The sequence below is a fragment of the Ipomoea nil genome, unplaced genomic scaffold (genome assembly GCF_001879475.1).
Source record: "Ipomoea nil cultivar Tokyo-kokei standard unplaced genomic scaffold, Asagao_1.1 scaffold2759, whole genome shotgun sequence".
Classification (NCBI taxonomy): Eukaryota; Viridiplantae; Streptophyta; class Magnoliopsida; order Solanales; family Convolvulaceae; genus Ipomoea; species Ipomoea nil.
The window spans coordinates 2190471-2262559 of NW_017619187.1; the positions used below are offsets into that span (position 1 = coordinate 2190471).

A 72089-nucleotide genomic window follows, 5' to 3' on the forward strand; every position below is an offset into this window, starting at 1 on the left:
GTGATGGAAACAGATGAAAGTGAGGATCATTGGTCGGTTGTATATGGCTGGTAGTGCAATGTTTGGTGGATGGTATCACACATACTTATCACTTGATAAATTTGGGATAAAGAATTCTTAACTAGTGGACAAAATATCAAACATCTCTTGAGTTTAGACGTCATGGAGACGAATCTCTAATATTTGGTTGTAATCTTGTTGTGCTTGATGTTTATATTGCAAATAAAAATGAAATCAGCCACAGACCTCGGATGAAATACTTTAAAATATTGAGATTCCTATAAATGAAAATTGATTTTTAAGACTGTATTTTACAACCATATTATATGACCAATCCCTACCTAAAGATATATAGGTAGTTGTTACCATCTTTTCTATTGTATATGGAAAGGAATATAATGTGGTTCAAATAAAGACCACAGGTTTTAAGAGTTGCAACAAGGCTACAATCACACAACTGGAAAGGACTATATGCCACACAACCATATGCATCACAGCTATACACCTAAATAGACATCTCAAGAATATAATGATACTAAGATAGATTTGTCTCAATCATTAACATTTTAATACTAAGACGAAATTTGTATAAAATGTCTAAAAATACTCTTAAGAAAAACGCTGCAGCAATTAAGATTCACACCAAATTAAAGTAATTTCAACTAAAAGCCTAAACTGATAGTTGGATTTTGAAACACTCCACCTTAACTAAAATCCTAAACTGATAGTTGGATTGCACATTAATGGTTATATGTGCACCAACCAAAACTTCTTTCATTTCTGCAAGATTAAACTACAAGAAGAACCAAAGTGGAAGGAAAACTAAGGTATATACAGGCAGGAGGATGAAGAAAGGCATTACAAAATCACTTCACTTTTACTCCTAACTGCATTATTTCTATCTATGATCTATCTGCAGAAAGGATTTACTCCGCGCATCTCCATATATGAGAAGTCTAAGAAGGGACTGCATTCCGCCATGCTTGAATCCAAGGAAGCTCCCTTCGAAGTTGCAGAACTTTCACTGAAACTCATGGCCCCCGAAAACCACTGAGAAGACGACTGAGATAGATTTGGCCATTCTGGAACCTCGAATCCCTTGGCCATATCCCAAAACATGCTTTGAAGCTCCTCCATGCTGTAACTCTTACCCTGAACCCACAGTTTTCATCACAATTTAGTCTATAAAACCAAATGTTCTTTAAACAGAAGATTGTAACTGGAAATTTGCTTCCAATTCTTACCTCTCTCCTCACATCCTTCATGAGAGACACCATTTCCTGTACAAAATCCGCGAACCCCTCAACCTCGTCGTTATCTTCGCGAGAATCATACAACCCAGCATCGTACAGAGTCCTCCTCCTCGGATCAGACAAAACTGTTTAACACCCAACACGTTAATTACCATTAATCACTACTACTCAAATCAAGAAACTAAAAAGCTCCCCCCTTTCCCGTTAATTACCGGAATACGCTTCTTGAATCTGCTGAAACCTCCGCTTGGCTTCCCCTAACAACGACGGGTTCTTCGTCCACTTATCCGGGTGCCATTGCATAGCGAGTTTTCTGTATGCCCGCCGCAGTTCCTCGTCGGAAGACCCTTCGCTCACGCCAAGAATGGCGTAATACGAAGGGGACGACCCCCCACCGGACTCCATTTTCGAAAAACTCTCTCTGTTCAAAATTACGACACAGTACAGTGGGATTATGTGACAGGTATCAAAGATAAGATGGGTGGAACTTGAAAGGGTATATATGATGACAGGAGGCGGTTGAGCGGCGGTGGGGCGTTGCATACAAAATATCTAAGGCCTAAGGGGACCGTAAAAATGAAAGCTTTGAGGTCGGGAAAGTTCCAGAAGGAGAAGAAATGAGAGGTTTGACGCCACTTTTGGTCCACGTAGTTCTGGTGAAATGGTGAATGGTGGGAGATATTTTTTTGGGTTTGGGAGATATTTTGAATGGAATTTTCTGGGGCTTCAAGAACAGAGGTGAGGAATCCTTTCACTAAAAACCATGGTGGGCTGCCCGGTTCAGTATTCACTGAGTGGGCCCCGCAACCATGAATAGATTTTTGTGCAAATTTCGTATTGCGATTTTATGTTGCAATTGTGAACTATAGATCCCGGTTTATGTGTTATATTTTTTTTTTTTAATTTTGTGTTATAAAATTATGTATTTTATAAGTATAAATATTTTACTTGAAATAAATTAGTAATTGTGTCTTATGTTATGAATTTTTGTAGTTTGTGTTTTGAAATTTTGTGCTTATGAATACAAATTATGTAACTATATCAGATTAGAAAAATAAATAAATATATAACATGTGTATGTGTCTTGTGTTATGAAATTATGTACCTTTAGAGTATGAATTTTGTATCTCGTGTTTTCAATCCAGTTGTGATTTTTTGTTATGAAATTCTGTACCTTATGAGTATGGACGACATTTATATCATAGACTAGGGTTTACATAGCATTATGGACTCTGGACCGAAATGACAATGTACAAAATTCATACTCGCAAGGTACAGAATTTCATAACATAAGACACAAAAAAGCACAATACAAGATACATACACATGTTATATATTTACTTATTTTTCAAATCTGATTTAGGTACATAATTTGTGTTCATAAGCACTGAATTTCACAAGACACAGAAAGTAATAACATAAGACACAATTATTAATTTGTTTCATGTACAGAATTCTTACTTTTAAAAGTACATAATTTCATAACACGACACAAAATCTCACAACATAAGACACATACACATGCACTAGGGTCCACGGTGCACTGTGAACCCTGGTCCATGGCATAAGGATTCAATCATTATATTGTGCACCAGGGCGCACAATGCCCTAGCCCAAAACAACGTCGTTTTCATAAGTTGTGTGGGGAGTTGACGTGACGGACACCGTTCCGTCCATCCAACTCCGTTACAGTTTTTTTTTTTTTTTTTTTTTTTTTTTTTTTTAACACTTGTGTTTTATGTGTATTTTGTTAAGAGTTTATGTGTATTATGTTAAGAGTTTATGTGTATTATCTATTATGTTGGATTATGTATTATGTTAGGAGTTTATGTGTATTCTACTATACAATTCTGTACATCCGAAACAAAGATTTTTTTTTAGAAGTTAACGGCAGAAACAGGAAACGACGTCATTTTGGCCGGACGCACAATGCATTGTGTGCCCTGGTGCACGATATACTTTGCCATAAGGATTACCATGGACTATACCGTGTAAGATTGATCATTGATTCACGACTTTCAAACATTGCAATTTTAGTCCACGACTATTATTTTTTTGGCAAAAATATCCTTCCGGCCACTTTTCCGTCAAAATTTCACCGGAATAAAATTTCTTCATTTTTAAAAGGACTAAATTTGAGATTTCGCTTAATAAGCTTGCAAGACCTACCGCTCCTCTGATTCACCAGTAGTTTATACTTCAACAGAACTTCCATATTCTGCAAGTATACATAAACTGAATCAAAGTCTAATTTTCATTCCAATTATTAGCTGAAAATAATCTACTAAACAGTGCTATATAAACATTAGTCAATGACAAGTCAATCTCAAAAAGCTTGGATCTTGGAATGCTAACAAGGCTTGCAAACAGTCACACATGACCCACCTGAATGGCAAGTTCTCTAGAGAGCCTGAGGGGCAGCGAGCTTCGGATCAACTCGGCTCAACATTCCAAGCACAAAGCACGTCGTCTTACCGGATCCATTGTGAGCCTGGGCAATAAGATTCTTGTTCGGCTGAGTGATCAGTATCATAGCCAGACTGATTTCCTGAATTTTACTCGGCCTCTCAAACTTCATCTCTACATATAATCCTTTCAGCAACTCCGGATTTTATTCTATTTGTTGTTTAGCACTGGTGAATCAGAGGAGCGGTAGGTCTTGCAAGCTTATTAAGCGAAATCTCAAATTTAGCCCTCTTAAAAATGAAGGAATTTTTTTCCGGTGGAATTTTGACGGAAAAGTGACCGGAAGGACCATTTTTACCAAAAAAACAATAGTCGTGGACTAAAGTTGCAAGGTTTGAAAGTCGTGGATCAATTCTGATAGTGCCACTATAGTCGTGGGACCAAATGTGCAAAAAACTCTGTATTCTACTATACAATTCTGTACATCCGAAACAAAGATTTTTTTTTTAGAAGTTAACGGCAGAAACAGGAAACGACGTCATTTTGACCGGACGCACAATGCATTGTGTGCCCTGGTGCACATATACTTTGCCATAAGGATTACCATGGACTATACCGTGTAAGATTGATCATTGCCATACAGTTTATCTTTAGCATACTGAATGCTAATTTTAGTAAATTAAATTTTTATTTTTTGTTATTGAAGGTTCATTATTTAATATATTTTCTAAAAATGAATTTTTAATACATTAATAATGAACTTTTGATATATTAAAAATGAATATTTATTAATGATTCACATTGTAATATGGACCATGATTCATAATATAATTTGCCATAGTATGCAGTGTGGACACTTTTCTGTAACCCAAACAGTAGACGATTATATAAAAAAATAATAATAAAAAAATTGCCAATATTTATTTTTTTTTATAAAGCCAAATAACCCCTCAAACCAGCTCTTTAAACTTCAATTTTGTAATCCACTAGACAGACTTTACACCACTATAGTTTCATACTGTTTAACACTCTCCTTTAATTTCCCTTTTTTTTTTTTTTTTTTTTTTTTTTTTTTTTTTTTTTTTTTACTTTAGTTTATATTTTATTCATAATTTTGTGTAGCCCCAAAAATTCAAACATGTAATTATATTTGCAGAATTGAGTGATACATGCATCCTCAGCTCGATAAAAAAAAAATGGACCACCACTTCCAGCAGAATTGAATGCCTACAAGATACAGTTTCATCGTCACATGCAGCATCCTTGACACGTACAGAATGAAGCTGGCAACAAATATATGCACCCAAATACCCAACTAATTGTTTCTTAGAGAACTAACCTCTGTTACCTCCTATGTTGCTTTCCCCACATTACAACATTTTATTCATAATCAGACAATTCAACCGACTTGGTCGGGCATTAGTTTAATAATTATAAGGTTTCAAGTTTGACACCCTATAGAAATTAGTTATGGACAACTTATTAAGTTGGTTTACTCTCTTTTGATCCTTTACTAATTAGGGTCACATGACAAACTTCATCCAAAGCTCACCTTCACTAGTGACTGTGAACTTTCCCGTAAAGTAAAGCATCTTATTCATACAATTATTTATTAACCCTTTTTTTTAAAAAAAAAAAAACTAAAATCAATGATAAAAAAAAAAAAAAAAAAAAACAAATTTAAGATCAAGGTTGCAAAATATGCTAGGGATAGTCGGCCCGCCTAGCGCCTAGGCAAAACATACAAAAACAGTAAAGATTGTGCATGAGTATTGTCTTATACACACACACACACAAATATTACACATGTCTCTAGGATTGTAAAACAATAAATTAATTAATTAAAAATATAATAACACAGTTGATTTTGCAAGTTAATTCGCCGATTCAGTGCCGAGTGGATAGTTATGCTGTGCATCCGTATGCACCATCGGATGCCAAAACGACGTCGTTTTATTAAAAAACGCGCGTCTTCCCTTTAAAAAAAATTCAGGTTCGATTCCCAGCAATAACATTATATTGTTCATTCATTCTGGAATTTTAGTTCATAGATTATGGAATTATAGTTCATTGATTATGGAATTATAGTTCATCGATTATGGAATTGTAGTTCATCGATTCTGAAATTTTAGTTTATAGATTATGGAATTATAGTTCATTCATTCTAGAATTTTTAGTTCATAGATTAGATTCTGGAAATATAGTTCATCGATTATGGAATTATAGTTCATCGATTATGGAATTTTAGTTCATATGTTGTTGCTGGGAATCGAACCTGATTTTTTTTTTTTTAAGGAGAGATGCGCGTTTTATTAAAACGACGTCGTTTTTGCATCCGTATGCACCATGCATGGTGAATACGAATGCACAGCATAATTTGCCGTGCCGAGTAGGTCGAGTTGCCGGCTAGATGCTAAAACAATAGTTATGCTGTGCAACCGAATGTACCATGCGCATGGTGCATACGGTTCAAAACGACGTCGTTTTGATTAAAAACGCGCGTCCCACTTTAAAAAAAAAAAATCAGGTTCGACTCTCAGCAATAGCATTATTGTGGATATATAGTTATGAAATTGTGGATATATAGTTATGAAATTGTGGTTATATAGTTATGAATTTATGGATATTTAGTTCATTCATTGTGGATATTTAGTTCAATCATATATTGTGGATATTTAGTTCATTCATTGTGGATTTTTACTTCATTCATTCATTCATTGTGGATTTTTACTTCATTCATTCACTGTGGATATATAGTTATGAAATTGTGGATATATAGTTATGAAATTGTGGTTATATAGTTATGAATTTCTGAATATATAAAAATGCTATTGCCGGAAATCGAACCTGATTTCTTCTTTAAGTGGGACGCGCGTTTTTTTAACCAAAACGGCGTCGTTTTGCAACCGTATGCACCTTGCAAGGTGCATTCGGTTGCACAGCATAATTTGCGATGCTAAAAGGCCAGGGTTGAATGGTAGGCGCTATTTTTACAATACTGATCAAGACAGGACTGTTTGACAGTGATTTGAGGGGGCTGTGGGTGGTAGAAAATGGGCCTGATGGTGTGGGGATTTTCAGGACAGGCCTAGGAATAGTACTAGAGTGGGAGAGTAGTCCATGGGCTTAGGGAGGATAAAGGATGGACCCTAACTACTGCGTAAAGATGACCCAGGAGGGGGAGGCGGGGCAAATTATGCCCTGGACTCGTGTCCACAATGAATTGTGGACATGGGCCCAAAACGACGTCGTTTTTAGAAAAAAAAATGCGTCATTTAGTTATAAAAAAAAAAAAAATCGCGCACGTTTTGCCGTTAACGGCGTTAATTTTTTTTTGGATTATGAATGTACAGTTATGCCGTTATGAATGTACAGTTATGCAATTATGAAATTATGAACACAGAGCTCTAACATTATGAACTTACAATTATGAACATATAGTGATAAAATTATGACCATGGAGCTTTAAAATTGTGAATATAGAGCTTCGAAGATTATGAATGTACAGTTATGGAGTTATGAATGTACAGTTATAGAGTTATGAATCTACAGTTATGGAGTTATGAATCTACAGTTATGAGATTATGAATCTACAGTTATGGAATTATGAATGTACAGTTATTGATCGAATTATGAACAAAGAGCTCTGACATTATGAACTTACAATTATGAACATATAGTGATAAATTATGAACATAGAGCTCTAAAATTGTGAACATAGCTTCGAAAATTATGAATGTACAATTATGGAGTTATGAATGTACAGTTATGGAGTTATGAATGTACAGTTATGGAGTTATGAATGTATAGTTATAGAGTTATGAACGTACAGTTATGGAGTTATGAATGTACAGTTATTAACATATAATAATAAAATTATGAACATATACTCCTATAACGAAACGGTCTGAATTTTTTTTTTTTTTTTTTTTGAGATAAGGCACTACCCGTGTCCAGCATGCATGCTGGACACGGGTCCAACGCATGCTGGACACGGGTCCAACGCATAACAATTGGGGGAGGCGGTGAGTGGGCAAATTATGCTGCGGAATCGTGCAAGGTGGACACAGTTTCAAAACTAATCATATTTATGAATATATAGTTTAAAAATATAAATATGTAGTTCTATAATTATAAACATAGAGTTATGAACATATAGTTATGTAATTATGAATATAGTGATTCAATAATTGTGAATATGAAGTTCAAAAATTATGAATATATAGCTTTATAATTATGAACATATAGTTCAGTAATTATGAACATAGAATCGTGTCCACCTTGCAAGGTGGACACCGTTCCACAGCATAACGATTGGTAGCACTAGTACAAAAATGAATAAAGGTGATTGACTTTTGGCCACCGTTCTAAAAAGAAGCTAAGGATGGTGCATTTAAAAAATAAAAAAATGCATTTAAAAAATAAAAAAAAACTCATGACAGCTGTGAACAAGAAAAAATTGAACAGGATATATATTCAAATTTCAAAATTGCGCGCGTACAAGATCTCTATATGATTCTTCACTTGGTTTACTTGGCTTGAAAACTTTGGGCTGAAGGTCCTCCAAGATGCAGCTTGTTGACTTTGTTGCTTAATCTTAATCTTTTGTTGACTTTGTTGCTTAATCTTAATCTTCGTTGAAGGGTCTCTTGACTTTGTTGCTTAATCTTAATCTTCGTTGAAGTCTTTAGTTGGCTTGATCTTTAATCCACTTTAGCTTAGGTTGAATGATTGAAATATTTGATCTTCAATCCAGAGCTTGATTTAATCTTCAATCCAGGGCTTCTCTTCAATTCCACTAGTGTGATTTTTGGAATGAATGAAAAGCTCTATTTATAGGGGAGAATATGGAAGACTTCCACTAGCACCCAAACTCTTCAATATCTTACTATATAAAATAGTCACACACCTAGGAAACAACAATAGAGCCAAATTCCCGCTCGCGAAAAACGCTGACGTTTTAGGGTTGAAAAAAAATTCACGACTTTGGTATACCGAAAGTGGGATACGCCTTTCAAAGTATTGATGGTCATTATTTATTTACATATCTATAATCATAATAGAAATTGTATTTTCGAAACGCAATAATGACAGAGTTTCCTTTGCGCAGCATTGAGGTATTCCAATGCCTGGAAACACGAAATAATTAAGACAAAACTGTTAGTATTCCACTGTAATGCCAAATTAAATAGTCAAAGAAACCATTTGTATATTTACACCATATTATAAGCCTCTCTCATATTTTCCCAAAACACAATTCTAGCGGAATGAAGAAACTAACAACTTCTGCAGTCATAGGAAGAAAGAGGAAGCCACAATGTTCTCCAAATCCAGGTATTACAACCTTCCTAACTGCATAAAGCATCAGATTTAATTCTCATCATGTGCAAATATCTCAACATCTGTGTTAAGAAGAACAGTTTAGGTAAAACATAACGCAGAAAAATATGGCAACATAAATTTCATATTATCATATCAGTAATTTCATTCACAGAGAACTATCATAGATGCTTATAATAGGCAGAACACAATACGAAATCCATACATAAGTAAGATAGGTACTTATTCCCGGTTTGTCTTCCATATAAATCTTAGCGAGCATAACATGCAAAAATACAATATAGTTTGTATTATGTCATGAATCATTCTAAAAGACCCATAACTGGGGTGTTATGTCACTTAGCCTGTCTAACAGAGATAATAGAGATGTAAAAGTAAACCTCTGGGAACCCCAAGTTGTTCTAAAAAACCAATCGGAATCCAAGAAAGCTGTAAAAAGATAAGTGTTAGCCGCATAAACTGAGGTTGAAGTTTAGAGAACTCCGAGCTCAGAATTATACCCGTAGAAAGAAGAACGCCCCGACTTTGGAGGAAAATTTCCAAAACCTAATACTGAAAATCCATGATAGAGTCTCTTAGCATGTCTAACAGAGATAATAGAGATGTAAAAGTAAACCTCTAGGAACCCAAGATTTGAGTCACCGTAATCTGGATCGATGAAGTTTGTTCATTAACTACGTCGATTTGTTCCTTAAAACAAATATAGTTGGTCAGATCTAAATAATCTATAGAAAACCCCTAAAAACATACCTCCATTGAAAATTTTGTTCTAAAAAAACAATCGGAATCCAAGAAAGCTGTAAAAAGTTTTGATGGAGCCGCATGCACTGAGGTTGAAGTTCAGAGAACTCCAAGCTTAGAATTAGAAGGAAGATCCCCCAGACTTTGGAGGAAATTTCCACAGCGTAATACTCAAAATCCATGATAGAGCAAGACAACTGTACAAAGAACCAAGTAAGATGGAAAATGAGATTTCTGATTTTCGTCGTCCAGAATTAGGAGCTCAGGAGAAGAATATTCTAGCAGATTTGGGCGAGATTTGGAGCACTAACCTGATTTAAATATTAATACTCACTAACTACTATAATATATATAGTTTTTTAATGCTATGTTTTCGGCGAAACATGTGAGAATTCATTATATATATATATATATATATATATTGATTTATTTATTTATCTATTTATATACTGGGTTAATGAATTTTTATGTATTAGAAATTCAATTTATTTGTTAGTAATTAAATAAAATTGTTATTATGTTTTTTTATTATTTAAATATGACCATGTACGTATTTGAATTTAATAAAATATATACACTGATGCAGAGGATAAAGAAAATTGTTTGGAAGAGACGATTACTTGCCAATCTACTACAATTCGAAATTGTTTGTATGGTGTTTTTCAAGCAAATTATTGTACACCTATAAACATTTTAAACAATAGTAAGTGTATGGTGTTAATTTTTATTTTAGTACTTTGATTGATTAATTCCATATTTATAGTGAATAATATTTTTAGCGGATTTGAAGTATGATTATTTTATATATTTATTTTTTGGAAGATGGGAGTTTAGTCAAGTCATCAATAAAGAGTAATAATGAGATTGCATCATCAATTAAGATGCAATTGCAAGGTATTTTTGACAAAACAACTCATTCTCAAGACGCTCATGATACAGGTGATAAGTTTTAAGATTATGGAATAAAATTATGTTTACGTAGAGTTGTTAGGCAGATAATTATTTTGTATAGAGATTAACTATTCATGATTATGTATGTTGTTTTATATTTTGAATTTATAAACATGATTAGAATTAGTCTTAAAAAATGTTCTATTAATTACTTCGTACGTTTTTTTTTATGTAGTTAAGGAAAGACTCATTAAGAAATGGTCTTTATGTACCCCATATTTCATGTTGGCGCAACTATAAATTCTTCATATTTGTGGGATAATTGTATAGTTTTGCGATTGACAAAGAATCTTCGTCTCAATAGAATAGAAGTTGGTGTGGATCAGTCTGAAGTTGAGGAGTTTGCTAATTGGATTGCTTCTATCGGTGATGGAAAAATTGGTGGTCCAAGTGATGGCTATGCAGATGTTGATAGTCCGTATGATTTGTTACTACAGTGTGACAGTGATCCGATCAAGACGATTGTTGATTGTATATTTCCAGGGTTTCTGAACGGTAGTTGTAATCACAACTATATGCAAAGTCGTGCTGTACTAGCATCAACGCTAGATGTTGTCAACGCAATAAATGAATATATGAGTGAATTGCATACAGTTGAGTGTAAAACATACTTCAGTTGCGACACTGTATGTAAATCAGATTCAGTTAGCGGTATATTGGGAGATGTTCAGACCCCAGAGTTTCTCAACGGGTTGCATCTGGGATCCCCAACCATGCATTAACATTGAAAGTTGGATCACCTGTAATGTTGTTGAGAAATATAGATCACTCATTAGGCTTATGTAATGGTACAAGATTGTTTATTACAAGATTGTCCGAACATGTTATCGAGGCCAAAATTTTGACGGGTGACAATGCCGGTAGTTCGGTCTTGATACTTAGAATGTCTTTGACTCCATTAGATACAAGATTGCCTTTCAAATTTCAAAGAAGACAGTTCCCAATAATGTTGTCATATGCCATGACAATAAATAATCTATGGTCAGACATTATCGCATGTTGGGTTGCTATTGAAGAAACCAGTGTTTGTACACGGACAACTGTATGTGGCAGCGTCTAGAGTTAGCAATCCTAAAGGCCTGAAAATTTTAATTTGTGATGATCATAATAAGAATTGTACTTCAACAACAAATGTTTTTTACCATGAAGTTTTTAATAATTGTTAAATAAATTTATAATTTTCTATGTCTAAGTTTTTTTTTTTTTTTTTGTTTTTTTTGTTGGACTTGCAATTTCGTATTATGAACTATTTTGATGTTATATTTGTAGTTTATTATGGCAATGAACAATCGTATTATGCATTACAATTCAAAATTACAATGTAATTTTTATATCGTGCATCGCACGGGTACAATGCTAGTTAACCATATATTATTAATTAATATTTTAGGATAATATGAATATTTATCCACAATGAATCTTGCCATTATTGCATCCAGGTTTCTAACTTTATCACATATTCAAATTAATTAATTTAAATATATGAATATCTTATCATATATTCAAATTAAATAATTAATTTAAATATTTTCTTTTTGTATATGGAATATGGATCAATACATCTTTATAATCTACCAAGTGGCTTGTAGTCCACTGGTATCCGATTGGCCCCTTATGTGGGATGTCTTAGGTTCGAGCCTTGGTGACAGCGTAGATAGTATATATATATGGGTGTCCCCTTTCCTTTGTAATAAAAAAATACATCTTTATAATCTGAGTCCACCCGTCTTCCATTTATATTTAATTCAGGCAATTGGGCCAATTTAATCAATCCAAATAAATCAGGAACTAGTCCAATTATATTCAACCGAAGCCCACAACATGTCAACATATGAATTAGCCCATTTGTCGACTTCAAAATTTTCGTGTCTACAACAGTAAAATTATAAATATTTGGACAAGAATAAGTATTGTTTCTAAGTAAAACAATCACAATTTAAAAAAAAAAATGCGGATAGTTTCCGCAACGGTTCCACTTAAAACGGTCGTGGAAATTATAGAATTTAAAAAATAAAATACACTTTCCGCGACCATTCTACTTACAACTGTCACGACAAATAATTAAATATATGTAATATAATTTTCAAATCATATTTACTCATTATTAAAGTCATATTTTTTTTGAATGCTACTTACTCTATTACATTGTAATATCTGATCAAACATATTTTCTCAACCTAATGAAGCACACAAAGTCAACAACAACACTAAAGCTCGATCTCATGACCTCTCATATGGGAAAGGTCACTACATGTCATCTTGTCTCATGACCTCCTACATAAAAAAGGTCATTAAATACCATCTGAGCATAAAGTGCTTGGCTATTATTAAAGCCATATTTAATAATGACCAATTCTTCAGTTCTCACGCCCAACTGTCCTCTATTCCTCTCCACGCCATTATTCTTCACGCAATTTTTCTTCCTCCAAGTACCCCACGCGATCTCTTCCTCTCATCTCGTCTCCATCTCTTCCAACCGCACACCACCCTGCGCCACTGCCGCATCAAAATTGCGTGGGGTTCTTGGAACATATATGAGAGATATGTTTTCTGAAGACATTGAAATAATTTTGTTAAGGATGGATATTAAAATATTTGAATATATTTGGGATAATATTGATATTATCTAATTTATTTAATTAGATAATATTAAAAAAAAATTGAACTTATCAAAATCGTATTATCTGGAGATTTTGGGTGATTTTTGAGGAGTTTTTATATGCCCGATTAGAAAAGAAAAAAAAATGAGAAGAAATAAAAAATAAAAAATAAAAACAAAAAAATAGAAAAAGGAAATTAAGTAAAAAGTAGTCTTTTTAGATACTTATCATCTAAAAAAAAGAGATGAGACTCACATTTATAACAAAATTCCCATTTTTGCAGGAAGCACTCCCCCCTCTCTCCTTTCCCCTCTCTTTTTCACCTTGCTATTTTTCCCTTAAAACTTGTGTACAAACCCTTTATTGGGGTTGCTCTTATGCTAACTATAAATAGCAACTCTCATTCATCCTAGGAAAAATTAGGTGAACATCCTAGAAAATCATAGAAACATCATAAAGCTTTGAAGCTTAATTATTTAGAGATGATCATGAAAATAAAAGCCCCTCTATGAAGACCATACCAAGCATATTACAAACATATAAGGTGTTCTTTTTTGAAGATCAAACCACTCGAGTTTTGGAGGCCCTTCAATGGAATATTCAAGGCATCCAAGTGAAGAAAAGTAGAATTACACAAAGATCTTGTACCTGCACCGCATTGATACTACTTGTAATCAGAATTTTGAATTTTAAAATGTAATTCGGTTTTCTTTGTTCACAAATTGGCACGCCCAGTACAACTCTCTTTGGTATAAATAGACACCCCCTATACATGGGGTGAGATGGGACAATTTTCACTATTCACAAACAATATTCATCAATACAAAATACCGATATTCTCTCCATATATTTTCTCTATATTTTTTCTATATACAAAATTCCTAACGATAGTGTTGGCCCGCCGTTGACGGTACAAATGTCATAAAATCAACACATAAATTATATTCAAAATTGATGCACTTATCTAAACAAAAAGCAACTGCATTTGCATTCAAGACCACAATGACTTGAGTATCCAGTTCATTTTATCCCCTATTTTTGTTTTATTTTACTACAATTCAACATAAGAATTTATTTATTACAGATAGAAGGACAAGAAATCACCTTAAAGCAACTCCAGGAGGTAGGTTTTTTGCACATTTTTTTAAAAGTCCAACTAGGAGTGAGAATAGGAGGAAATGAGGAAAAATGAAAAAAAAAAAAAAAAAAACTATCAGAAAAAAAGGGATTATTCACGCGTCTAGAGAGCGTGTGCAGTAGGCACGCTTGGTGCCCGCCGAACGTGCACTAGGGGACAATATATATATATATGTGTATATTTATTTCTTTCTCATTATGGAGCCCACAAAAAAACTTTAATCAGTACAAATTTAAAAAAAAAAAAAAATCTCTTTCTTCTCTTCTCTCTCCTCCAACTGTGAAAAAAACAAGGTTAAAATTTCAGTGATGAGTTTATTTGCACAGCAAAGAAGATTGAGTCTCTTGGTCTGAGTTAAATGGCTTTAGAAATAAAAATTACAAGTTTATCCTTATAACAAATCAGATGATGAGTTCACTACAGGATGCAAAATAGAAGACTAAAAGAGATGTAGGACTAAATGTGATAATTTTGAAAGATTAAGACTAAATGTAATGTTTGCACTATAACTGAGGACTAAAAATTAAATTAGCTCATGTGAAAATTACAAGTTTAGCCTTGTAGTTAAGGGTGAGTTTACAAAAGGCAAACCCAAAACTAAAAATAAAATATATAGGATGGACTAAATGTGACAATTTTAAAACATTAAACTAAATTTGGAATGATGATACAATATTCAATAAGGAAAAATAAAATTCACTCAACACATGATGAATAGTATACTCAATTCCTGTGCTATTACCCTATTCCCTACCACTTTTTAGTTTTCTGTTGGTGTTAGTATATGATTCAATTCACAAAAATAATTAAATAATTCTTCCAAACGACTGAACCCCAACGCTAAGGGCCCCCACATCCCGACCTGACAGAGCATTTGGGAGGATGTAAATCATGGTAACTCAACTGAACATGAACCACAGAGGCTAGACCGGTGCTCACTGCGCACAAGGAACCCCCCTCACTTTGAGACAAAAAATAATTAAATAATTGAAATAAAGTTAGGAGCTGATTAGCTAAAGGCGAGCCGTTATATAACACCAATTACTATTGTGTGGATCATATTATCAAATAATATACATTTGATACGCAAATAATGTACTTTTAGTATATTAAAAATAGTCATTATATTCAGAAAAAGTGAATTATTTGGGTACTAAAAACGAGATATATTATTTTCTATAATGTGCATTCAGTACACAAATAATGTACTTTTAATATATTAAAAATTTATTTTTTATTATGGTCCACATAACACTGTGTAGATAATAATTTGCCCTCATTCAGGGGTGGAGGGAAAGGGTGGGGGCAGGGGCCCTAAGTGTGGAAATCTTCTCACATATTCAATGTTTATTGGTAGATTTGTGGGTCCACAACAATTAGAAAAGAAAAAAATCATTGAAAATACGAATGACTTTTAAAGATTGAGAAAAATAATGGATGTTGGAGTGAAATGTTTTGATTCACAAAAAGCTTGTGCAAAAGTCCGACAATTAGATTTGCTTTTAGAATTTATGTCAAAGATTCGACACTTTTCTTGTAGTGTGAGCTGTCAGGGGTAGGGATGTCAATTGTACCCGCACCCGATGGGGACGGGGATGGGGATAGAAATAGGGGATCGGAGATGGGGATGGGGATGGGGGCAATTTTGAATTTCCCGCCGGGGACGGGGACGGGGATGGGGAGTACTCTCCCCGCCCCGCCCCGCCCCCGATGTATGTATGTATGTATGGGGAGTACACACACATATGTATTACTTTGTATACAATATATATAATTTTAGAAGCATTCTTGTCATTGTTTGTCATGCTTATGAAATGCATATTTAAATAACATGTTTAATTGTAAAATATTGAATACTATTTTAAATTGGGGATGAATATATATACGTTATTTATTTAAATGTTTATGAATGTTTAATTCTTAATTTTTTTTTATAACTTATTAATGGGGTGGGGATTCCCCGTCCCCGAATAATCCCCGTGGGGATGGGGATGGGGGGAGTTTTCCATTCCCCGGCGGGGATGGGGAATGGAAAAATAGTCGGGGGCGGGGATGGGGGGTATGTCCCCCGCCCCCACCCCGCCCCGTTGACATCCCTAGTCAGGGGTGGAGGTCGGCAAGTGTATCAGTGTATGCCATGGGATCGTGGCATACGTGCATTGTGTGAATAGTTTCGTGCCAATATATATTTTTAAATTGTGTTTCATAATTTATCAAAATATCATTCAGTATTCTAACATATATTAATGTAAGATTATCAAATTTTTTATAAAAGTAAATATTTCAAGAATGCATAACTATGACCTGTGGCATGAATTTTCAAAAAAAAATAATTGGTGTAGTAGCACCTTAAGAGGGAAACACTCTCACTGGATAATACCCAAGCATAATTTTTGCAATGCAAAACTCCTATTAATTGGCATGATTCATGCTTCCTCTTGTTGGGGCAAAAAATAATTCTTGATTTATTCTAGTTCTCTGATGTGCTTCATTGCAATTTTAGTGTCTTGACGCAGTGCACATTCGAAAACAAAACCAAAACAAAACCAAATCCTCCTTGCCCAAAAAAGACAACGATAATAGGCAAAGTTTCTCATTTTATGTTGAATATATATTGTAAATTAGGTGTACCGTTTCGTCAATGCCCAATACGTGATTCTAATTAATTGACCAAAATTCATGTTAAATTTTATATTTTATTTTTTTAATAAACTCTAATATATTCATAGTACATGTTTAACAATTATTTCAATTTTGATAGATGTGGTTCGAACCTAAGACATTCCTTATGAAAATCAATGAGTAAGTTAAAAATAATAAATAGTAAACGAAATATTCCGTTACTAAAGTTTACACTGACGTGATGCATGAGTATTTAAGAAAAGTAAATCATATAATAGATGGTAAAGTAGGAAAAATAATTTTTTAAAAAAAAAAAAACTAAAATCAAAATTAAATAAAATGAACCATTTATTTCAACAAACAATTATACTAATAACATTTTTTAGTTCCCGTTAAGGACCTAACTTTATTGACTCTTATTAGGTTTGTATGTAGATATAGTTGCTAGTTAGCTTAGGCTTTTGATATTTTGGCTCCTAAATTATTTTTTTCATGACTTCTTCTTTGGCTTTTGACATTTTGGTAAAAAATCACAAGGAGATAAACTAATCGGGCAGTTGAGAAGTTCTAACCAATAAGATTAATAGGTCACTCCTACTGGCAATCATTATTTCATGGACCATGCATGGTCCATACATTTGTGTGAACCATAAACAAAAAGTATATTTTTAATATGAGCTAATTCCACCGGAGGTCCTTTGTCTTTGGTGGCAATTCCAAATTTAGTCTCAGACTATCGTTTTTGTCATTTTACATCCCAGACTATTGTTTTTTGGACACTTTTAGTCCGTATCATGATTTTTTCTATTTTTAGTAAGGGCATTTTTGTCTCTACATATTTCTCTTTTGTTATTTTTCCGGTTTCAACCAGTTTAATTGGTTTAGAACTTTGGGTAACCTCTGATTTTTAGTAACCATATTTTTCAACCAATTTTTAGTAAAGTCCTAAACCAATTAAACTGGTTGAAATTGGAAAAATAACAAAAGAAAAATGTGAAGAGACAAAAATGCCCTTACTAAAAATAGAAAAAATCAAGAGAAGGACTAAAAGTGTCCAAAAAACGATAGTCTGGAATGTAAAATGACAAAAATGATAGTTTGGGACTAAATTTGGAATTGCCACCAAAGACAAGGGACCTCCGGTGGAATTAACTCTTTTGATATACTAAAAGTACATTATTTGTATACATAAAGTACATTATATAAAAGTACATGAATTTATATATATATATCACAAAATTTACATTCAGTACACAAATAATGTACTTTTAGTATATTAAAAATGTATATTTTATTCATGATCAACACAGTTATGTAGACCATGGTCCACACAATAATTTACCTCCCACTGAGAGTTAACTTGTAACATTGTGATTATCAAAATCAAAAACCTGACCAATTTAGATAGGGTTGTCAATTTTTACACTATTTTCAATTTATAAAATATAAAAATATCAAGAACTTCGAATATTTTTGATAACATTATATAATCCATGAGGCATAAATTAGTAGAAAAAATAAAGATGCATACAAGTAATCAAAGAAAGCAGCAGTTCCAATAGAAGTAATGGATGTGGATATATTGTTTTAAAGTGTCACGTTTTTGCAATATTGATAACTTATTTTTGCGTATAGGTAATGGTGTATCCCATTTTAGAATGAAGTTCATGAAATGTTTGGACCCATTTCTTACCCCGTAAAGGCTGAATCCCCAACCCTAAGGGTCCCCCACACTCCGACCTGACAAAGCATGTGAGCGAATGTAAATCGCGGTGACTCAATTGGTTAGTAGACAAGGTCAAATGTCGATACGCACAAGAAATCTGCCCACTTTAAATATAATTTTCACACTGCCACCGCCGAGGTTCGGTTTGGACTCATTTCTCTGTCGATATATAGTTAGCATAAATAATATATACTCCATTACCTATTGTTTTATTTTATTGAAATAAATGGCTAATATTTAGCCTAACTCGCTAACATGATATACGTTACTTTTAAGGCCAGGATGAGACAAAACAAGGAAAAGCAAATAATGGATTACGTTAGGACAGTCAGCTATGTACAATCTAAGTATATTTATTTTTTCGTAATTCTTTTTCTGTTAGAATTATAAGGTGAAATTCACTTAAAGCGCACATTCAGGTAATATTTGCGAACTTTCTTGTAAATCAAATGAAAAATGCAAATATTGGATTACGTTAGCATGGGTAAAAAAATGAAATCCAAAATGCTGAAAATATTAACTTTTTAAATTGGTGAATTGCATTTTTTAAACTCAAAAAAGTTATTTTGTTCACTAAAAAAAAAATATAAGAATAAGGGTCAAATAGGCCACTCAACTGCACACCAAATTGTAATTGGGCCACCGAACTAAAATATATATGCAATTAGGTCTTTGAACAACGCAAACTCTTACAATTCAACCCAAAGTGATTTGTTTACCTAAAAACATGCTGACATGGCAGTTAATCAATTTAAAAATAATTTTTTTAAAATACTTTTAAATAAAATAATTATTTAAAATTAAAGAAAAAAAAAAAAAAACAACTTTCGTCTATGGCTCGTATCTGCCGAAGACGAAGGGGCCGGCTGATTCGTCTCTCCTTAGCCATGGTTTGAAAGTATTTTGGTTAGGCATCCCATGGTTTTGAAGGCTGCAGTTGTGGTGAAGCCTGATAAGGTTCTAGGGCAAACAACTTGTGCTTTTGTGAAGTTCAAAGAAGGGAGCCGTGCGACAAAGGCAAATATTATCAAGTTTTGTGAAGATAATTTGCCTCACCATATGGTCCCTCAGGCTGTAATCTTTGGAGATTTGCCACTTAATTTCACTAGGAAGATACCAAAATTTGCTTTGAGAGAGAAGCTAAGGCAAAGTGATTTGCCACCATATGCCCCTTCTTCTCCGGCGGAGACCAGCCGGAGACGAAGCTTTTGTTTTGTTTTGTTTTGTTTTGTTTTTTTTTTTTAATTTAGTAATTTTTTTTTAAAATTATTTTAAAAATCATTTTTAAATTGGTAATAGCCACGTCAGCATGTTTTTAGGTATACAAGTCACTTTGGGTCGAATTGCAAGAGTTTGCGCTGTTTAGGGACCTAATTGCATTGTTTTTTAGTTTGGTTGCCCAATTGCAAGTTGGTGTGCAGTTGAGTGACCTATTTGATCCTTATTCCAAATATATATTCATGTAATAATTTATATTAACACTATTTTTTTTTTTGAGTGACAAATAATACCCGTAGCCACTATCAAGGATGTGCCCTGGATAAACCCTACATTGTGACCCTAGTCGCCAAATGGGTAACTCAGCCTCATTATCCTAGCCGACAAAAGATCACAAATAGGTAAACCAACTAGATAGTTGACCAGTTCAAACCAATAAGACCAATACGTCATTCCCACCAAGAATTAAAATTGTAACTTTGATATTACCAAAATCAACAACCTGATCAACTTGACTAGATTGCTTCCATTTTAACACTATTTTCAATTTATAAAATATAAAAATACCCACAACCTCGAATCTTTTTGATAACATTATACAATCCATGACGCTCATTATGATTCAAAAAAGAATTTCAAATAAATTAAAATCGAACTAAAGGCTCAGTAGTATATATATATTATAAACACACAAGATTAAACAAATTAAAAACCTTATATTATTGATATATTGGAACACATGCAAATACATATATATAATGCCACCTGAACTAAACAGATGCATGGGCAGTTTTAATTTTACAGAACACACTCTTCCCTCATCATTATTATCATTATTATCATTATTATTATTATTACATTATTATTATTATGACTTGATGCATATTCATGGCTTCAGCTTGGCATGGTGATCATCCATATCCTTGGTCAGATTAAGAAGAAACTCCAGATAGGTGAGTGGCTCAGGAATCTCCTCTTTCAGCTTCTCATACTCGATGGTCCAAGTCACAAAATTGTCATCACCATTGGTATCAACATGACATGTTATGATGAAGCTCTTATGGGATTCCATGAGATCACCTCCGATCACTCTGAATTTCACTAATTTCTTCTCATCATCTATGGCCTCAATAACTTCCTTCGCGGTTTTGGTCTTCCCATCTGCCAAATATTACAAAATATATATGCATATGTTAAGAACCATTGCTGGAAATTATGGAATTTTCGACCACCTGAAAATGATCTTAAATCAATTCAAAAGCAAAAAGTGATCGGAAATAGCAACAAAGGTTTTTCCGGATACCAAAAGTGATCGAACCAGGCTTTCGACTTGATTTAAGATCACTTTCAGGTGGTCGGAAATTCCATAATTTCCAGCAGTGAACATTTTGATAGAAAAGGGAGCTAATTAAGAGTGTACATATATACCATGGCTAAATTTCCAGATGATGACAGAGCCCACAGTTCCCCATTGGCCTTCAACTCCGAGAATAGTTGAGCACATGGAGGGCATATGATGAGGTCTTTCTCTAAAGATTTCATGGAAAACATCTCCATGAAAACTGATCTCTATCTGCCCAAGCACCTTGCCTTTTAGGCCCATCTTATAACAAATATATGATTCTTAGTTGTGCCAAATTCAGCTGCGCATTGAGTCTTATTTATAGGCCTTCATCTCTCATTCAGTGGGGGCAGGGGGGGCCCGAGGTGTGGAAATCTTCTCTCATATTCAAAATTTAAAAATTTCTCAAAATAGTATAGTTATTTTCACAATAAAGTTTTTATGTTATAGAATTTAATTTTTTTAAGAAGTTAGAATTATGTTTATACCTCTCACTTGGGAGAACATGAACCTATTTTGGTTCGGCCCATATCAGAAGAAGTGGCAAATTATGCTGTGCATCCGTATGCACCATGCATGGTGCATGCGGATGCAAAAACGCCGTTTCTTTAAGTAAAGAAACGGCGCACCGTTACAGTTAACAGAGCGCGCATATTTGGTGTATTAATTATCAACTGACACTACAGTAGTGTATCTAAACCAATACTACCTCACGTATTATTTTATATATTATCAACTGAAACTACAATTCAGTTGAAGTGAAACTGTAGTTGTGTTAAAATGAAACTACAGTGTATCTAAACTGACATTACCTTCACGTATTATTTTTATATTATCAACTGAAATTGCAATTGAATTGAAATGAATCAGTAGGTGTGTTGAAATGAAAATGCAGTGTATATAAAATAAAACTGAATAACATTTCACGTTTTTAAGTGTATATTGTGTAATGAAACTGTAGTTATATCGAAATGATCATGTAGTTGTGTTTTAATGAAATTATGGTGTAAATAAAATAAAATTAAATAACATTTTCACATATTTGGGTGTTATAATATCGAATGAAACTGTAGTTATATCGAAATGAAACAATAGTGTATACAAAATGAAACTCAATAACAGAGTTACATTTTGCGGAATGACGCCAAACATATGACGTTTCTTTTCATTAAATAAAACGACGTCATTTTGACGCGCGGTGCATAATCGATTATACACCACGATTTACGATATAATTTGCCTATTTTTACAGTACTGATCAAGATAGGACTGTTTGACAGTGATTTGAGGGGGCCTTGGGGGTAGAAAATGGGACTGATGGTGTGGGGATTTTCAGGACAGGCCTAGGAATAGTACTAGAGTGGAAGAGTAGTCCATGGGCTTAGAGCATCCGCATCAGTTGGGAAGATTTGAGGGATAATGTAAGAGTGATTAGGACAGAGAAAGTGGGAGGGGAGAGAGAAAAAAGAAAAAACAAAACAAAAAAAAAAGTTAAAATATAAAAAAAACTGATGAAATCAGACACGTCAGGCGCGCGCCTGACGCGTCTCCGGGCGCATGCAGTCGCGTGCACTGCACGCGCCCGGCCTTCCTCTTGGACTGCGCGATACACGCAGTCCGTGCGTTGCTCTTTTTTTTTTTTTTTTTTTTTTTTTTTTTCATTCTCCCATCCTTTGCAGGAGAATTATTTTTGTATTCTTTCTTCTCCACATTAGTTATTATCTTCAATATGAGAGAATTCAACTTACATTATCCCCATATTATGCATTGATGTGGTTGTTCTTAGGGAGGATAAAGGATAGACCCTGGCAAATTATGTTGTGCATCCGTATGCACCATGCACCATGCACCATGCACCATGCACCATGCACCATGCATACGGATGCAAAAACGACGTCGTTTTATTAAAAACGCGCGTCACCCCTTAAAAAAAAATCAGGTTCGATTTCCAGCAACAACATATGAACTAAAATTCCAGAATCGATGAACTACAATTCCATAATCGATGAACTATAATTCCAGAATCTATGAACTGAAATTCCAGAATCTAATCTATGAACTAAAAATTCCAGAATGAATGAACTAAAATTCCAGAATCTATGAACTAAAATTTCAGAATCGATGAACTACAATTCCAGAATCGATGAACTATAATTCCATAATCTATGAACTAAAATTCCATAATGAATGAACAACATAATGCTGATGCTGGGAATCGAACCTAATTTTTTTTAAGGGGAGACGCGCGTTTTTAATAAAACGACGTCGTTTTTGCATCCGTATGCACCATGCATGGTGCATACGGATGCACAGCATAACAATTGATGGACCCTAACTACTGCGTAAAGATGACCCAGGAAGGGGAGGAGGTGAGTGGGTAAATTATGCCGTGGAATCGTGTCCACCTTAGTTTGCCCAGTACAACTCTCTTCGTATAAATAGACACCCCCTATACATGGGTGAGATGGGACAATTTTCACTATTCACAAACAATATTCATCAATACAAAATACCAATATTCTCTCCATATATTTTCTCTATATTTTTTCAATATACAAAATTCCTAACGATAGTGTTGGCCCGTTGTTGACGGCCCAAAAGTCATAAAATCAATACATTATATTCAAAATTGATGCACTTATTTAAACAAAAAGCGACTGCATTTGCATTCAAGACCAAAATGACTTGAGTATCCAATTCATTTTATCCCCTATTTTTGTTTTATTTTACTACAATTCAACATAAGAATTTATTTATTACAGATAAAAGGACAAGAAATCACCTTAGAGCAACTCCAAGAGTGAGATTTTTTGCACATTTTTTAAAAGTCCAATTAGGAGTGAGAATAGGAGGAAATGAGGAAAAATGAAAAAAAAAAAAAAACTATCAGAAAAAAAGGATTATTCATGCGCCAGAGAGCGTGTGCAGTAGGCACGCTTGGTGCGTCGAACGTGCATCAGGGGACAATATATATGTGTATACTTATTTCTTTCTCATTATGGAGCCCACAACAAACTTTAATCACTGCAAAATTAGAAAAAAAAAAAATCTCTTTCTTCTCTTCTCTCCTCCAACTGTGAAAAAAACAGGTTAAAATTTCAGTGGTGAGTTTATTTGCACAGCAAAAAAGATTGAGTCTCTTGGTCTGAGTTAAATGGCTTTAGAAATAAAAATTACAAGTTTATCCTTATAACAAATCAGATGATGAGTTCACTACAAGATGCAAATTAAAATAGAAGACTAATAAAAAATGTAGGACTAAATGTGATAATTTTGAAAGATTAAGACTAAATGTAATGTTTGCACTATAACTGAGGACTAAAAATATATTAGCTCATGTGAAAATTACAAGTTTAGCCTTGTAGTTAAGGGTGAGTTTACAAAAGGGAAACCCAAAACTAAAAATAAAATATATATGATGGACTAAATGTGACAATTTTAAAACATTAAACTAAATTTGGAATGATGATACAATATTCAATTCAATAAGGAAAAATAAAATTCACTCGACACATGATGAATAGTATACCCAATTCCTGTGCTATTACCCTATTCCCTACCACTTTTTAGTTTTCTGTTGGTGTTAGTATATGATTCAATTCACAAAAATAATTAAATAATTGAAATAACGTTAGGAGCTGATTAGCTGAAGGGGAGCCGTTATATAACACCAATTATTATTGTGTGTACCATATTATAAAAAAAAATGTACTTTTATTATATTAAAAATATACATTATATTCAGGAAAAGTGAATTATTTGGGTACTAAAAACGAGATATATTATTTTCTATAACATTCAGTACACAAATAATGTACTTTTAATATATTAAAAATCTACTTTTTATTATAGTTCACGTAGCATTGTGTGGGCAATAATTTGCCCTCATTCAGTGGTGGAGGGAAAGGGTGGGGGCAGGGGCAAATTATGTTGTGCATCCGTATGCACCATGCACGGTGCATACGGATGCAAAAACGACGTCGTTTTAATAAAACACGCGTCATCCCTTAAAAAAAAATCAGGTTTGATTCTCAGCAACAACATATGAACTAAAATTCCAGAATCGATGTACTATAATTCCATAATCGATGAACTATAATTCCATAATCGATGAACTATAATTCCATAATCGATGAACTATAATTCCAGAATCTAATCTATGAACTAAAAAATCCAGAATGAATGAACTAAAATTCCAGAATCGATAAACTAAAATTCCAGAATCGATGAACTATAATTCCATAATCGATGAACTATAATTCCAGAATCAATGAACTATAATTCCATAATCTATGAACTAAAATTCCATAATGAATGAACAACATATATAATGCTGTTGCTAGGAATCGAACCTGAATTTTTTTAAAAAAAAAGAGACGCGCGTTTTAATAAAACGACGTCGTTTTTGCATCCGTATGCACTATGCATGGTGCATACGGATGCACAGCATAACTATTCGGGGGCAGGGGCCCTAAGTGTGGAAATCTTCTCTCATATTCAATGTTTATTGGTAGATTTTTGGGTCCACCCAACAATTTGAAAAGAAAAAAATCATTGAAAATAAGAATGATTTTTAAAGATTTGAGAAAAATAATGATGTTGGAGTGAAATGTTTAGATTCACAAAAAGCTTGTGCAAAAGTCGGACGATTCGATTTGATTTTAGAATTTATGTCAAAGATTCGACAACTTTTCTTGTAGTGTGAGCTGTCAGGGGTGGAGATCGGCAAGTGTATCAGTGTATGCTATGGGGTCGTGCCATACGTGCATTGTGTGAATAGTTTCGTGTTCAATATATATTTTTAATTTGTGTTTCATAATTTATCAAAATATTATTCAGTATTCTGACATATATTAATATAAGGTTATCAAATTTTTTATAAAAGTAAATATTTCAAGAATGCATAACTATGACATGTGGCATGAATTTTCAAAAAAAAAAAAAAATAACTGGTGTAGTAGCACCTTTAGAGAGAAACACTCTCACCCGATAGTACACAAGCATAATTTTTGCAACGCAAAACTCCTATTAATTGGCGTGATTCATACTTCCTCTTGTCGGGGCAAAAAATAATTCTTGATTTATTATAGTTCCCTGATGTGCTTCATTGTAATTTTAGTGTCTTGACGCAGTGCACATTCGAAAACAAAACCAAATCCTCCTTGCCCAAAAAAGACAATGATAATAGGCAAAGTTTTTCATTTTATGTTGAATATATATTGTAAATTAGGTGTACCGTTTCGTCAATGCCCAATACGTTATTCTAATTAATTGACCAAAATTTATGTTAAATTTTATATTGTATTTTTTAATAAACTCTAATATATTCATAGTACATGTTTAACAATTATTTCAATTTTGATAGATGGAGTTCGAACCTAAGACATTCCTTATAAAAATCAATGAGTAAGTTAAAAATAATAAATAGTAAACGGAATCACTGCTGGAAATTCGCATTTTTCCGACCACCTCAGAAAATGGTCACAAAAATTGAATTTTTTTCCTTTTTCCGTCAAGTGCTAGAGTCGTTGGAAAGTGGTCGCAAAATTCAGACCACAAACAACGGTAGTCGGTAATGTTATTACAATTTTTTAAACTGTATCCGGAATAAATTGTGACCACCTTATGTGGTCAAAAACTTCCGACCACTTTCGGTATGTGGTCGGAAATTTCCGACCACGTCAGTAGGTGGTCGGAGATTCCTTGCAGTATTATTTTAAAAATTGATTTTTTTCGACCACCAACAGGTGGTCGGAAATTCCTTTGTATTTACCCCACTCTATTGGAGGTTAGCATATACACTGGATATGTTATTAATGGGTTCAAGTTTTAGACTGAACCATATTGTCGTAGAAAGTCGATTTCTAACTATGGAGTAGAGTTTTTTTTTTCTAAAATGGTCCCTCGACTATTGCTCATTCTTAATTTTACATTTCAACTTTTAATTGCACCCAATGTGATCCCTTAACTTTTAAAAACTCCCTCAAATTAGTCCTCCGTTAGAAATTCCGTCTACTGAATGTTAAAATGAAGGTCATTTTCGTCCATTTACCTATTATATGCCTAATATACTCTGAAAAATAGTTAAGGACCATTTTGGGAATAGTCGATGGATCATTTTGAGAAAAACTATTTTATTTATTTCATTTTTATTTATTTCCATTTTTGTAAGACTATCAAATTAGAGTTTTAAATTAGACTATTTTAAACTTTCTATACAAATTTGTTCCCTTCTGTCTAAACATACAAACTTTTCTCAAAATGATCCCTCGACTATTCTCAAAATGGTCCCTCGACTATTTTTCAAAGTATATTAGGCATATAATAGGTGAATGGACGAAAATGCCCTTCATTTTAACACTCAATAGATGGAATTTCTAATGGATGACCAATTTGGGGAAATTTTTAAAAGTCAAGGGATCACATTGGGTGCAATTAAAAGTTAAAATGCAAAATTGAGAATAAGCGATAGTCGAGAGACCATTTTGGGAAAAAACTTCTATGGAGTATATTAAGGGCAGTGGTTTAGCATAATTTGAATTAATTTTTTTGTTTTTTGCACGTTGTAAGAGATTGAACATCCAAATGTTCCAACTAAAAAAGCTGTTCTCTTTAAATGTGAGTGGTTTGACCCAACACCTAATATTGGGTCACGATTCAATTCTAAATATGGTATCGCTGAGGTGCACTGCAATAAACGATATATGAAGTATGATCATTTTATCATTGCACAAAGTGCATGTCAGATCAGGTGTGTTATATATTCCATACCCACAAGGTATAAGAGAAAAAGTGAATTGGTGGGTAGTGTTGAATGTACACGCCCTAGATGAGATATTAATAGTGCCTATAACTCTAGTTACACATATCAACAGGATAACATATCATTGCCTACATATGGATGTGAAAATATTCAAGATGACGTGCAAGAGTTAGTGCACGAACTATTACAAATGAATGTAGTCGAAAAGGAGAATATATAAAAGGAATAAGAACCATGTGTCAGGGACAGACTCGAAGACGCAATCGAGTGAGGAACCGAATCCCAGGGGTCGGCATGGACAGTTAGTCGGCACGGACGGTCGGTCGGCATGAATAAAGGTCGGCCCCGCAGAAGACCGTTGCCACTATTTTAATTTATATTTAAAATTTAAATGATTTAAATATCTATTTTAATTAGTGTTTGATATGTATTTTTATTTCGGCTAAGTGTCATACCGCACCATGAACCATTCCTGATTATTCATGCCGCACCATGATATTTAATAAGTGATATGGCATAAACCATAATTTGTTTTTCGTCTATAACTTTTTACAAGTTTCCTACAGGTTACCGATAATAATAATATTGACATGAAATTTTTTATTAGTTTTTTTTTCTTCTTTCGCCTTTGTATTATAATTTTTTCCGTATTTTTCATTTTTCATAAACGTATATGCCTGCTCTGCGTTTTTAGCTTCTCGTTTCTTCGATACCAAACTCTGCAAAGCAGGCCTGATTGGAGAAATGAGAAGCGAAAAACGCAAAGCAGGCCTATACGTTTAAGAAAAAAGAAAAATACGGAAAAAAATTATAATACGAAGGTGAAAGAAGAAAAATACTAACAAATCTAATATGAAATTTTATGTCAGTAATATTATTATTGGTAACCTGTAAAAAGTTATAGACAAAAAAAAAATTATGATTTATGACTCTAAATGTCACATATTAAAAATCATAATGTGGTATAAATAATCAAAAATAATTCATGGTACGAGATAATACTTTAGCCTTTTATTTAAAGAACTTTTGCCTTGAAAATTTAATTTATACGGAGTAATTAATTAATTGCTAAAAAATGGCGCCATGCCAAAAAAAAAATTCGCCCCAAAAATTTCAGCCCTCTCATTCCCAAAATTTTGCCCCCAAATATCACTCCCTCCTCCCTTCTCCCTCACTCCTTCACTCTACCCGCCTCTTACTCGGTTACTCCCCAACATTTCCCAACTCATCTTCATCCTTTTGCCTTCCCTCGACGGCACGGCAACATGGCACCTCCTCATTCTACCCTCAATCGACGATGCACTCGGTGAGATTCTTAGAAATTAAATTATTTTTTTGAGTTTTTTTTGGGTGAGATTCTGCACATATTTGGTATTTTTTTTTTTTTTTTTTTTTTTTTACATTTTTTAGCTAAATGAGTTGGTCAGTGTCAAATCATTTGTGTATATGCTCTCCAACTTCTTGCTTGTGAAACCCTAGTTTGGCTATTGGTGTATAATTGTATATCAATGAGTCACCCATGATTATGTTTTCAAATCATTTGACTTTTGCTATTTGCATTTCGAGATTAGTTATAGTAGTAGTCTTATTCATGGGACTTGCATATGGAATCCATGCTGCTGGTTGTCTAATTTTTTGGTTCGGAGAAAGACTGAAGAAATAAACTTATTGAATCACAAGTAATTAAAGTCAAATAATCAGAGTTTGAATCTGCTATCTTTGGACTATAATACACTGAACATAGAGTCTGTTGTGCCTTTTATATTCTAAAACTAAGTTTTAACTGTCAAAAGCTTTATTTAGCCTTTATTGACTGCTGTTTCAAGTTAAAAAAGAATGCTACCCTTGCTGAAATTCTCTCATTTTAACATATGAGATTTGTGTCTTAGTTTTCATCTTCATCATCATCATCACCTGTTACATGTGGCATAATGATACATAAAATTTTAACAATTTAGACTTTGGCATTTAACCACTCAACAACATTAATTCACATTAATTTGAAGAGTGTTAAACTTTGTGTAGACTGCAGGTGCCGTTGGAGGTGTTGCTGCTTCTCTTATTCGAGTTCCAACAGAGGTAATACATGTGCTTAGATGTTTGATGTTATTTGTAAAAGAGCAGTATTTAAGGTGTCCTATATTCCTATCAAGATTCAAGACAGAGACATCTAGAGAGAAGAAAGACATTTAAATCTTTCTGAATTCATTAATTCTTATTAAACTGCTGGTTTTTAAGCAACGAATGCAGACTGGGCAATTTGCTTCTCCCCCCTGATGTTGTACGTATTATTGTCAGCAAGGAAGGCTAGGCTTTAAAGGTGTTTATGCGGTATGACGACCACCTCTCTGTGTTTTTTGTTTCAAAATTGCATCTTTTAAGCCTTTCTTGTTTAGTTTCTTTGTACATGCTGGTAATATGTAAGCATGTGCCTTAACTCCAGGGATATGAGCAGCCTCGGATAGGATATAGGAAGGCAGTAAGTATTCCTCTTTCTGAATTTGCCAAGTACACTTTCTCATGAATAATTAGCTCAACATGGACTATAGTGGATAATATTGCTTGCATAGCTTTCAGTCCTTTGAAAAATTGCTAGAGACGAAGATGAGAATCTGTTTATTCTGATTTTTTAAAAGTCTTTTATTGGTTTCAATTATAAAATCATTTCCCTCCTGTGTGTGTGTGTTTGTAGACACACAGAGAATTGACTGTTTAGTGGTGATACTCATGCCTTGCATGCTTATAATCAGGCACAGAGGGACTTGAATGATCCAGAGAATGCCATAATAGTGTTATTGATTACAATACCAGAAGATGCATTATATTCTTGACATTCACTCTCTAGCTGCATGATATTAGCCACAACCTCAGATGCTAATAATGTTGCTTTCAGAGTTTCAAATCAGATTCTGCTGCAGAATAGAAAATTCGTTGCACCTCAAAGTTAAATGGGGAAGGACTTAGGAGCACCATCAATGAACCACCTGTGATGGTTACAGAGTGGAGTAGTCAACTAGATAGATGGTGTGTTTCCAATCGAATGAGAGAATTCACATTTTACAACACCAGAAGGAGTAGAAATGCTGATCCCAACTAGTTGGAATGCCTTAATCACCCAAGAGTAGGAATGCCTCAACTACTTATGTATTGTTATATTCTGAAATTTGGTCTCATTGACAGTTTGATGTCTTAAAAGAGGAAAAGTCCTTCTGAATAGCAATCAAAGTAGTAGTGTTGGGTTAGATAATCTTGACCAAGTACTTGTTAGAACTTGTGATGTTAATGTAGAAATATTTGGAATTGTGAGTAGCTACTACTTTTTGAAATGTAAAGTAACTACTACTTTTTGAATTGTGAACATGCAATTAAAATTGCTAGTTTTTGGAATATTACATTGTTATAAAATTACTATTGAAGGATAATATGTATTAAATTAATTGAGCAGCAAAATGTATTAAAAATTAATTTTCAAAGTTATTTTTTAATTTGTGGTTGGCATTTCCGACCACATGGTGGTCGGTAGACCGACAATATACGAATTACGTTTTCCGACCACATTGGTGGTCGGAGAACGTAATTCGTATATATACGTAGTAATGATTACGACCACCAGGTGGTCGGAAATGCCAACCAGCCAACTTTCCCATGCGACGAAACTTTCCGTCCGCTCTCCTTTGGTGGTCGGTGTTTCCGACCACTCTCTGTAGTGGTCGGATTTTCCGACAAGCATTTTTGCGGATTCCAAAAGTGGTCGGAAAATCGGTCGGAACAGGGGTTTCCGACCCGATTTTGGCTATTTCCGACCACTTTTTGGTGGTCGGAAAATCGCTGATTTCCAGTCATGAATATTCCGTTACTAAAGTTTACACTGACGTGATGCATGAGTATTTAAGAAAAGTAAATCATATAATAGATGGTAAAGTAGGAAAAATAATTAAAAAAAAAACTAAAATCAAAATTAAATAAAATGAACCATTTATTTCAACAAACAATTATACTAATAACATTTTTAAGTTCTCGTTAAGGACCTAACTTTATTGACTCCTATTAGGTTTGTATGTAAATATAGTTGCTAGTTAGCTTAGGCTTTTGATATTTTGGCTCCTAAATTATTATTTTCATGACTTCTTCTTTGGCTTTTGATATTTTGGCAAAAAATCACAAGGAGATAAACTAATCGGGCAGTTGAGAAGTTCAAATCAATAAGATTAATAGGCCACTCCTACTGGCAATCATTATTTCATGGACCATGCATGGTCCATACATTTGTGTGAACCATAAACAAAAAGTATATTTTTAATATGAGTTAATTCCACCGGAGGTCCCTTGTCTTTGGTGACAATCCCAAATTTAGTCCCAGACTATCGTTTTTGTCATTTTACATCCTAGACTATTGTTTTTTGGACACTTTTAGTCCGTCTCATGATTTTTTCTATTTTTAGTAAGGACATTTTTGTCTCTACATATTTTTCTTTTGTTATTTTTCCTGTTTCAACCAGTTTAATTGGTTTATACAATCCATGCAGAGGCGGACCTACAGTGGGGGCAGTGGGGTCAGCTGCCCCCACTCACCCCACCCCCACCCCTTATATAACCTTTGTATGTATATGTGTATATATAGTACAAGTTTTAGTATTAGTATTATAAAATAGAGAAATTTTAACAAAGTGTAGCTTAGCCTAGTTGGATGAGCGCGTGGATTGGCGAAATGCTGGCCAGGGTTCGATTCTCCTCTATCTATTGTCAGCATTTCTTTTTCTTATTATTCCACTATTAACACTATCTTTTCACATTTTCACTATTATTAATAGTACATATTGCTTCAACACAATAATATAATCTTCATTTATATATTAATGATGATATGTGTAATTTATAATGAATCTTTTATTCAAATTATTTTATCAAATTGATTATGTTCATATTTTGTTATGAATATTTTTCTTTTCTTATTATTCCACTATTAACACTACCTTTTCACATTTTATTTCACTATTATTAATAGTACATATTGTTTCAACACAATAATATAATCTTCATTTATATATTAATAATGAGATGAGATGTTTACCCCAAAAAAAAAAATGAGATGTGTAATTTATAATCGATCTTTTATTCAAATTATTTTATCAAATTGATTATATTGATATTTTGTTATGAATATTTTTATAATGTTTTGACGTGTTTTATAATTTTCTTATATCAAACATTATTTATGGATATACTTTTTAAGTGTTTTATTTTTTTTTCTAATTATCAATTTTGCTAATATTTTGCCCCCGCTGCAAAAAATTCCTGGGTCCGCCACTGAATCCATGACGCTCATTGTGATTCGAAAAAGAATTTCAAATAAATTAAAATTGAACTAAAGGCTCAGTAGTATATATATATATTATAAACACACAAGATTAAACAAATTAAAAACCTTATATTATTGATATATTGGAACACATGCAAATACATATATATAATGCCACCTGAACTAAACAGATGCATGGGCAGTTTTAATTTTACAGAACACACTCTTCCCTCATCATTATTATCATTATTATATAATTATTATTATTACATTATTATTATTATGACTTGATGCATATTCATGGCTTCAGCTTGGCATGGTGATCATCCATATCCTTGGTCATATTAAGAAGAAACTCCAGATAGGTGAGTGGCTCAGGAATCTCCTCTTTCAGCTTCTCATACTCGATGGTCCAAGTCACAAAATTGTCATCACCATTGCTATCAACATGACATGTTATGATGAAGCTCTTATGGGATTCCATGAGATCACCTCCGATCACTCTGAATTTCACTAATTTCTTCTCATCATCTATGGCCTCAATAACTTCCTTCGCGATTTTGGTCTTCCCATCTGCCAAATATTACAAAATATATGCATATGTTAAGAACATTTTGATAGAAAAGGGAGCTAATTAAGAGTGTACATATATACCATGGCTAAATTTCCAGATGATGACAGAGCCCACAGTTCCCCATTGGCCTTCAACTCCGAGAATAGTTGAGCACATGGAGGGCATATGATGAGGTCTTTCTCTAAAGATTTCATGGAATACATCTCCATGAAAACTGATCTCAATCTGCCCAAAGCACCTTGCCTTTTAGGCCCATCTTATAACAAATATATGATAGATTCTTAGTTGTGCCAAATTCAGCTGCGCATTCAGTCTTATTTATAGGCCTTCAGCTCTCATTCAGTGGTGGAAGGGAAAGGGTGGGTGCAGGGGGCCCTAGGTGTGGAAATCTTCTCTCATATTCACAATTTAAAATTTTCTCAAAATAGTATGTTTATTTTCACCACTATGAGCATGATAAAGTTTTTATGTTATATAATTTAAATTTTTTAACAAGTTAGAATTATGTTTATACCTCTCACTTAGGAGAACACGAACCTATTTTGATTCAGCTCAAATCAGAAAAGTAGATCCTACTCAAATTTTACTTAAATAAAATTTTTAATGAAACTCCAAATATTGATATCCTTGTTGGAAACACAACCTAATTTTCAGGATCACAACCATTAGGTCTATCACCTATTTAAAAACTAATGTTGTAAAACAACTTTGTAAAAATGTTTTACGATATAATTTGAGTTAATAATCTTCTCAATTACACAAATTATATATCAACCTGGTTTGCACACCATGATTTATAGTTGATCTTGACTTGAACAGTTTCTTTTGATAGCACTTCTTTCTATCTATATTGCTTGAAATTTCTATACGTTTGCTGCTATAATTAATCTTTAATATAATTCCGTTTGAAACTTTAATATTCTTCTCTTAAGAAATCTTAGCATAAATTCTTTTCTACAGAAATCCTATTAAAATCATTTTCTTAAGAAAGAGATAATTATAACGGAAATTTCTCGTCTTTAGTGGTAATTTTAAATTTAGGCTCTGTTTGGAAAGCAGGAAAATAACTTTTGGAAAATAAGTCATTTTTCAGAAAATATTTTCCTTTCCGGTGTTTGACTACACAACGGAAAGTTGTCTTTGTGTATTTGGTTCTTTTCCAGAAAATGAGTATGAAAATGAAAAGAATTGAATACTTCAAAAATTTTAATTGGTATATATATATATATATATATATACATATATATATATATATATATATATATATATATATATATATATATATATATATATATATCATCTACTGTTTCTACACAGTAATATATATAAAAATGCTACAAAGTCATTAATATATATACTGTGTAGTATTTATCATCTACTGTTTACAAATATTTGAAAAAGATATATTTTCAATGTTTAACTGGCTACACAGTAATACATCATCTACTGTTTCAAATATAACTTTTTTTTAAAAAAAAGTTTAAAAAAAGTAATATATATAAAAATGCTACAAAGTCATTAATATATATACTGTGTAGTATTTATCATCTACTGTTTACAAATATTTGAAAAAGATATATTTTCAATGTTTAACTGGCTACACAGTAATACATCATCTACTGTTTCAAATATAACTTTTAAAAAAAAAAGTTTAAATACGAAAAAAATTATATTATTTATAGACTTTACTTATTTTTTTAAACTTTGGATTAGAAAAACAAAATAAAAAGTCCGCGGGGCCCGCTAACGTGTATGGGGCGGGCTTTGGTTGCAAGAACCCTAGCCTGCGGGTTTAGTGGGCCGACTCACAAAAGCCCACAAAAGATTAGGCCCAAAATTTGTACATGTGCATTCCTTGGAAAATGACTTTTTCCCAAAAATGAGAAGTCATTTTCTCCCAAAACATACATATTTTCCTTTGACTGATGTATGATTTTCCATTGACCTCATTTTCGCCCCTCTTGCCAAACACTGGAAACACGAAAAACATTTTCCAGAAGTCATTTTTCGAGTTTCCAAACGCACCCTTAGTCTCAAACTATGATTTTTGTCATTTAACATCCAAATTACGGAGTATCATATTGTGAACACTTTTGGTCCTTCCGATTACCTTTCAAGTGAAATCTTGTTTTAGGCAATGATATTTTCGTCTCTTCAATTATTATTATTATTATTATTATTATTTTCTCAATGAGTTAATTCAATAGGAGGTTCCTTGTCATTGGTGGCAATTCCAAATTTAGTTTTAGACAATTGTTTTCATCCTTTAACAGCCCAAACTATCATATTTTAATTTGGACTTTTGGTCATTCCAATAATTTTTTCGGTGATGAAACCCTATTTTAGAAAATGATTTGTTTCGATGACAAAGAATATATGCTTCTTTCTTTTTCTTCTTTTTCTTTTTGATCTACCGCTTTAGTAGATGATTCATAGAATCATGGACTGAAATAATAGCAACACTCAAGCTGACCGGATGGTGTAATCCTAAACTTTCCAATTGTGCTGCAAAATGATTCCTTCGCACCCAAAGATCCTTATGTACTCGGTATCGCCATTGACGAAGAACGATTTGGGGTTGGGGTGAAGGAGATGAAGACATGCATCTTATTTGAGAAAACTTCGACATCCATAAACTTAGCATCGTACGCACACTAAAATCCTTGGGACTAGCATATACCAATTTCAATTAATAAAATAAGTACAATAAATAATATTTCAATAAATTTGACACAAACAATAAAAAATTGATCAAAACAGTTGCATGCGCTAATCACGCTTGCAAATGCAGTTTAAGTCTTCTTATTTGATTGGAATAATTGGTGTTTTTTCTTCCACTTATAAATTTTGTAGAGAAGCAATATCCTTATTGGGCGCCAAAAGAGTGAAATCTTTAAATGGATCTAATGAAAGTAACAGATAAGTATATAATAATCACCAATTAATCCATATTTCCAATTTCTTATTTCATTATATTTTACGTCATCAAAATCTATGTATACGAGTCAAACCCAAAACCTGATCCATATTCATTCAAAGCTTCAAAAAAAAAAAAAAAAAAAGCCAACATTTATAAGCCTACATATAGGCTTATGTCCATGCTCAAACCTTTGCAAGAGCGACTCCACAATTGTTTTTTTTTTTTTTTTAAACGAACTTCATGATCTTATCACAATTATATTACTTTATTTAAGTTATAATATATAATTTAACTAAATCTGTATCAACTAATTAAATTAATTAGACAAACCACCCAAATTGATTGATGTGTAAGCTCAACTAGCTCAATTAAAATGCAACCCAATATTATTAGTCCATTTAATGCTATCAAATCTTCAATATCTACAAACAGATAACAGATAGCAAACATTTTTAATCTTTCTGTCAATGTTAATTAGGATTCTCAAAATAAAAAAAAATAATATAAATAAGGTAAGAGGGACCCTATCGTAACATTTGATCTGAGAAGGCCTATATATAGGAGACTGTAATGAACAGCTGAGTTTCACACAACTAATAAGAATCAAATTAAATCACTACTCTCTTTGGTAAAAGATGGGCCTTAAAGGCAAGGTAGTTGGGCAGGTAGAGATCAGTTTTCATGGAGATATTTATCATGAAATCTTTAGAGAGAGACCACATCATCTGCCCTCCATGTGTTCAGCTATTCATTCAATTGAAGGCCAGGGAGGAACTGTGGGCTCCACCATCACCTTGATATTTACCCATGGTACGATATTCAACCAGTGTTGTAAAAATCGCGCCTAGGTACTAGGTGGCGCCCGGTAGCGTCGGAGAATGCCCCGAAATCGGCCTCCTCTGCGTCCGGCCGCCTAGGCGGCCGAACCTTTTTTTTTTTTTTTTTTTTTTAATCGGGCCCTTAGGGGGCTGGAGTCTTTTTCAACACTGTACTCAACCCACACTTTTGTGCACAAGAAACTCATAGTCACTACTCGAGGGTATGCATTGAGTAACCTCGCCTTGTGGCCCTAGCCGACAAAAGATCACAAAGAGGTAAATCAACCTAGAACCTAAGTTGTCAATAGCTGACCAGTTCAAACCATTAAAACTGGAATTCAAATAAACTCGTGACCTTGTGAGTACATGTTTAATTTGTATCCTAACCAACTTGGATGTGGTTACCGTTAAATACTCTTATTTGATCATTGGCATTGCCATGTTGTATTTAGGGTAGATTATAATTGAGGCTAATCATTTGGCTTATAAGTACCGGTCAAATTTTGTTGATTAAATGAGTTATATTGAAAAATATTCATAATTAACGATTTAATGTATGCATATTATAATGTTTTGACAGAAGGGAAGACCAAAATGGCAGAAGATGTTATTGAGGCCATAGATGATGAGAAGAAATTGGTGAAATTCAGAGTGGTTAAAGGTGACATCTTGGAGTCCTATAAGAGTTTCAGTCTAACATGTCAAGTTCATAGCAATGATGATGATCATTTTGTGACATGGACTCTTGAGTATGAGAAGTTGAGTGAGGAGATTCCCGAGCCACTCTCTTATCTCCAAACTATCCTAGATATTACCAAAGAAATGGAGGATCACCATGCAAAGAAATAATAATCCTACTCTATAATAAAGTCAACTTTTAGTAAGAAAAAAATAATGATGATGATAATAGTCGGTATCAAATGTAATTATTTATTCAATATATTTTCGTTATAAGTTGTAGCTCAAAGAGTCAATACCCCATTACCAGGGTTTAATTCTGTGACAATCCCTCAAGGAGAGGGACATAGGTGCCAATTGAGCATAATATGGTTGGCCAAATTATCTCTTTACGTCTTTTTCAATTTGATAGTTAAAGGTTTGGGCTGTGGTCTTGATGCATATGAATTAAATCTAGTTTTAGATTAATTCTATGCATATTAGTGTGTACCATAGTATGTGTGTACTGTTACGCATTATGCATGTCACATAAATAAATTGAACTACAATGCATTTTGAAATTATGTAATGCGAAAATATGTTGAGAAAAATATCGATATTAGTCGGAGTATCAATAATAGTAGTTACTCCTGGTGATATTTCACACACGTAAAATGCAATATATAAAGCTCCAAAGAAATACACGGCTGGAATTTGATAACATAGTTTCGACAACACCTCCTAATATATATGTGGGGTTACGCCCAAAACTTTTTCACTCAAAATCAATACATAATTTTTACAATTACAAGGTTCAATGAATTACAAAACTAAATCCCATCTATATAAACATTAACCTTATAAAGCATCTCTTTAAACAAGTTTATAATTACAGATTTCAACACAACTTCTACTAATATCAAGTGGAGCAGCTACTCTAGACAGTATTCTAGTCTATTCCTATTTTCTTGAAGTTTCTTTCACAAACTTTGTGAATTAATATTAGAATATTTGCACATGAAACTTTAATTTCCTTCCTTACAATTCCCTCTATTTATAGCTGTTGGAAATAACATTCAAATAAGTGAAGTTGCATTCACTTCTTGTCCCACATTGCTTTCTTTCGAGTGCTTTTTTCACCTTTTAAATACCAATACTTTTACTCCTCTTAAAGTTCATGTTAAATTTTATAATGTATTTTTTAATACTATAACATATTCATAATATATGTTCAACTAGTGCCAACTTTGATTGTAATGAGATTCGAACCTAAGACCTTCATTATGAAAATCAATGAGTAAATTAAGAATAATAAATAGTTAATGGAATATTTCGTTACTAAAGTTTATACTGACGAAATGCGGAGATATTTAAAAAAAGTAAATGATACCTTGTATAATAGATTGTAAAGTAGAAAAAATAATTTTTTAAAAAATACTACAAGTAATATGAACCATTCATTTCAACGAACAATTGGACCAACAGTTTTTAATTCCTATTATAGGTCTAACTTTATTGGTTGTTATTAGATTTAGTACGGTAATAGATATAAAGCTAATATCGCAAGTATATGATTTTTTGGCAATCAGTTTGCACTTTTTATTTTTATTTTTATTTTTTACTATACATAAATTTATTTATTATGATTTATAAAAATATAGTATATATTATAAAAGTTTTGGTAAGAAAATTGTAAATACTATATCAATATAGATTATTAAATATTTGTAAGGGTGTATTTGGTTTAGAGTTTTTACTGATTTGATAATTTTTAATGTGAAAATGTATTTAAAAGTTAATAAAAATCTATAAATCTATAAAGTTAATAAAAGTTGGAAAGATTTATGAAAGTTAAAATTTACCACTTTAATGTATAGTATGAATATATATTACTCCAACAAATTGAATAATCCGTAGACATTCATACCTAACTCAAACAGCACTTTGGTTGTAATATATCGCATTATTTATGTATTTAACTATAAATTATATAAATGTTATCCATAATGGATTGGTGAAAGGACAGGATCAAACATTCAAGATTTTCCCATACCTGATCGAAAACTTTCACATTTGGCGTATTTCACGTGTGGCCTGAAATATCCGTACACATTAAATTGAAGAGATTATGTGGCAATTGGGTGTTTGGTAAATAATTGTGAATTAATTGGGTTAATGAGTTTGACTAGTTGATAACATTAATTGATTGTGTAAAAGTGTTTGGTAAATTAGCTATTAGTTGATAGCTGATTACATGCAAAATGACTTCTTAAAATTTTGATTGAAAAATTTATTTTGAGCAATTTTTGAATTTTAGCATTTTGGAGCAATAAATTGTTAAAAAAATTAATTAATCAAACACTCAATTGTTTAACCAAGTCAAATAGCTAATAGTAGTCAAATAAACTAAAATTGACTGGTAAGCTAACTATTTTACCAAATAGGGACAATATGTTTAATTAAGGTGGAAATATGGATTAATTGATGATTATTATATGCTTATCTATTACTTTCATTAGATCAATTTAAAGATTTCACTAATAAGGTGGAAATATGGATTAATTGGTGATTATTATATGCTTATCTATTACTTTCATTAGATCAATTTAAAGATTTCACTCTTTTGGCACCCAATAAGGATATTGCTTCTCTATCTACAAAATTTATGAGGGGAAGAAAAAAACACCAATTATTCCAATGAAATAAGAAGACTTCCACTGCATTTGCAATAGTGATTAGCGCAATTTTTGTGATCTATTGTTAATTTGTTGTTCGTGTAAAATTTATTGAAATGTTAATTGTTATACTTATTTTATTAATTGAAATTGGTATATGTTAGTCTCAAGGTTTTTAGTGTTAGTAGCACTATGGTAAAAATCGGCCTAGGCGCTAGGTGCCCTTAGACCGTTCTGCTTTTACTATTAGGCGCCCAAAAATCGGTCGGGCGCCTAGGCGGCGAAATCGGCCGAGTCAGTCGATTTGTCCGATTTCGTCCGGTCCAGCCGTCTGTAGACTAGTTTGATACTTTGAATCTTTGGATGATTGAAGTATTTGAGTATTTCATATTTGAATATTTTTTATTTTTTTAATATTGTTTTGATGTTATGACTTATGAATTATCATTATTATTTCATTTACTTGGATGTGTTATTTGATTGAATGTTGAAAACAACCTCATTAAAATTGTCAAACTGCAAGTCTCCCACTATTTTTTAGATGCCCGTCTAGCGCCGCCCAGATTCTGCCTAGGCGCTAGGTGCTACCCGGACGCTCGACTAGCTTCTAGCGCCTACTGCAACCATAGGTAGTAGGATGCTAAGTTTAGGGATGTCGAAGTTTTCTCCAATAAGATGTAATTCCTTAATAAGTTAATTTCAGTGTAGGTCGTTGTCTTTGATGGTAATTTCAAATTTATTTCCAGACTATCATTTTTGTTATTAACACCCTAATATATCATATTTTAGACACTTTTGATCATTCAAATGACATTTTTTGTGAAATCCTATTTTAGACAATTGTATTTTTGTTTCTTCATTTTTATTTATTTATTTTCACAATGAGTTAATTTTACCGGAGGTCCTTATCTTTGATGACAATTCAGACTATCATAATTTGGACACATTTTGTCCTTCCGATGACTTTTTTTTTTTTTTTTTTTTTTTGTGAAATCCTATTTTAAGCAATGACATTTTCATCTCTTTAATTTTTTTTTTACTTTTTTTTGGTGAAATTCTATTTTAAGCAATGACATTTTCATCTCTTTAATTTTTTTTTTTTTTAAATTTTCTTGGTGTTCTCGCGATACCTACCGAGTTGTTAGATCTCAGTGCTGCACTATGCCTCACTTGACCCGGGATTGCCGGAAGTCAAGCAGGCTTAAACACAGAGTTCTATGGTACCTGGTTGTCATATCCTACTCAAAACTAATTGGTGATAAGTAGGTGGGCATTAACCATTTAACCACATCTCTCCATGGTAAGCCACAGCGCCACGTCTCGAATCGAGAATGGGCTGAACTCGGCCAACCGGTCGACGCCCAACACGAGTACGTGATGATCTCCAGGTGCGGGAAAATCATTTTGCCGCACAATTGGAAAGCTCAGGATGACGCCACCCGGTCGGCTTCGACCAGTTTGATTGCTATTATTTTAGTCTATGATTTTGTGAAACATCTACTAAATCGGTAGATCAAAAAGAAAAAATAAGAAAAACAAAGAAGCATCTTCTTTGTCATCGAAAAATACCCTTTTCCAAAATACGGTTTCACCAAAGAAAAATTATTGGAATGACCAAAAATGTCCAAAATATGATAGTTTGGTCTCTTAAATGACAAAACCAACTGTCTACGACTAAATTTGGAATTTCCACCAAGACAATGGGATCTCCGATGAAATTAACTCTTTGGGGAAAACAAAATTGAAGAGGCAAGCCTAAAACAAGATTTCATTGAGAAAGTCATCGGAATGACCAAAAGTGAATGATAATTTGGAGTGTGAAATGACAAAAAAACTATAATTTGAAACTAAATTTGAAATTACCACTAAACACAATTATCTCTTTCTTAGAAAAGGATTTCAATAGAATTTCTGAAGAAAAGAATTTAAACTAGGATTTCTTAAGAGAAGAATTTTAAAGTTTCAAACGGAATTATAGATTAATTAAGGCGGCAGTGCAGTCTTGGAGGCAGATCGCCGGCGGGGACGGTGTTGCTGCAGTTCGTTGCACATCACGTTCGACTCCCAGGATCTCATCGGAAACAGGAGGAGTGCAGGTGCCTCTTTGCTACATTATATTGATGCAGGGTTCCAATCCTCAACTAACAAAGCTTTAGCGCCATACTGCTCTCGCCAGCTGGAGTTTTTATAGCAGCCATTAATGGAGCCTGGCCACCTCGTACCTGTCCATGGCGGAGACACTAGCATGCAACTATGCAAGGAGGTGTTATCATGACTAAAAAAGTTTTGGTTGTGATCCTGCAAATAATTAGGATGTGTTTCCAACTACAATATCAATATTTGTAGTTTCCAAGGTTGCAAAAATCGCTAGGCGCCCTCTAGGCGCCTGGGGACCGTCTAGGGCGCCTAGAGCGCCTAGGCGGGCGCCTAGAGCGATTAATCGGCGCCTAGGTGGCCGACCGCCTAGCGCCTAGGCGCGATTTTTGCAACACTGGTAGTTTCATTAAGTATTTTGTTTAAGTAAATTTTGAGTGTGATCTCACTGCTAGAAATCAAGATTTTTGACAATCTAAAAGTGACCGGAATGGCCTTAATTCGGTAAGAAATACCTGTTCGGACACATTTCTGACCAATTTGAGTATCCGCAAAAAAACCCTCATCGCTATTTCCGACCACCCAAGAAAATGGTTGAAAATAGCAACCGCGTTTATAGAGTCGTCGTTGTTAACGACCAGTAAAACGATTAGATAGGTTCCGGATTTCCGACCACTGGTAATCGGAAATCTGGAATAAGAAACCATTCATAGCTCCATTTTTTAAGTCTCATAGACAAAATATTTACATATCGCTAGGGCCAACCTTCACCAATCATTATTATGCGGACCATGGTCCACATAGTTCCATACTATCAAATAATGTACATTCAATATACAAACAATGCACTTTTAATATATTAAAAATGTACATTGTATTTAGGAAAAGTACACTGTTTGATGAGTACTAAAAGTACATTATTTTGTATAATATAACTTCAATACACAAATAATGTAATTTTAATATATTAAAATGTAATTTTTTAAGCTGGACGTCAATGTTCCATGGAGGCTAAGAGACTCTGTTCGTTGCATCCGTTCGTGTCGCTTAACGTGGGATTTCGTCATACGCCACGTCTATAGAGAAGCTAATAAGCTAGCCGACGCTCTAGTGGCGGAAGGCCTTAACGTCACCACCCCTTTTATTTTTAGCTCTCTCAGTGATATGTCTGTAAAAGCCAAACTGGCTCTCTTGTTTGATTTAAGGGGCTTTTCTACCCTCCGAGCTATTTATCAATAAAAGTCGCTATTCATTGAAAAAAAAAATAAAAAAAAAATGTATTTTTTATTATGATTTACATAACACTTTGTGGACCATAGTCCACACAATAATTTGCCACCTAACTTGAAAAGAGGGTGTCGGTACTAGATACATTAGTTGTTTTATAACTTTTTGTATTATGAAATGAGATTCAAATTATTAAAAAAAAAAAGGAAAAAATCATTATTTTACGATTTTTTTTTTTAAAAAAAAAATCTCCCCATTTTTCAAGTCTCATACAGTATCATTTTCCAAACAAGAATGCCAGTCTTTCTCTTGAAATTTAATAACGAGAGGGCCATGCTACTGTTAGCAGTTGTGAAGTGGCTAAGCTTTGAAGTTTATTTAATGATAATGACAATAATGCATGGGGCAAAGCATCAAGTGGGGACAACAATCCTGACTCAGCTTCCGGAAGGGGTAAGAAATATCCTTGAAAGAGACACTATAAATGTGGCTATAAAGAAAATCTATTAATTCTTGATATCTCCCGGTCCCTTTTATGCACCAAAAAAATAATAATGCATAGACCTTCTTGTGATTGAACTGTCAGAGTGTGTTTGATTCGTACATGGGAATCGTAATGGGAATAAAATACTTAATAATGGTAATGAGTTTTGGTGAAAGTATTTTGCATGTTTGGTAGTAAAGTGGTATTGGAATAATTACCAATATTGCTGTTTGGTTATTTATGATCCTATAATGGGAATAAAGGTTTTTAAAATATAAGAATAAAAAATTAAGATAATTTATTCTAATATAAAGACATCCTCCCAAATACAAGAATAAAAAATCAAGACAATTTTGCATGGTGCATCCGGATGCAAAAACGACGTCGTTTTTACGTCTAACTGAAAAAAAAAAAAAAAGAATTGCATAACTACACATCCATAATTTCATAACTATACATTCAGAGTTACATAACTACACATCCATAATTCTATAACTATAAATCCAGAATTGCATAACTATACATCCATAACTTCATAACTATAAATCCAGAATTGCATAACTTCATAACTATAAATCCAGAATTCTAGGACGCGCGTTTTGATGCAAAACGACGTCATTTTTGCATCCGTATGCACCATGCATGGTGCCTACGGATGCACAACATAATTTGCCCTTAGGGTTGGGGATTCAACCTTTTGGGAGATGAAAAAGAAAAAAAAAATCTAAAAGCAATAATACAAACTTAAAAAATCAAATTACCAATTAGGAGGGGAATAATAGAATGAAACCCTTATTTTACTAGGGAATTAGTTTTCTAATTAAGGGAGTAATCAAATCTCATAGTAGTGTTCAAGAAACATGTAAACCAAACAATAACAGTGACTTTGATTCCCATTCCTAATAGCTAAACCTATGAACCAAATACACCCTTATAAATGTGGCTGAGATTGCATTTTAATTTAATTTTTTCCATGAGCTACATGGGTGATCACCATGCCAAGCTGAAGCCATGAATATGAAGTCATAATATTTTAACGAGTAAGAATAAGGGTCAAATAGGTCACTCAACTGGACACCAAAATGTAATTGGGCCATCGAACAAAAAAGAATGCAATTAGGTCTCTGAACAAACTAAAATCTTGTAATTGTGTCAAAAATAACTTGTTCTCCAGGTTAAGTACGTGCTGACATGGCAGTTATCCTCTAATAAACTATTTTATTTATTTTTTAAATATTATAAATTTTAAGAAAATTAAAAAAGAAAACAAAACAAAAAAAAAACAAAAAAAAAAAAAACAAAAAAAACAAAAAACAAAAATCCCCAACCCACCCCTTCCCTCTCCTCCCCACCGCTCCGTCATCGCCAGCGGCGTATTTGTAAATTGATGGTACGCTTACCGTTTCACCCCAGTTTCTTAATGCTGCAAGGAGGCCACGCCTATGATAACATTGCATGGGAATTGAGAGGAGTATATGTCCAAAGAAATCATCAAACTTTTATATACATCACTCTCTCTATCCATTATCATGGTTACTACTTTCCTCCTCACCTTTTCTTCTTTATGCAATATCCTCAACATGCTTCCGTGGTGCTCTTTGCCTAGTGAGCCACCACCACCGCTGTCGAGACTTTCGAGATGTGCACTCCTCCACTTCAAGGCTACTCCCTCACCATCAACGACCTCGCCTCCATCTTCACCATCTACATCATCTCCGGCACCTCCGCTGAATTCCACAGCAACAATTGAAGATGCATTTTGTCTCCAGTTCAGTCGGCGAAGACGGAGGGGAGAGGAAAGGATGGGGTTGGGGTTTTTTGTTTGTTTTTTTTGTTTTTGTTTTTGTTTTTTTTTTTTTTTTGTTTTTTGTTTTTTTTTTAATTCTCTTAAAATTTTTAATATTTAAAAAATAAATAAAATAATTTATTAGACGTTAACCACCATGTTAGCACTTAACCTGGAAACAAGTCATTTTTGACATAATTACATGATTTTAGTTTGTTCAAGGACCTAATTGCATTTTTTTTTTTGAGTTTGATGGCCCAATTGCATTTTAATGTGCAGTTGAGTGGTCTATTTGACCCTTATTCCTAATAAGTTTAACAATTATAATAATGATGATGATGATGTTATTCGAAAATCAAAATATTACTACGAAAAAAATAATATTTCTGGGGAAGAATAACAAGCACAAGTATTAGAAAAAGGTTTAGGGTGGTTAGTACGAGTCGAGCGAAACACTCTTTTCTTAAAACCTTATTTGCTACCTCCCAAAGGTGTTAGGAGAGTTGTAGTCTAGATTTTTCTGGATAAAACGTACTACGATTCTAAGTTTGAGCACTCAAACTATAGAGCCCGGCGAACCAGAGCAAGAGATAAACACATGAGGATGAGAACGAAGGTTGAGCAGAGTTCTGAGGGGAGAAAATAGATAATAAAATCAGTCCACAACCGAGGAGCCAAGTCCCCCTGCGCACGCGAGATTGTCTCTATGCTATATAATTTAATATGCCTTAAAAAGGCTCTTTATATATATATATATATATATATATATATATATATATATATATATATATATATATATATATATATATATATATATATATATATATATATATATATATATATATATATATATATATATATATATATATATATATATATATATATATATATATATATATATATAGTTAAGTTTAGGTGCGGTCGCGCCTTCTTGTGCGGTCAGTGCGGCCGCACCAATAGTTATGCAAATATACACCAATAACGTGAGCAAATGCACAACAAAACAGCACACAAATTAGGTACGCATCACCGAAAATACACCATTAGGTATGAATAAAAGCACCACACAGTGCTCGGAAATGCACCATTAGGGGTGAGGAGTTATATGATGTATTTTACGTCTAACTTAAAAAAAAAAAATAGAATTGCATAACTACACATCCATAATTTCATCACATCCATAATTTCATAACTATACATTCAGAGTTACATAACTACACATCCATAATTCTATAACTATAAATCCAGAATTGCATAACTATACATCCATAACTTCATAACTATAAATCCAGAATTGCATAACTTCATAACTATAAATCCAGAATTCTAGGACGCGCGTTTTGATGCAAAACGACGTCATTTTTGCATCCGTATGCACCATGCATGGTGCCTACGGATGCACAACATAATTTGCCCTTAGGGTTGGGGATTCAACCTTTTGGGAGATGAAAAAGAAAAAAAAAATCTAAAAGCAATAATACAAACTTAAAAAATCAAATTACCAATTAGGAGGGGAATAATAGAATGAAACCCTTATTTTACTAGGGAATTAGTTTTCTAATTAAGGGAGTAATCAAATCTCATAGTAGTGTTCAAGAAACATGTAAACCAAACAATAACAGTGACTTTGATTCCCATTCCTAATAGCTAAACCTATGAACCAAATACACCCTTATAAATGTGGCTGAGATTGCATTTTAATTTAATTTTTTCCATGAGCTACATGGGTGATCACCATGCCAAGCTGAAGCCATGAATATGAAGTCATAATATTTTAACGAGTAAGAATAAGGGTCAAATAGGTCACTCAACTGGACACCAAAATGTAATTGGGCCATCGAACAAAAAAGAATGCAATTAGGTCTCTGAACAAACTAAAATCTTGTAATTGTGTCAAAAATAACTTGTTCTCCAGGTTAAGTACGTGCTGACATGGCAGTTATCCTCTAATAAACTATTTTATTTATTTTTTAAATATTATAAATTTTAAGAAAATTAAAAAAGAAAACAAAACAAAAAAAAAACAAAAAAAAAAAAAACAAAAAAAACAAAAAACAAAAATCCCCAACCCACCCTTCCCTCTCCTCCCCACCGCTCCGTCATCGCCAGCGGCGTATTTGTAAATTGATGGTACGCTTACCGTTTCACCCCAGTTTCTTAATGCTGCAAGGAGGCCACGCCTATGATAACATTGCATGGGAATTGAGAGGAGTATATGTCCAAAGAAATCATCAAACTTTTATATACATCACTCTCTCTATCCATTATCATGGTTACTACTTTCCTCCTCACCTTTTCTTCTTTATGCAATATCCTCAACATGCTTCCGTGGTGCTCTTTGCCTAGTGAGCCACCACCACCGCTGTCGAGACTTTCGAGATGTGCACTCCTCCACTTCAAGGCTACTCCCTCACCATCAACGACCTCGCCTCCATCTTCACCATCTACATCATCTCCGGCACCTCCGCTGAATTCCACAGCAACAATTGAAGATGCATTTTGTCTCCAGTTCAGTCGGCGAAGACGGAGGGGAGAGGAAAGGATGGGGTTGGGGTTTTTTGTTTGTTTTTTTTTTTTGTTTTTGTTTTTGTTTTTTGTTTTTTTTGTTTTTTGTTTTTTTTTAATTCTCTTAAAATTTTTAATATTTAAAAAATAAATAAAATAATTTATTAGACGTTAACCACCATGTTAGCACTTAACCTGGAAACAAGTCATTTTTGACATAATTACATGATTTTAGTTTGTTCAAGGACCTAATTGCATTTTTTTTTTGAGTTTGATGGCCCAATTGCATTTTAATGTGCAGTTGAGTGGTCTATTTGACCCTTATTCCTAATAAGTTTAACAATTATAATAATGATGATGATGATGTTATTCGAAAATCAAAATATTACTACGAAAAAAATAATATTTCTGGGGAAGAATAACAAGCACAAGTATTAGAAAAAGGTTTAGGGTGGTTAGTACGAGTCGAGCGAAACACTCTTTTCTTAAAACCTTATTTGCTACCTCCCAAAGGTGTTAGGAGAGTTGTAGTCTAGATTTTTCTGGATAAAACGTACTACGATTCTAAGTTTGAGCACTCAAACTATAGAGCCCGGCGAACCAGAGCAAGAGATAAACACATGAGGATGAGAACGAAGGTTGAGCAGAGTTCTGAGGGGAGAAAATAGATAATAAAATCAGTCCACAACCGAGGAGCCAAGTCCCCCTGCGCACGCGAGATTGTCTCTATGCTATATAATTTAATATGCCTTAAAAAGGCTCTTTATATATATATATATATATATATATATATATATATATATATATATATATATATATATATATATATATATATATATATATATATATATATATATATATATAGTTAAGTTTAGGTGCGGTCGCGCCTTCTTGTGCGGTCAGTGCGGCCGCACCAATAGTTATGCAAATATACACCAATAACGTGAGCAAATGCACAACAAAACAGCACACAAATTAGGTACGCATCACCGAAAATACACCATTAGGTATGAATAAAAGCACCACACAGTGCTCGGAAATGCACCATTAGGGGTGAGGAGTTATATGATGTATTTTACGTCTAACTTAAAAAAAAAAAATAGAATTGCATAACTACACATCCATAATTTCATCACATCCATAATTTCATAACTATACATTCAGAGTTACATAACTACACATCCATAATTCTATAACTATAAATCCAGAATTGCATAACTATACATCCATAACTTCATAACTATAAATCCAGAATTGCATAACTTCATAACTATAAATCCAGAATTCTAGGACGCGCGTTTTGATGCAAAACGACGTCATTTTTGCATCCGTATGCACCATGCATGGTGCCTACGGATGCACAACATAATTTGCCCTTAGGGTTGGGGATTCAACCTTTTGGGAGATGAAAAAGAAAAAAAAAATCTAAAAGCAATAATACAAACTTAAAAAATCAAATTACCAATTAGGAGGGGAATAATAGAATGAAACCCTTATTTTACTAGGGAATTAGTTTTCTAATTAAGGGAGTAATCAAATCTCATAGTAGTGTTCAAGAAACATGTAAACCAAACAATAACAGTGACTTTGATTCCCATTCCTAATAGCTAAACCTATGAACCAAATACACCCTTATAAATGTGGCTGAGATTGCATTTTAATTTAATTTTTTCCATGAGCTACATGGGTGATCACCATGCCAAGCTGAAGCCATGAATATGAAGTCATAATATTTTAACGAGTAAGAATAAGGGTCAAATAGGTCACTCAACTGGACACCAAAATGTAATTGGGCCATCGAACAAAAAAGAATGCAATTAGGTCTCTGAACAAACTAAAATCTTGTAATTGTGTCAAAAATAACTTGTTCTCCAGGTTAAGTACGTGCTGACATGGCAGTTATCCTCTAATAAACTATTTTATTTATTTTTTAAATATTATAAATTTTAAGAAAATTAAAAAAGAAAACAAAACAAAAAAAAAAACAAAAAAAAAAAAACAAAAAAAAAAAAAAACAAAAAACAAAAATCCCCAACCCACCCCTTCCCTCTCCTCCCCACCGCTCCGTCATCGCCAGCGGCGTATTTGTAAATTGATGGTACGCTTACCGTTTCACCCCAGTTTCTTAATGCTGCAAGGAGGCCACGCCTATGATAACATTGCATGGGAATTGAGAGGAGTATATGTCCAAAGAAATCATCAAACTTTTATATACATCACTCTCTCTATCCATTATCATGGTTACTACTTTCCTCCTCACCTTTTCTTCTTTATGCAATATCCTCAACATGCTTCCGTGGTGCTCTTTGCCTAGTGAGCCACCACCACCGCTGTCGAGACTTTCGAGATGTGCACTCCTCCACTTCAAGGCTACTCCCTCACCATCAACGACCTCGCCTCCATCTTCACCATCTACATCATCTCCGGCACCTCCGCTGAATTCCACAGCAACAATTGAAGATGCATTTTGTCTCCAGTTCAGTCGGCGAAGACGGAGGGGAGAGGAAAGGATGGGGTTGGGGTTTTTTGTTTGTTTTTTTTGTTTTTGTTTTTGTTTTTTGTTTTTTGTTTTTTTTGTTTTTTGTTTTTTTTTTAATTTTCTTAAAATTTTTAATATTTAAAAAATAAATAAAATAATTTATTAGACGTTAACCACCATGTTAGCACTTAACCTGGAAACAAGTCATTTTTGACATAATTACATGATTTTAGTTTGTTCAAGGACCTAATTGCATTTTTTTTTGAGTTTGATGGCCCAATTGCATTTTAATGTGCAGTTGAGTGGTCTATTTGACCCTTATTCCTAATAAGTTTAACAATTATAATAATGATGATGATGATGTTATTCGAAAATCAAAATATTACTACGAAAAAAATAATATTTCTGGGGAAGAATAACAAGCACAAGTATTAGAAAAAGGTTTAGGGTGGTTAGTACGAGTCGAGCGAAACACTCTTTTCTTAAAACCTTATTTGCTACCTCCCAAAGGTGTTAGGAGAGTTGTAGTCTAGATTTTTCTGGATAAAACGTACTACGATTCTAAGTTTGAGCACTCAAACTATAGAGCCCGGCGAACCAGAGCAAGAGATAAACACATGAGGATGAGAACGAAGGTTGAGCAGAGTTCTGAGGGGAGAAAATAGATAATAAAATCAGTCCACAACCGAGGAGCCAAGTCCCCCTGCGCACGCGAGATTGTCTCTATGCTATATAATTTAATATGCCTTAAAAAGGCTCTTTATATATATATATATATATATATATATATATATATATATATATATATATATATATATAGTTAAGTTTAGGTGCGGTCGCGCCTTCTTGTGCGGTCAGTGCGGCCGCACCAATAGTTATGCAAATATACACCAATAACGTGAGCAAATGCACAACAAAACAGCACACAAATTAGGTACGCATCACCGAAAATACACCATTAGGTATGAATAAAAGCACCACACAGTGCTCGGAAATGCACCATTAGGGGTGAGGAGTTATATGATGTATTTTACGTCTAACTTAAAAAAAAAAAATAGAATTGCATAACTACACATCCATAATTTCATCACATCCATAATTTCATAACTATACATTCAGAGTTACATAACTACACATCCATAATTCTATAACTATAAATCCAGAATTGCATAACTATACATCCATAACTTCATAACTATAAATCCAGAATTGCATAACTTCATAACTATAAATCCAGAATTCTAGGACGCGCGTTTTGATGCAAAACGACGTCATTTTTGCATCCGTATGCACCATGCATGGTGCCTACGGATGCACAACATAATTTGCCCTTAGGGTTGGGGATTCAACCTTTTGGGAGATGAAAAAGAAAAAAAAAATCTAAAAGCAATAATACAAACTTAAAAAATCAAATTACCAATTAGGAGGGGAATAATAGAATGAAACCCTTATTTTACTAGGGAATTAGTTTTCTAATTAAGGGAGTAATCAAATCTCATAGTAGTGTTCAAGAAACATGTAAACCAAACAATAACAGTGACTTTGATTCCCATTCCTAATAGCTAAACCTATGAACCAAATACACCCTTATAAATGTGGCTGAGATTGCATTTTAATTTAATTTTTTCCATGAGCTACATGGGTGATCACCATGCCAAGCTGAAGCCATGAATATGAAGTCATAATATTTTAACGAGTAAGAATAAGGGTCAAATAGGTCACTCAACTGGACACCAAAATGTAATTGGGCCATCGAACAAAAAAGAATGCAATTAGGTCTCTGAACAAACTAAAATCTTGTAATTGTGTCAAAAATAACTTGTTCTCCAGGTTAAGTACGTGCTGACATGGCAGTTATCCTCTAATAAACTATTTTATTTATTTTTTAAATATTATAAATTTTAAGAAAATTAAAAAAGAAAACAAAACAAAAAAAAAAACAAAAAAAAAAAAACAAAAAAAAAAAAAAAACAAAAAACAAAAATCCCCAACCCACCCCTTCCCTCTCCTCCCCACCGCTCCGTCATCGCCAGCGGCGTATTTGTAAATTGATGGTACGCTTACCGTTTCACCCCAGTTTCTTAATGCTGCAAGGAGGCCACGCCTATGATAACATTGCATGGGAATTGAGAGGAGTATATGTCCAAAGAAATCATCAAACTTTTATATACATCACTCTCTCTATCCATTATCATGGTTACTACTTTCCTCCTCACCTTTTCTTCTTTATGCAATATCCTCAACATGCTTCCGTGGTGCTCTTTGCCTAGTGAGCCACCACCACCGCTGTCGAGACTTTCGAGATGTGCACTCCTCCACTTCAAGGCTACTCCCTCACCATCAACGACCTCGCCTCCATCTTCACCATCTACATCATCTCCGGCACCTCCGCTGAATTCCACAGCAACAATTGAAGATGCATTTTGTCTCCAGTTCAGTCGGCGAAGACGGAGGGGAGAGGAAAGGATGGGGTTGGGGTTTTTTGTTTGTTTTTTTTTTGTTTTTGTTTTTGTTTTTTGTTTTTTTTTGTTTTTTGTTTTTTTTTAATTCTCTTAAAATTTTTAATATTTAAAAAATAAATAAAATAATTTATTAGACGTTAACCACCATGTTAGCACTTAACCTGGAAACAAGTCATTTTTGACATAATTACATGATTTTAGTTTGTTCAAGGACCTAATTGCATTTTTTTTTTGAGTTTGATGGCCCAATTGCATTTTAATGTGCAGTTGAGTGGTCTATTTGACCCTTATTCCTAATAAGTTTAACAATTATAATAATGATGATGATGATGTTATTCGAAAATCAAAATATTACTACGAAAAAAATAATATTTCTGGGGAAGAATAACAAGCACAAGTATTAGAAAAAGGTTTAGGGTGGTTAGTACGAGTCGAGCGAAACACTCTTTTCTTAAAACCTTATTTGCTACCTCCCAAAGGTGTTAGGAGAGTTGTAGTCTAGATTTTTCTGGATAAAACGTACTACGATTCTAAGTTTGAGCACTCAAACTATAGAGCCCGGCGAACCAGAGCAAGAGATAAACACATGAGGATGAGAACGAAGGTTGAGCAGAGTTCTGAGGGGAGAAAATAGATAATAAAATCAGTCCACAACCGAGGAGCCAAGTCCCCCTGCGCACGCGAGATTGTCTCTATGCTATATAATTTAATATGCCTTAAAAAGGCTCTTTATATATATATATATATATATATATATATATATATATATATATATATATATATATATATATATATATATATATATATATATATATATAGTTAAGTTTAGGTGCGGTCGCGCCTTCTTGTGCGGTCAGTGCGGCCGCACCAATAGTTATGCAAATATACACCAATAACGTGAGCAAATGCACAACAAAACAGCACACAAATTAGGTACGCATCACCGAAAATACACCATTAGGTATGAATAAAAGCACCACACAGTGCTCGGAAATGCACCATTAGGGGTGAGGAGTTATATGATGTATTTTTTTGGGTTTGTTAGTTGTGTATTTTTTGGTGTATTTTTGCATTTCATTGTTGTGTTTTTCCTAACACTATTGGTGCCTTTTGTTAACACTATTGGTGTATTCTTCAAATGGCTGCACCGGAGCCAAAGAGAGTTAGGCCTATAATGGGTAGAAAAAATGACAGTCAAATTTTTTAAAATATTATCTTCTCCGCTAATTTCTGTTCATATACTTTCTCGGCCTACTAAAACACAAAGAACCAATAACGCCTCCACTGAGGCTTGAACTCACAATCTTTCAAATAGAAGTCCAACCCGGATACCATTAGACTACATAGTCCTGGTAGTTCACTGTTAGCTTACTCATTGATTTTAATAAGAAAGGTCTTAGGTTCGAATCTCATCCCAATCAAAGTTGGCATAATTAGTACACTATTTTACTCTTATTAAATTAAATAATAATTTAGTAGCTACAACAAAAAATAATAAATATGCATTTCTTTAATTTAGAATTATGTGTCTACAATGCCTTTGTTCAAAAAAAAAAATTATTCATTATCTATAAATAAAATAAGAGAAATAATTTCATTTTTACATTCAAATTCATCAATTGATTATATTCGCTACATTGTCCCTACAATATCTTTATTCAAAAAAAATTATTCATTATCAATAAATTAATTAAGAGAAATAATTTCATTAGTTATATTGTCTTTATTTTTCTCCAATGTAAAAAATATTCTTTACATTCAAATTCATCAATTGATTATATTCACTACATTGTCTATTATCTTTTTTTTTGTGCACTATTTTTAATTAAATATCAAAGTTATAATACAAAATAATGCTATATATTTATTTACCAAGTATTTTATTAATACCATGAAAAAATTAAAAAAATATAATTAAGCCAATCATATTAACTATTTGAGGGATTTGTTGACAAAGAGAGTATTCAAATCACACAACAAATTGAAGTGAGAAACTATCTCGCAATGTCCTTGTTTGTCAATCAGCAGCTAGCGCCTAGCGTTTAGCGGATTTGACCAGCGAATTATATCAACAGTTGGTAAAAAGTTATTCAAAAAAATTAGCTATTTAAATTAACATGTAAAATAACCTAAGATATACATATAATAATAATAATAATAATAATAATAATAATAATAATAATAATAATAGTTGTTTTAAAAATAATAATAATAATAATAGTAATTTAATAAAAGAAATAATTTTTTTAAAAAAATAAATAAAACATATGGGGAGCCGAACGTTCGGCTCCCCTTGGTTTTGTCACTTTTCCCACATGGCATGTGAGTCTTGAGGCTCCTATAAGACTTAGAGCTCCAATTTAAAAATAAGCTTGTCCATTCGTTGATAGGCAAGCAGTGAGACAGCGAAACTGGCTCTTAATATAGAGGTGTTTTGGAGAAATCATTCTCAAAAACGATAAGTGAAAATATTGTAAATTGCAATGTTTGTATTTTAGTGGCTTGAAACAAATTGCTGCTTCAAACGGTTGAATAACCAAACACTTTCTTTAGCATTTTGATCTTTGGGTTACATCATATTTACCCATTGTCCAATATCTTTGGGTTACATTATAATTAATTTTTTTTTTAATTTTTACTACATCTAAATTCCTTAAATTAGGAATTTCTTTATCCGTAATAATTTATTCAACAATAATGGTTGAACTAAATGAACACTGAGCAAAACACCTAAAGGACGGATACCGTTGATTCATTCATTGATCTTGTATATATGTGCATTCGTTAAATATATTAGAACCCGCAACAAAAATATTTGATTACTATTTAAAAAAAGTTTAGTAACAATTATAATATATTACATTGTATTCATATACCATGAGTTACATATTTAAATAAACAAATTCGACATTAAATTACTTATGTATGAACTTCGGACAAAAAGCTTTTTTAAAGCATTTCCACCTTTATTTCCAACTCAAAATGGTCTATTTTGAGCATCAATTTCTCATTTACCCATTATCCGTTTTGAGTGTACAATATATCAATCTCTTCGCCTTGCTACAAAGAACCCGGGCCCGACCCAAATCAAAAGTGAACTCCACAAATAATTGTACCACAAAATAGCCACTTATAATGCCATTTAATATCGTTTTAGCTATTGCTAGGGCCAACTTTGAAAAGAGGGCATCGGTACTAGATACATTGGTTGTTATATAAGTTTTTGTATTATGAAATGGGATTCAAAATATTTTTTTAAAAGGAAAATTCATTATTTTACGATTTTTTTTTAAAAAAATAAAAATTCTCCCCATTTTTCAAGCTAAGTCTCATTTTCCAAACAAGAATGCCAGTCTTTCTCTTGCAATTTAATAACGAGAGGGCCATGAAACGCACTGTTAACAGTTGTTAGGTGGCTAATTAAGCTTTGAAGTTTGTTTAATAATAATAATAATAATAATAATAATAATAATAACGCATGAGACAAAACTGGGACAACAATCATGACTCAGCCCCGAAAGGCGAGAGACACTAGAAACGTGGCTACAAGAAAAATTTACTAATTAATTCTTGGGACCTTCTAGTTCCTTGTGTGAACCAAAAAAATAATAATGCATTGGCCATCTTGTGGTTGAACTGTTATAAATGTCGCTGAGATTGCATTTTAATACAATATCATTTTCCAAACAAGAATGCCAGTCTTTCTCGCAATTTTAATAACGAGAGGGCCATGCAACATTTATTTAATAATAATAATAATAATAATAATAATAATAATAATAGTAGTAGTAGTAGTAGTAGTAATAGTAGTAGTAGTAATAGTAGTAGTAATAATAGTAGTAGTAATAATAGTAATAATACTAATAATAATAATAATAGTAATAATAATAATAATAATAATAATAATAATAATAATAATAATAATAATAATAATAATAATAACAATAATAACAATAATAATAATAATAATAATAATAATAATAAAATAAATAGAAATGCACGGGCCTTCTTGTGGTTGAACTGTTATAAATGTGGCTGAGATTGCATTTTAATTTTTTCCATGAGCTACAAGTTTATGTAATTATGTATTCTTCTAGAATAACATGTTACGTTTTAAATTTAAGTAAGGGTTTGTTTAAAAATTTTGAAAACGTTATTCAAGAAAATAATTTTTCAGAAAAAAATAAAAATTATTTTTTGGAAAATATTTTAATTTTCGAGTATTTGGCTGAAAGTATGATTTTTTTTTTTTTTTGTTTGGTAGCATATTAAGAAATTATATATATTTTTAATGTTTCGTTCAATTTCTTGAAAATGAATATATTATTTGTAATAATAATAATAATAATAATAATAATAATAATAATAATAATAATAATAATAATAATACGGAGTAATAATAATAATAATTTTTTAGGATATAATAATAATAATATTAATAATAATAATAATAATAATAATAATAATAATAATAGTAATAATAATAATAAGTGGTGTTGCTGTATGTTGGTGGTGTGATGGTGATGGTGGTGGTGTGGTGGTAATAATAATTCGGAATTTAGTTTGAAAAGAGATTTGAGGGAAGAGAGATATAGGAAAATAAAAAAATTTAAAAATTGTCTTTCGACTAAAAATTTAAGAAGACATTTTACGTCAAATTGACTCTTTTTTTGTTGACCATAATAAATATTTTCTTTGATGCTATTTTCTTTAAATACCCAAACACGAAAAAATCAAGAAAATGATTTTCAGAAGACATTTTTTTTAGTTCTGAAACAGACCCTAAATGTTGAATGTATCATGTATTATTTTATTTATAATAAAATTACATTTTTTTATAATAAAATTACATAAATATTTTAAATTCTATAATAAAAAGTATTTATTATTTTATTTTTAATAAGGGAAAATTATTGGTTTGGTCTATCAATTGTTTTCTTTGACTACTGTTTGACATATATATAATTTTCAATCAAGATTATTACAAATTTGACTCATTATATTTTGACTAAAACACGATCCGGCCAATCGCTCATGCCACAATTTAAAAGAGTTTGGGTCTTTAAATTTGAAAAGAATCACAACATATAGAGATTTGAGCAAATGATAAACAATGATATGAAATACATAGTTAATAAACTAGACATTGATAACGCAACTCTAATATCACAAGTTAGATGTAAAAATAATCTAACGTAAACGTATACATGTAAACATGTAAAGCTAACCTTTTTAATAGCAACAACGTGAACCCACATTGCAACGATGTCGTGTGACACAAGCCAAGCGTCACAGAGTAGTAACTATTATAGGTACTATCCACCTAAGGTAATCACGATACATATTTAAGTATTTGATAAAGACATGTTTCTAGGATAATATGGTCTCTTGCACAGAATAATCATCTATCACATATATACATATATTAATATTTTTTTAGAAACAAAAATACTTATCTTTCTCCAAAGATTGCTGACAAATATTTGTTGTTGCAAAATTAATCAATTCCTCTCTTCTGGTGTGAGTTGTAGCTTCATTAGCAAGAATGTAACCTCATATTATCAAGGTGGATAAATCCTTGAGATGCTTAATGCAGCCTCCGGGCTCTCCGTTAATAATTTATACAAATATATATATAAATTAGTCAAGTATATATATCCAAAATAATTTATTTCATCGGTAAGAATATTACTATGATACAACAACATATGACATTCATATACCTACATTTACTAATTAAACATATAATAAAGTGTACTCTCATTATTATATCTGATAGTATTATTAATATCAATTAATTAATTAATTAATGTTTGCGTGTACAAATTCAAACACTGCAACATGTTCACTATTGCACTTTGCATGCAGCAGATTAGAAAACAAATTATAACAGGAGTAGCTGATTAAAAGCAAATAAGAAAACATATTTGATCGATGCCTCGGACATAAAAAGCAACGACCATACTCAGACGCAATAAGATTTATTTATTTATATATTATTATCTATTACTTTCATTAGATCAATTTAAAGATTTCACTCTTTTGGGGCCCAATTAGGATATTGCTTCTCAACAAAATTTATGAGTGGAAGAAAAAACACCAATTATTCCAATTAAATAAGAAGACTTCAACTGCATTTGGAAGAGTGGTTAGCGCAATTGTTGTGATCTATTGTTAATTTGTTATTGTTTGTGTAAAGTTTATTGAAATATTAATTGTTGTACTTATTTTATTAATTGAAATAGGTATATGTTAGTCAAAAGGATTTTAGTGTGAGTAGGATGCTAAGTTTAGGGATGTCGAAGTTTTCTCAGATAAGATGCCTGCATTTTCATGATTATCTCAACAAATATGTGGCTGATATTAAAGCAATAATTTCTTTAAGGAGTTAATTTTAGCGGAGATTCTTTGTTTTTTTTTTTTTATGATAATTTTAAATTTATTGTCAGATTATTATTATTTTTCATTTAACACCCTAATCTATTATATTTGGGACACTTTTGATCCTTTCATGACTTTGTAGTGAAACTATATTTTAGATAATGATATTTTTTGTCTCTTTATTTTTCTTTTATTTTCACAATGAGTTAATTTTACTGGCGTTCCCTTGTCTTTGATTATAATTTCAAGGAATAAGGTTCAAATTAGTCACTAAACGTAACCTGAAAATGCAATTAGGCTTTTGAACGAAAAAAAAGAAGTCCAATTAGGCCACTAAACACTCTAAATATATGCAATTTCACCGAATAGCAGGTTATCATCAATTTTAGTAGGTTACTTGCTTACGTGGCAGCTGAGTTGACATTTTTAATAATTTTTAATAAATTTTTAAAAAATTGAAAAAAAATAAATAATTAAAAAAAAAAAAATAAAACGACAGGGTGATCGTCGGCCACCCTTTCCCCCTCCTTCGTCTCCACCGGGGACGAAGAAAGATGGGTGGGGGGGGGGGGGGGAAGGCCAGCCACCCCGTCGTTTTTTTTTTTTTTTTTTTTTTAAAATTTAATTATTATTAAAAATTATTTAAAATTATTAAAAATGCCAACTTAGCTGCCACGTAAGCAGGTAACCTGCTATCAGGTGAAATTGCATACATTTGGAGTGTTCAGTGGCCTAATTGTACTTTTTTTTTTTTTTTGGTTCAGTGGCCTAATTGCATTTTCAGGTTACGTTCAGTGGTCAATTTGAACCTTATTCCTAATTTCAAATTTAGTCTCAGACTATTGTCATTTAATAACCCAGACTATCATAATTTGAATACTTTTTGTCCTTCTTATGACTTTTTGGTGAAATCATGTTTTAGGCAAGTATAAAAATAATTCTAACTTCTAAAAAAATTTAAATTATATAACATAAAAACTCTATCATGCTCATAGGGGTGAAAAAAAAAAGAAGAAAACATACGGAGTACTATTTTGAGAAATTTTTAAATTTTGAATATGAGAGAAGATTTACACACCTTGGGCCCCCTGCCCCCACCCCTTCCCTCCACCACTGAATGAGAGCTGAAGGCCTATAAATAACACTCAATGCGCAGCTGAATTTGGCACAACTAATTAAGAATCATATATATATATCACTACTCTCTTTGTTATAAGATGGGCCTAAAAGGCAAGGTGCTTGGGCAGATAGAGATAAGTTTTCATGGAGATGTTTTCCATGAAATCTTTAGAGAAAGACCTCATCATGTGCCCTCCATGTGCTCAACTATTCTCGGAGTTGAAGGCCAATGGGGAACTGTGGGCTCTGTCATCATCTGGAAAATTAGCCATGGTACACTCTTAATTAATTAGCTTGAATTGGTTTAATATCTTTCCTCCCTTTTCTATCAAAATGTTCTTACCATATGCATATTGTAATATTTGGCAGATGGGAAGACCAAAACCGTGAAGGATGTTATTGAGGCCATAGATGATGAGAAGAAATTAGTGAAATTCAGAGTGATCGGAGGTGATCTCAAGGAATCCTATAAGAACTTCATCATAACATGTCATGTTGATACCAATGGTGATGACAACTTTGTGACTTGGGCTCTCGAGTATGAGAAGCTGAAAGAAGAGATTCCTGAGCCACTCACTTATCTGGAGCTTCTTCTTAATATGACCAAGGATATGGATGATCACCATGCCAAGCCGAAGCCATGAATATGCATGAAGTCATAATAATTTAATAATGATAATAATGATAATAATGATGATGATGAGGGAAGAGTGTGTTCTGTAAAATTAAAGCTGCCCATCTGTATAGTTCAGGTGGCATTAATTATATATATGTATTTGCATGTGTTCGAATATATCAATAATAAAGTTTTTAATTTATTTAATCTTGTTTATAATATATATACTACTGAGCCTTTAGTTCAATTTTAGGGTGTGTTTGTTTCATGGGTTTAGCTATCAGGAATAGAAATCAAAGTCGTTGTTATTGTTTGGTTGACAGGTTTTTAGAACACTACTCTAGGATTTGATTGCCCTTTAATGAGAAACTCATTCCCTAATAAAATAGAGGATTCACCCTATTATTTCCCCTCTTAATTGGTAATTTGATTTTTAAGTTTGGATTAGTACTTTTAGATTTCTGTTTTGATTTTATTTTTTGTTTGTTCATATTGATGCTTTGAATGTCTTTATATTAGAATAAATTGTCTTGATTTTTTTGTTCTTGTATTTTAAAAACATGTATTCTCATTATAGGATCATACATAACCAAACAGCATTGATAATCAATCCAATTCCACCCTCCTACCAAACATGCAAAATACTTTCACCAAAACACATTACCATTACCAAGTATTTGATTCCATTCCGATTCCGGTTCCGATTCCCATGTACAAACCAAACACGCCCTTAATTTATTTGAAATTTTTTAGTTAATTAATATTGTTTGTTTTGAATCATAATGAGCCTCATGGATTGTATAATGTTATCAAAAAGATTCGAGGTTGTTGGTATTCTTATATTTTATAAATTGAAAATAGTGTTAAAATGGAGGCAACATTACAAGTTTGGTAATCACAAGGTTACAAGTTCTAACACACTGTGGGAGTGATCTATTGACCTTATTGGTTTGAACAGGTCAAATGCCAGATTGGTTTACCTCCTTGTAATCATTTGCCGGCTAGGATAATGAGGCGGAATTACCCATTTGGCAACTAGGATCATAAGACGGAGTTTACCCAGTGCACATCTTCAATATTGGCCATAGATTTTCTTTGTCACTCAACAAATTAAATTAAAAAGAGTGTTAATATAAATTATTACATGAATATATATTTTTTTAGTTAACAAAATAACTTTTTTTTTAAGTTTAAAAAATGCAATTGAAAGTTAGTTTTAGTGATGAAGTTTAGTGAGTATTGTTACGAAGGAATGTCTTTAAGGGAATTGAGTAATGAGGGGTTAAACACGAGATTATTGAGTGTTTGAAAGCTAACCAAAAGACAATGGAGTATTGCATGTTCTGTTAATCTATAATAATACCCGGGTTGGACTTCAATTTGGAAGGTTGTGAGTTCGAGCCTCAGTGGAGGCATTATTAGATCTTTGTGTTTCAGTAGGTTGAGAAAGTATATGAACAGATACTACATTGTAATAGAGCTAGTAGCATTCAAAAACAAAATAATGATAACAAGTAATTGAATTGAAAGACAATATATAAAAGAGAGATAGCTCTTTGTGTTTCAGTAGGTTGAGAAAGTATATGAACAGATACTACATTGTAATAGAGCTAGTAGCATTCAAAAACAAAATAATGATAACAAGTAATTGAATTGAAAGACAATATATAAAAGAGAGATTTGAACCAAACAACCTTGCATAGAATCCCATGTGTGTCTATTGTTTAAGTTATATGCAATTCCAAATGACAAACTTGGGGAAACGATATAAGTGTCAAAGTCACTGTCGTGATCAATTGGACTAACAACTAATCCAAAGTCTCATTCTCATGACAACTTGGCTAGGTGAGACAATTTAACAATCACTTTGTGTGCCCTGAAGAGCAAACTATTGAGAGTTTGCATTGTCAGGTTGATATGCTAAGTAGCCTGTGGCAGGAGACTCTATCTCCACCTAGAGTGCGTAATCTGTTCAACATCCCAACTCAAATTTGGTCTCCACCTCCTGCAGACATGCTGAAATGCAATATTGATGCGGCAGTGTTCGAGGATGGAGCTGGGTTTGGGGCAGTATTCCGTGACCACCTAGGTGGTTTCGTGGCTGCATGCGGTGGCCGACTGGAATGCGGGCATGACCCTTACCTAGCTGAGGCTTTATCTGCGAAAGAAACTCTAACATGGTTGAAGTCATGTCCTTTTAATAATCTTGTGTTAGAGTTTGATTGCCTTAATTTTTGCAATGCTTTTAATTCACCTTGTTTAGACAATTCGTATGTTGGTTTAGTTGTAAAGCAATGTCGTTGGATTGCTAGAGACATCGAGAATGTAGTTGTTCGCCATGTCAGAAGGTCAGCAAACTGTGTCGTTCATGTATTAGCAAGGGCATCGGAGTCTATGTCTGTCCTACGGTCGTGGAGGTCTGTTCCACTGGCCTGTATTTCCCATTTGTTATAATCATCAATGCATTCGTTTTTTTTCAAAAAAAAAAAAAAAAAAAAAAAAAAAAAAACAATCACTTTGTGTGCCCATTTCCTTAAAACCCCCTTTTCTCAAAGGTGAGTAAGAAATATGAGAGGTATGTCTATGGTGTAGCCTTATTCTCATAAGTGAAACACCAATTCCAAATGTCTCTTGCATAATTTGGCCATAATTATGAAAGAGTCCATTCAATTTCATCCAATTCATAACCAAGTTCAACATGAAGGCAATACAAGCCCTAATTTATGCAATTCAAGTCACCTTGGCATCCATACAATGTAGTTCAATTCAAATCCCTGGGTATGTTTAACTACTCATAATTGAAACGTAAAACTAGAATCAATTGAAGTAATAAGCATGGAATTCAAAAGTTCAAGTAATATAAATGCAAAAATATAAAATGGAGAACTTAACTTGATGATTAAAGTAAAAGAAATAATCTGGAATTGATGGCGAATGTGTAATTACAATGAATAATCTTCCTCTAAATCTTCTGATCTAGTAGATGATGGATTACAATGTGGAAAGGTTCTCAAATATATAACACGTTTGGTTCACAGAATGAATTTTGAGGTAATAGGAATGCTATTCCATAAGGAATGGAATAGGCAAGGAATAGAATATGAATTCTATTCTATTGTTTGGTTCGCGGAAGGAATACACTTTAGGAATTATATTACAGTGTTTGATTGATTTAAGGAATAAAATGAAATATGTTTAAAAAGACATAAATACCCTTATAAAAATATGTGGTGGTGTTGGTGTTGGTGTTGGTGTTGGTGTTAGTGTTGGTGGTGGTGGTGGCGGCGGCGGTGGTGGTGGTGGTTGCGGTGGTGGTGGTAGCCGTGGACGCGGTGGTTGTGGTGGCGGTGGTGGTGGCGGTGGCGATGGTAGTGGTGGTGGCGGTGGTGGAAACGGCGTCAGTGGTGGCGGTGGTAGGGTATTTTCGGCATTATAGTACTAAAGCTATTCCCAAATACTTGGGAATAACTAATACCAGGGGGTCCCCTAGGAATGGCTATTCCCCCTGCAAAGGGAATATCTCATTCCCGGGAACGTTATTACCTTGAATAAAATGACAAAACAAACAATGGAATAGGTCTATTCCCGGGAACGATATTACATTCCCGACTTATTCCATGAACCAAACACGCCAATAATGTGTTTGTGGAGAGAAGTTTTTAGAGGGAGAATTTTGAAAATGAAAAACTAACTATAAAATAACTATTAATATCTATACTAGCATTTTGTACGCGCGATGCGCGAAAATTCATGCCCAATATTAAAACATTGATAAATACAAATAATTAAAAATTATAATTTGAATTATATATACACAAATAATATATGTATTTTGTACATACACATATATAATTTATCATTCATAGAAATTTAATTAAAATATAATTAAGTATTAAATTAATATATAATGATTTTAATAAAATAATAATTAAAAAATAGGAAAAAGATATGAAAGATATAAGTGTATGGTAATAATGATGTGTTATAAATGTTAGAATTAAAAACTAATGGTTGGAATGTACAACATTTAAAGTAAAATGTACACATTTATTTGCATACAAAAAGATGGACATAAATCAAGGATATAACCTTAATTGAGACTTATTATGTTTTTAGATATTGAAGTTCGCACCAAACTACAGTGTACTAGACGAGAAGTCACCGTGACTGGCACTCACGGTGTGAGCGTCAGCATGAGTTCAGTGATCAGAATTTGATCAGCACACTCATGTTGAGACTCACACAGTGAGTCTCAACATGAGTCTCCTGATCAGAAGCTCAGCCACGGACTTATGCGGGCACTCACGGTGTGAGTGTCAACATGAGCCCCTCCAAATGACCTTCACGCTATCATTTTGCTCCTTCGTTTCCCGATTTGCCTTTGGGTGCTTTCCTTGTGCTTTTAAGCCTCGTTTTCCCCCAAGATTAGCATCATTTCATACTTACTTGCACCATTACTCAATCTTTTCTTCCTTCAATCAAGATACACCAAATTTGAATTGTTGCATCATCATTTACCTAACATTTGAGCCAAAAGCAACCATAAATGAGCACGAATATAAGGCTATTTCGTGACATATCAGCAATTCACCAATTTTAAAAGTTAATATTTTCAGCATTTTGGATTTCATTTTTTTTTTTTTACCCATGCTAATGTAATCCAATATTTGCATTTTTTATTTGATTTATGAGAAAGCTTGCAATCACTTCTTTTTTAAATGTATACTTTTAGGTGAAGTCTACTTTATGATTCTAACTGAAAAAAGAATAAAAAAAATAAGTAAATTATTTAGATTGCACATAACTTACTACCCGTCAAATGTAATCCATTATTTGCTTTCCTTCTTCCAAAAGGCTGAACCCCAACCCGACAACTCAACTGAACATGAACCACAGAGGCTAGATCTGTGCTCACTGCGCACAAGGAACCCCCCTCACTTCGAGAGGTTGCTCCCACACTGCCGCTGGTGAGACTCGATCTCTACTCATTCTTCCAAAGTTTTACCTCTGTGACTAGTTGAGCTGCCCATGCGGGTCATTATTTGCTTTCCTTGTTTAGTCTCATCATGGCTTTAGAAGTAACGTATATCACGTTAACGAGTTAGGCTATATATATATATCGACAGAGAAATGGGTCCAAACATTTCATGAACTTCATTCTAAAATGGGATACACCATTACCTATACGCAAAAATAAGTTATCAATATCGCAAAAACGTAACACTTTAAACTTTAAAGACAATAATATATCCACATCCATAAATAGTGGATATGCATCTTAATTTTTTTCTATAAATAGTAAACAATTTATGACCGCTTAGAAGATAAAACACTGGAGGTTTCAATATTTTAGCGTATCCTACTCCTAGTGTCCTAACTATACAGTATTATAATGCAAACTAGTATTAAGACAAAAGGTTAGGATAAGAGTTAATTCTAGCTGAGGTCTCTTGTTTTTTATGGTAATTTTAAATCTAGTCACAGATTATTATTTTTGTTATTTAATTCTAGCGGAGGTCTTTTGTCTTTGAGCCAAGTACTTTGTGTTCAGATGGTACCCGGGTTGGACTCCCATATGGGAGGTTGTGAGTTCGAGCCTTAGTGGAGGCGTTATTGGCTCTTTGTGCTTCAGTAGTAAAACCCTATTTTAGGCAAGAGTATTTTCATCTTTTTAATTTTTCTTTTTATTATATTTCCAATGAGTTAATTCCAGCGAAGGTCCTTTATCTTTGATTACAATTCTAAATTTAATTCCAGACAATAATTTTTACCATTTAACACTATAGACTATCATATTTTGGACATTTTTTGTCTTTTTGTTGACCATTTTGGGTGAAACCCTATTTTCGGAAGGTATTTTCCGATGACAAAGAAAAGATTTTTTTTTTTTTTTTTGCTATGATCTACAGCTATAGTAGATGATTCATATAATCATGGACTAAAACAATAGCGGTCAAACTAAAGTCAACTGGGTGGCGACATCTTGAGGTTTCAAACTAAATTGTAAAATGATTTCCCCGCACTCGATAATATATGAGTATGACAGAATAGATAATCCGGGATGTCAACTTTAACGAAACAAAGTGATGAGCCGATGAGAGGCTACCACTCGCAGGCATCGTAGGAATCTCGGTAACCGTCCGTTCAGAGGAACCAAGAACAGAGCCGTCATTAACACCGATATTTTCCTTGGAAAAACCTAGCTGATACCAGATGAGAATATATTTTCTGTATTCAATGATAATATCGGAGAGTACAGAGAGCGAATATATAGAGATGCTAGATAGAATTCTAGTCTAACACGAATAATATAGTCCTAGTTTAATATGGATAATAGAGTCCTAATAGTAGTTAGCAAACTTTTTATTGTTGGAATAGTGTTGTTTAGATTGTGTTAAATTATGTTATGTTTGATGGATCTCATCAGCGCACTATGCTTAATTCCCGCACGCTTAAGCAAAGAGTTCTTTGGCTATCTTCCTACTAAAAATAAATTGGTGATAGGTAAGTGGACATTAACCATTTAACTACATCATATCACTCCATGGTAAGCCACAACACTATTATACATTGTCCATAGCTCATTTACATTAACCGTTAACCATTTAAACAAAAATAAAAAACGTAGCAAATAAATATATTGGAGTGTAGTAGTACACTACTTATAAATTATAATTTGTTCATAGCTCATTTACATATCAGACTTGATCATATTAATAATGTTTGTTGCCCATAATATAATACACAAAGAAGATAATAGGAAGTATTAAATATTATAAAATACCACATTATTTTATTTTAATATTTATGAACTTCAAGGAAATAATCCCTTACTTATTTTACAACACACATGCACTTTGAATACAGAGGCAGTAATACGATACATCACAAAGCATCCATTATTTAATATATTATTATTCATTATTATTACGACTCATATTCATGGGTTCGGCTTGGCATGGTGATCGTCCAATTCCTTGGTCACTGTAAAAAAATACTCCATATAGCTGAGTGGCTCAGGAATTTCTTCTTTGAGCTTTTCATACACAATAGTCCAAGTCACAAAGTTGTCATCCCCATTGGTTTCAACTTCACATGTTGCAATGAAACTCTTATAGGATTCCAAGACGTCACCTTTTACCACTCTGTATTTCACCATTTTCTTCTCATCATCTATGGTGTCCATGGCAGTCTCCGCGGTTTCAGTTTTCCCACCTGTACGCCCAAAAAGGTCACGTAACGTAACATTTGATGGAAAATTAAGGGTGGAAAGAAATTAAATTAAAACAAAAGTCTAGGGTGCGATAACCCAACTAATTAATAAGATAGCTAAGGAAACAAACTTGTAATCATAAGATCACAAGTTCAAATCTCAACTCTTTTGTAATTCTTTACCAACAAGGGTCACAACTAAAAATAGGGTGACCTAGAGATTCGAACCCATTACCATATGTCTGACTCTGATACTAAATTGAAGCATGTGCTCCATCTCAACTAGTTGGATTGCACATTAATGATTATATGCTCAACAGTCCCGACTAGAATCACAAGTCTGGGCTGGGGTGGCTACCGTACCTTGGGTAAATTTATAGATTGTGGTACAGCCCTGAGTTCCCCACTGGCCATCAACTGCATGAATGACTGAGGTCATGGAAGGCAGATGATGGGGTCTGGCTCCAAGGATTTCATGAAATAAATCTCCATGAAAACTGATCTCTATCTGCCCAAGTAGCTTTCCTTTTAGGCCCATCTTATACCAAACACTCAATTGAAAGAGATTCTGTAGTGAGTGATTCAATTCTTAGTTGTGAGAAACTCAGCTCATCCTTGTAGTCTTATATAGGCCTGCCGACACTAGTCTCCTTATTTATTTTTATTGTGTAGGGCACCAAGTAAAAGCAGAAACTTAACGGGAAACAAAAGTACATATATTCAATGCTTATTAGGTGGGAATCATTGTTGTGTGGACCATGCATTATTTATATGTACAAATATATTATTTTTATACGTAATGTTCATTATTTGAATTTGTACAAAATAGTTTGAAGGTTCATTATTTATATGCATAAGGTTTACTGTTTGTGTGCATAAGGTTCATTATTTGAGCGTGTACAAACTGAATAAAAGTTAATTATTTATGCATGTATATTCTAAGCTCATTTATGCTATACATGATGTTTATTATTTGTAGAGCATAACTAAACTTATCTAATATTGATTTTTTGTGATCGTTGAGAAAGTATATATGAACAAATCCTACATTGTAACAAGTCAATAGTATTATTAATATATATATATATATATATATATATATATATATATATATATATATATATATATATATATATATATATATATATCTGGCACACCCACCCTCCACAATAAATTTTGCAACAATATTTGCGGAGGAGTAGTACACGTACGGCGAAATTTTAGCTTATTTAGGTTTTTTTTTTTTGGCAACAGCTTATTTAGTTGAAATCAAGAAAAATAAGAATCAATAACTTTTTGCATGAATCACATATACTCTTCTACAAGTTTTAAATCACCTTGATCTCAGATAAAAACATGTAAGATATTTAAAATTTTGACAAATTATTTGAGTTACAACAAGATCTAACAATTAAATAATCCTTAATTTTTGTCTCCAAATAATACTTAAAAAAACAAAACTTAAATTTAATTTTGTTTCTTTTCGTACAATTAAAATTAATATATTTAAAATATATAATGAAAAAAAGTAATTTAAATCTTCTAAATAATCTCCAAATTTGATTTTTTTTTCCAATTATTTCATTCTAATTACATTTCATAGGGTGTACGGAGGGCCTGCGCATTAGTTGTACTACATACGTACAACCTTGAAAGACCGAAGTTCGAGCCTAGCTCTGCGGTGGTAATGTAGAGGTTATGTTTAAAGTGGACAGATCCTTTATGTTTACCCACATTTGGTCCTGTCATTAAGTTACCGTGCAGATTTACATCATCCTAAATACTCTGTCGATCGGGATGTAGGGTCCTTGGAGTTGGAATTTCGACCATTACGGAGAAGAAGAGGGCGTCAATGCTACATATATACATGGGTTGTTTTCATAATTTTTTGTATTATGAAATGGGATTCAAATCATTAAAAAAAAAAACATTCTTTTATGAAATTCAAAATAGATTAAAAATAAAAAATACTCTCCATTTTTCAAGTCTCGTACACATAAAAAAAATTTACATATGGCTAGGGCCAACCTTGAAAAGAGAGCGTCGGTACTTAGATATATTGGTTGTTTTATGAAATGTGATTCAAATCATTTTTTTTAAAGGAAAAATCATACGAAATTAAAAAATAAATAAATAAATTCTGCCCATTTTTCATGTCTCATACACTATCATTTTCCAAACAAGAATGCCAGTCTTTCTCTTGCAATTTAATAACGAGAGGGCCATGTAATAGTTGTTAGGTGGCTAAGCATTGAAGTCTATTTAATAATAATATTACTTCCGTCCTATTTTATGTGTCTGGTTTGGTTAACGAGACTTGACTGAAATTATTTTTAATCTAATTTTTCATAATATTAAGTTTAGTATTAGTTTATAAAATTTATATATTTAAAAACTACACTAAAAATACTATTAAACACAAAAAAAAATTAAATTTAAAAATAATTAAAGAATACTAAAGAAAATAAACTAAGAAAAAAGAGTTAGTTTGATCAATGAATAATAAGTATATGATAGATAAAATGGGAGAGAGAGTAATAATAATGCGTGGACCTTCTTGTGGTTGAACTGTTACAAATGAGGCTGAGATTGCATTTTAATGTTTTCCATGAGCTACATGTTTTTGTAAGTTTTCCATGAGCTACATGTTTTTGTAAGAGTAAATATCCAAAATGGTCCCT

The 72089-nt window shown here is 32.9% G+C and overlaps 7 protein-coding genes and 1 long non-coding RNA gene across 9 annotated transcripts; 3 read left to right on the top strand and 5 right to left on the bottom strand.

Annotated features, from left to right (window-relative positions):
- Window positions 1-811: 811 nt before the first annotated feature.
- Window positions 812-1945, bottom strand: LOC109156885 (chaperone protein DnaJ-like). Its single transcript, XM_019304765.1, has 3 exons — window positions 1466-1945; window positions 1245-1378; window positions 812-1152 (listed from the first exon to the last, which is right to left on the bottom strand). The coding sequence occupies exons 1-3, from the start codon at window positions 1794-1796 to the stop codon at window positions 910-912; spliced, it is 708 nt and encodes a 235-aa protein (XP_019160310.1). The 5' UTR covers window positions 1797-1945; the 3' UTR covers window positions 812-909.
- A 6880-nt stretch (window positions 1946-8825) lies between these two features.
- LOC109156886 lies at window positions 8826-10045 on the bottom strand. 2 transcript variants are annotated; one of them, XM_019304766.1, is made up of 4 exons: window positions 9750-10045; window positions 9500-9551; window positions 9380-9428; window positions 8826-9011 (listed from the first exon to the last, which is right to left on the bottom strand). In XM_019304766.1, the coding sequence occupies exons 1-4, from the start codon at window positions 9920-9922 to the stop codon at window positions 8896-8898; spliced, it is 390 nt and encodes a 129-aa protein (XP_019160311.1). In that variant the 5' UTR covers window positions 9923-10045; the 3' UTR covers window positions 8826-8895. The 2 variants fall into 2 exon arrangements, 1 of the variants encoding a protein (XP_019160311.1); XR_002050127.1 differs by lacking the exons at window positions 9380-9428; window positions 9500-9551 and having other exon boundaries at window positions 8886-9011; window positions 9642-10038.
- Window positions 10046-10326: 281 nt separating this feature from the next.
- LOC109156774 lies at window positions 10327-11250 on the top strand. The gene is made up of 3 exons (XR_002050110.1): window positions 10327-10443; window positions 10563-10679; window positions 10996-11250. It is a non-coding gene; the product is annotated as an uncharacterized LOC109156774 (long non-coding RNA).
- A 9441-nt stretch (window positions 11251-20691) lies between these two features.
- LOC109156714 (kirola-like) lies at window positions 20692-21622 on the bottom strand. Its single transcript, XM_019304545.1, has 2 exons — window positions 21424-21622; window positions 20692-21156 (listed from the first exon to the last, which is right to left on the bottom strand). The coding sequence occupies exons 1-2, from the start codon at window positions 21596-21598 to the stop codon at window positions 20882-20884; spliced, it is 450 nt and encodes a 149-aa protein (XP_019160090.1). The 5' UTR covers window positions 21599-21622; the 3' UTR covers window positions 20692-20881.
- An 11886-nt stretch (window positions 21623-33508) lies between these two features.
- LOC109156715 (kirola-like) lies at window positions 33509-34238 on the bottom strand. Its single transcript, XM_019304546.1, has 2 exons — window positions 34054-34238; window positions 33509-33972 (listed from the first exon to the last, which is right to left on the bottom strand). Exons 1-2 carry the CDS (start codon window positions 34136-34138, stop codon window positions 33698-33700), a joined length of 360 nt encoding a protein of 119 aa, XP_019160091.1. The 5' UTR covers window positions 34139-34238; the 3' UTR covers window positions 33509-33697.
- Window positions 34239-37486: 3248 nt separating this feature from the next.
- LOC109156766 (kirola-like) lies at window positions 37487-38866 on the top strand. The gene is made up of 2 exons (XM_019304598.1): window positions 37487-37703; window positions 38292-38866. Exons 1-2 carry the CDS (start codon window positions 37529-37531, stop codon window positions 38558-38560), a joined length of 444 nt encoding a protein of 147 aa, XP_019160143.1. The 5' UTR covers window positions 37487-37528; the 3' UTR covers window positions 38561-38866.
- Window positions 38867-61622: 22756 nt separating this feature from the next.
- On the top strand, window positions 61623-62225 carry LOC109156760 (kirola-like). Its single transcript, XM_019304591.1, has 2 exons — window positions 61623-61853; window positions 61950-62225. Exons 1-2 carry the CDS (start codon window positions 61679-61681, stop codon window positions 62222-62224), a joined length of 450 nt encoding a protein of 149 aa, XP_019160136.1. The 5' UTR covers window positions 61623-61678; the 3' UTR covers window position 62225.
- Window positions 62226-68967: 6742 nt separating this feature from the next.
- Window positions 68968-70023, bottom strand: LOC109156709 (kirola-like). Its single transcript, XM_019304541.1, has 2 exons — window positions 69772-70023; window positions 68968-69411 (listed from the first exon to the last, which is right to left on the bottom strand). Exons 1-2 carry the CDS (start codon window positions 69944-69946, stop codon window positions 69137-69139), a joined length of 450 nt encoding a protein of 149 aa, XP_019160086.1. The 5' UTR covers window positions 69947-70023; the 3' UTR covers window positions 68968-69136.
- Window positions 70024-72089: the final 2066 nt, after the last annotated feature.

Bases quoted from the DNA above. Each gene is read 5' to 3' on its own strand.
- LOC109156760 (XM_019304591.1), top strand. From the start codon at position 61,679: ATGGGCCTAAAAGGCAAGGTGCTTGGGCAGATAGAGATAAGTTTTCAT. The intron at 61,854-61,949 runs GTACACTCTTAA...AATATTTGGCAG, and splicing joins CATCTGGAAAATTAGCCATG to ATGGGAAGACCAAAACCGTG.
- LOC109156885 (XM_019304765.1), bottom strand. From the start codon at position 1,796: ATGCAACGCCCCACCGCCGCTCAACCGCCTCCTGTCATCATATATACC. The intron at 1,379-1,465 runs GTAATTAACGGG...GGTGTTAAACAG, and splicing joins GATTCAAGAAGCGTATTCCG to TTTTGTCTGATCCGAGGAGG. The intron at 1,153-1,244 runs GTAAGAATTGGA...CTGTGGGTTCAG, and splicing joins TGAAGGATGTGAGGAGAGAG to GGTAAGAGTTACAGCATGGA.
- LOC109156766 (XM_019304598.1), top strand. From the start codon at position 37,529: ATGGGCCTTAAAGGCAAGGTAGTTGGGCAGGTAGAGATCAGTTTTCAT. The intron at 37,704-38,291 runs GTACGATATTCA...ATGTTTTGACAG, and splicing joins CACCTTGATATTTACCCATG to AAGGGAAGACCAAAATGGCA.
- LOC109156714 (XM_019304545.1), bottom strand. From the start codon at position 21,598: ATGGGCCTAAAAGGCAAGGTGCTTGGGCAGATAGAGATCAGTTTTCAT. The intron at 21,157-21,423 runs GTATATATGTAC...AATATTTGGCAG, and splicing joins CATCTGGAAATTTAGCCATG to ATGGGAAGACCAAAACCGCG.
- LOC109156715 (XM_019304546.1), bottom strand. From the start codon at position 34,138: ATGCCCTCCATGTGCTCAACTATTCTCGGAGTTGAAGGCCAATGGGGA. The intron at 33,973-34,053 runs GTATATATGTAC...AATATTTGGCAG, and splicing joins CATCTGGAAATTTAGCCATG to ATGGGAAGACCAAAATCGCG.
- LOC109156709 (XM_019304541.1), bottom strand. From the start codon at position 69,946: ATGGGCCTAAAAGGAAAGCTACTTGGGCAGATAGAGATCAGTTTTCAT. The intron at 69,412-69,771 runs GTACGGTAGCCA...TTGGGCGTACAG, and splicing joins AATCTATAAATTTACCCAAG to GTGGGAAAACTGAAACCGCG.
- LOC109156886 (XM_019304766.1), bottom strand. From the start codon at position 9,922: ATGGATTTTGAGTATTACGCTGTGGAAATTTCCTCCAAAGTCTGGGGG. The intron at 9,552-9,749 runs GTATGTTTTTAG...ATGGATTTTCAG, and splicing joins GAACAAAATTTTCAATGGAG to TATTAGGTTTTGGAAATTTT. The intron at 9,429-9,499 runs GTATAATTCTGA...ATCTTTTTACAG, and splicing joins GGGCGTTCTTCTTTCTACGG to CTTTCTTGGATTCCGATTGG.